Here is a 72,089-nt window from a genome sequence, read left to right as displayed (position 1 = left end):
ACGCCAGACTACTGTCAGATGGTATGGGATTTCGATATGCAAGAGCTTGTTCTGGGTATAGTCAGTTTTTAAATCGAGGTAAGCTACTGACAAACAAGTTGATGGTACAGGGATTTCAACAGTTTCGATTGAAGTCAGCATTTCGCAAATTCTATGGTCGTTATAACGATCTAGTTCGTCAATACAACCTCGCATTGGGTCAAATGCTGTCTGACGTGTTTCATACCGATTGTTAAGCCGTTCTTGGCACACTGATTTTGACTGCGGATAACTCCGTTTACCTGATCAGGATATGGGGCTCACGGCGGGTGTGACCGGTCAACAGGGCATGCTTACTCCTCCTAGGCACCTGATCCCACCTCTGGTGTGTCCAGGGGTCCGTGTTTGCCCAACTATCTATTTTGTATTGCTTGTAGGAGTTATGAGATTGATCACTGTTCGTTATCTTCACCTTGCATAAAGGACACATGTACAAATATATTAATCTGACGGGATATTCGCAAACTTCGGTTAAGTTTTTTGTACCTCTTGAATCGTCCCGTTCACATTAACCGGTAACATGTCGGGACACATAAACTGACTCATTCAGAACGTTTAATTCAATCATGGAGGTAATCGGTGAGGAATCACATATTTTGAAGCAATTATTGGTTCTGTATTTGATTTTTCATTGGGTAGAGATGTACATAAGATCTAGACCAGTTATTCACACTTCAGATCGCGTTATGTTGTGTACGTATCTAAGGCGAGCGACACATTACAAGGTCCTACAGTAGGCCTATATTTTGTAGATTTATCTTGAAAAATCTCACAAAAGTACTTTCTCTTTATTCTAACGTAATAAAGACAACTATTTTGCTTTGTAAAATATCTGCATACTTTACCTGTAGCTGTTGTTTTGGATGTGACCCGGTGTCGTCTGCTGTTGGAGAAATAGATCGGACTCGGCATTCGTGACGCAACTGCTTACATCGGACCATATGGTTATAAAAAATCTTAAAGGGCTCTATGAGAGAATTTTTTTTTTAAAAAGATGATGTTAAAAATCATCTTAATGATTATTCCGCGTAAAAAAAGCTTTTTTGTTGACATCTGTAGCAGTTTTACTACCCAAAGAAAACAAAAACACGTGTAGAAAAATTATCGGGAAATGTTTCTTATGCAAGGTGAAGATAACGAACAGTGATCAATCTCATAACTCCTAGAAGCAATACAAATTAGATAGTTGGGCAAACACGGACCCCTGGACACACCAGAGGTGGGATCAGGTGCCTAGGAGGAGTAAGCACCCCCTGTTGACCGGTCACACCCGCCGTGAGCCCCATATCCTGATCAGGTAAACGGAGTTATCCGCAGTCAAAATCGGTGTGCCAAGAATGGCTTAACAATCGGTATGAAACACGTCAGACAGCATTAATGTTTCCTTTTTAGATTTCACAGACTTTTCTGCAACCACGGATTATTTTTTCAGAAACTTACTGTGCGACTACATATGCCAGAAGTGGTGTTAATCAAATGTGGATTCTAAAAAAATTCTAAAGAACTTTTAGTATTAAACTTGAAATCGCAAAACTTTTCCGAAATCAATAATCAGTGATCAGTCATCCAAAAGATCACTGTTAAACACCACTCTTATTTCACGCGCAAGAACTCTGAAGTTGAAATAAAAAAATATGCTAGAGTTCCTCATTAACAATATCTTTGTGGTCTAGTGATCAGGTCTTCCAACAGTCTATTGGAACTCCTATGGGCACAAATTGTGCTCCATTGTTAGCTGACCTGTTTTTAGATTCATATGAAGCAGAATTTATTCAAAACTTCTACATGAGAAGAGGAAATATCTTACTGTGATCTTCAATTGGACATTTAGATATATTGACACCGTTTTTTGGTTTTTTTTTTATAAACAATAACTTTCATTCATATGTCGATGCAATATATCCCTGTGACCTCAAAGTAAAAGACACCAGAGTCGTCCACTTCTGTTTCATACTAAGATATTTTATTAAAAGTAGACATTAACGGCAAACTGACAACGCAACTGGTTGACAAACGAGATGATTTCAGCTTCTCAATTTTAAACTTCCCAGGTCTATATAGAAATATTCCATTATCACCTGCATATGGTGTTTATATCTCACAACTGATTCGATACGCAGGAGCTTCTTCTGTGTATGGACAGTTTTTAAATCGAGGCAAGCTTCTGACAAACACGAGTGATCTTTTTTGAATAATTTTTTGGGGGGTTGATGGGGCTTCCGGGTCTAGTATGAGCTGAACAGCCCTTCAGGGACGCGACCCCAACCAGTCTGGGGCCAGTGAGCTCCTTTTTTTGAAAAGTCGGAATTTTGTCCCTTCCCAGTCATCACCTCAATTTCATTTTTGTGAGGGTCCGGAACCGATGGGGCTAGAGATCTCAAATTACCGGCGACCCTTAATATGGATCGGAATGGCCCCTCATGGGGTCTGTTGGCCCCATGGGTCGACGGGCCCATGTGGTGACCTTCGAATTTTGTGTCATTTTTAGGGGCCATAACTCTGAAACTGAGCGCGTGAAGAGACTGAGTTTTGGCCCCTTTTGAGCCCCATCTTTGCTTTTCCGAATCCTAGAAGGGCATTGTCTATTCTTGAAGGGTTTGGTGACAACAACTCCCCAATTGACCCCATGTTTTCCATTTTCGACCTTTCTTCTAATAGTCGTTGCCCTAAGGTCGAGGGGGTTGTAGGATCCCAATTTTCGCGAGTGTCCTCTTAAGGGACCACCCTCGACTCCCATGGGGAAAATTTGGCCCCTTGAAATCAGGGGCGAAGTGGGGCCCAAGTCGAATTTTTCACTTTTCCCCACTTTTTGAAGGGCCGGAAGTCCTAGAAGCCTTAGTGCTAGGGAATCGAAATTCACGTGAGATGGGACCCAAAACCTCCCCTTTCAGATCCTAAAAGGACAAGCTTCAAGTCGTATATGGTAACGGAGATATGGGATCAGGACTGGAGTCCCCCAATGGCCAAAATGGGCCATTTTTGAAAGACGCTATCTCCAAGATCCTTTAAGGGATCTTGTTGCCCTTTACAGGGACTACTTAGAAATTCGGGCTCTAAAATTCAGGGGCCTGAGTTAAGGGCAAAGGGTCCGTCTGACCTTAACCCTAGCCCCACCCTTTTGGGGCGAGTCGACGACTTTGACTCTTCACTGAGCCCAAGTCTCCTTTGCACTAAAACATGGCCTGGCCCCACTCTATTGCCCCATGGTTGAAAATAAGGGATAAGGGCCAAGACCACCCCACAAGACCTCCGGGAAGTGACTTGAGTGTCACCCGTCGCCCTTTACTTCTTCTCTGATATCCTTCTAGGAGCCGACCTGAAATGTTGGGGGCCCTTTGGGGTCGAGACGAGGGGTCTAACCCCCTTTTCTAAAGAGGTACAACCCTGAAAAAACCCTTTTCGGCAAGTCCGCGACTTTAAGGGCAAGTGGCTCCTTTAGTAAAACGTCATCCTATCCCTGCTTAGGATGATGCAAACCCTACGGCCCTCTGCCCTTTCTCAAAAAGAAGCAATTCCCGTGGGTAAAGAAATTGGGTTGTGGGGAGGTGTTGGCAGTTAGATCCTCCGAATTGCGCCAATTATTAACGTCCCCCGACCCCCGGGGCGCTAGGGGCATTTTTGACAAAGTTATGGCAAAATCCAAAAAAGGTGAAAAATGCCCTATCCCCTAGGGTTCCCATAAAGGATTAGAAAAAACTCCTTCGGGGTTGAATGGAGGGTCAAAATTAATGCCTAACCCTAAAGGAAGGGTTAGCCCAGCCCCCCCCCCCCCCTAGAAATATGGCTCCAAACGACTCAGGAATGAGGATGGTCTAAGTGGTATACCCAACTTACCCCATTATAATGTGTAGGTATGAAAGTACTTCATTTTTTGGGGTTAGGGGTAGGTTTTTTTTATCCTTGGATTTTTAGGGGGATTTTTCCCCTTGTCTGAAGGGAAATGGTCGAAAACCTACCCTTCCAAAATTGCAGCCCGATCCTCCATCTTGGGGGGTGGGGAGGGACTTTGAATTTTTTTGGAGTAGTCAAAATTGCCCAAGTCTCATATCGGCGTTTAGTTCGAGCCTTTTATTCAACCCCCACCCCGGGTGCTAAGCGCCCCCCTCAGAGACTAGTTATGGGTGGGGTTCTAAAGAGCGAGCCCTGCCCTACAGATCTGGCAAGTTTCGCGCCTGAAATCAGCCTGGAAAGGGGTTAGCATTGGTCTCGCTGGGTGTCAAAGCTTATCTGGTATCCCTCAAAAGTAAGTGAATTTAGTGCCCGGGAACCCGGGCTAGTTGATCCTTGATAATTAACTTGGTATCCCTGAAAGGCAGGTCTGGCATAGGTCTCGCTGGGTGGTAAAGCTTATCTGGTATCCCTCAAAAGTAGGTGTTTAGATCGCCCGGGAATCCGGGCTAGTTGAGCCCTATTAATGAACTTGGTATCCCTGAAAGGCAGGTTTGGCATAGGGCTCGCTGGGTGGTAAAGCTTATCTGGTATCCCTCAAAAGTAGGTGACTTTAGGGCCCGGGAACCCGGGCTAGTTGAGCCTTGATAATTAACTCGGTATCCCTGAAAAGCGGGGCTGGCATAGGTCCCGCTGGGTGGTAAAGCTTATCTGGTATCCCTCAAAAGTAGGTGACTTTAGGGCCCGGGAACCCGGGCTAGTTGAGCCTTGATAATTAACTCGGTATCCCTGAAAGGCGGGGCTGGCATAGGTCTCGCTGGGTGGTAAAGCTTATCTGGTATCCCTCAAAAGTAGGTGACTTTAGGGCCCGGGAACCCGGGCTAGTTGAGACTTGATAATTAACTCGGTATCCCTGAAAGGCAGGTCTAGCATAGGGCTCGCTGGGTGGTAAAGCTTATCTGGTATCCCTCAAAAGTAGGTGTTTAGATCGCCCGGGAACCCGGGCTAGTTGAGCCCTATTAATGAACTTGGTATCCTTGAAAGACAGGTCTGGCATAGGGCTCGCTGGGTGGTAAAGCTTATCTGGTATCCCTCAAAAGTAGGTGACTTTAGGGCCCGGGAACCCGGGCTAGTTGAGACTTGATAATTAACTCGGTATCCCTGAAAGGCGGGTCTGCAATAGGTCTCGCTGGGTGGTAAAGCTTATCTGGTATCCCTCAAAAGTAGGTGATTTTAAGGCCCAGGAACCCGGGCTAGTTGAGCCCTATAAATCAACTTGGTATCCCTGAAAGGCAGGTCTGGCATAGGTCTCGCTGGGTGGTAAAGCTTATCTGGTATCCCTCAAAAGTAGGTGTTTATATCGCCCTGGATCTTGAGTTAGTTTGGTCTTAATAATTAACTCGATATCCAAAAGCAGGTTTTGAGGAATGGTATTTTTAGTGAGTTATAATGTTGAATGAAAGTTTTGAGTTGGGGGGGGGGGGGTTAATTAAAATAATTTCTATGATTAAGTTTTGATCAAAAATACCCTTCTGTACTTTTAAAAATAATTTCTAAAGATATGTTACTTTGACTACCGCTAGATATCATCAGTTTTGCTTTTAATAAGACTTCTTATTAAATATTATTTTTTCCATGTTGCATTCGCTGTTTTATCTACTTCCTAAGGGCGAGATCGAAAGTTCAATGTCTGACAAAAAAACTAAATTCACATAGTTTTTAAGCCCCCCCCCCCCCTCCGCCCCACAACGACCCCCTCAACTAGATATGATGAGTGTTTAAACTATAATCGATTAACAAGTTAGAACAAACGAGTATAAATAACTCTGTATACCCTATCATCTGTTTATTCACAAATGAAAGTGTAGATTAAAACTATCAAATGTTCATTAAAATGTAATATCGTCATGTGGTTTTAACAGTCACTTGTCTTTCTCCTTTTTCGACTAATGTGTAATCGATGTCGGATGAGAGAAACTTACAGAAGTTTTAACACCCCCCCTCCTCCCCCTAACTATTTGAATTTAGATTTTTATCCGAAATCAATCTTTTGATCTCGCCCCTTACAGCTTTTTATATCAAATTTCTTACTGTTTTTAACATCTGAGAGAATTAGGGTTTGATTAATTATGTTAATTAAATAATACTCTGTACACTTTCTATCAAATCGTATTTCTCTCCATATTGCGTTCATTGCTTTATTTATTTCTTACATTTTTAATAGTTCAGCTAATTAGGGTTTAATTAGTAATCTTAATTAGTAAAAAATCCCAACAATTTTCTTTGCCTTCTTCATCGTAAACACATTTCTCTACGAAATATTATTCGACGTACGACTTATCTTTCCATCTATGATCAGGGGCAAGTAACTCGTGGGTCACCTGCTTTTGAGGGATACCATCTAGTCATCACCAGTACGTTACCTCAGCCGGTAGAGTGTAGTGGAAACGACCAATATGAAGATTTTTTAAAAATTTAAAGTAGAGCTATTTCAATGTAATTCTTATCTACTTTTTATTTAACATTACAGTGCATATGCCGTCATGCTATACGACCACAGGCACCTGAAGTATGGATATTACTACCACCACCCCCCCTTTTTTCATAATTTTTTTTGGTGGCAATAATTTCTCTGAAATGTATGAATTCCCAGTCTATCTCATCCCTCTTTCGATTCATGTAATCGTTTCACGCTTTTTGTAAGCTTTAGAGATTGGCCTTCTACCGGTATAATAAAATACACAAGGTAAGAAACAAAAATTTGTAAACAAACAGGGGGTCCCCGTTTCGGGGCACATGTTCCAAGTAATTACAGCGTTACCTAAGGAATTTTGGCGAGCGGCAGGTCGGGGAGATGTCATACTACAAGTCTCTTCAACTCAAAACCCATCTCATCTCTTTTATTTGACAAAATCTTGCGTGCATTGATCGCACAGGGCTTCATCTCTTCCACTGGCAGCCAAAAAGGAGGTCACAGAGTACGAATTTGTTGTACACGCCGTGTGATTGGTTCGCAAAGACATTGCTTAGTCTCGGGATCATCCGAAGGGTCTCGGGATTATTCGTGGACCAATCACACGACACGTTATAAATTCGTACTCTGTGACCTCCTTTTTGGCTGCCAGTGGAAGAGATGAAGCCCTGTCCGATCAATGCACGCAAGATTTTGTCAAATAAAAGAGATGAGATGGGTTTTGAGTTGAAGAGACTTGTAGTATGACATCTCCCCGACCTGCCGCTCGCCAAAATTCCTTAGGTAACGCTGTAATTACTTGGAACATGTGCCCCGAAACGGGGACCCCCTGTTTGTTTACAAATTTTTGTTTCTTACCTTGTGTATTTTATTATACCGGTAGAAGGCCAATCTCTAAAGCTTACAAAAAGCGTGAAACGATTACATGAATCGAAAGAGGGATGAGATAGACTGGGAATTCATACATTTCAGAGAAATTATTGCCACCAAAAAAAATTATGAAAAGGGGGGGGGGGGTAGTAATATCCATACTTCAGGTGCCTGTGATACGACTATATTTAGGCCTAGGCCTATATCTGCGGCATTTGTATTGTTATAATTTTTTAATTATCCCATAATTCGTAACGTGTTACCCTTTTCGTGAATATTTAGTATATTACCTATTTTATTACAGACATGTAGGATCGTTTTTTCAAGGGGGAACGGGGAGCCGGAGAAGTTGACTTCACTATGTCTAAAAATAATACTCGTAAAATTCAGTGAAACAGAAAGCCAATATGTTCTTCAAAATCCTAATTTGTGGGGTGGGGGGTGGGGGGGGGGGTTAGGGTTGACATACATCAAATATATTTTCGTTAAATATAATATCGATTAAAGTTTACGCTTTCCCTAACTTTTAGTTCTTCATTCGGGGGGGGGGGGGGTAACTTATATTAGTACTATTTCGAAACTGCATTCTTACCATTCACTATTACTTTTTAAAAAGTGGCATAGGGAAGTCACCCAATATATTTTTACTACAAAAATATACGTTGTTAAGAAAGCACCCCCTATTCTATGTGCCTGTATCATACATCGCTTTGTGTTATACACGGATACATATTATAAAGTTATTTTCTGTCATATATGTGCATTCGTGACAAATTAATTTTGTATACATGCACATGATTACTAATGCAATATTTTTCAAATAGCACATTCAAGTAGGCAGCATAAATGTTTACGTTTTGTTAAACGGTTGATTCATCAGGACATGGATTTCAAGGTTTTATTTCATTCCCACAAGCATCACTACTACCATAAAGGGGAGGGGGGTTAAATCAAACTTCGTATGTTAGAATTATGGAAAAGCTATAGATTGTCAAAATAAAGAGGGGGCAAGTTCTCCTGTTGCTAAGTTCCTGTAATATTTTTTGTTGAATCTAATGTGGTAATATACTGGGATATGTGTTCTATGTCATGGTCCTTTTGAAAGATACATAATACCACTGGTTAATATTTTCATCGTCAAAACGTGGAACAGTTGTTCAAGTAGTACGTAGAGCACGATTTTCACGTACAGGGAGACCATCCATCCGACGTAACATTTATATTGGCGTGTGCAATCTAAATCATGCGCGGATCTAAAGTGGGGTCACCGGAACACCACCCCAGCCTGAAATTGAAGTTATTACATCTGTGCGCTAAGCAATAAGGACAGAACTAGATCACAATATTAATATCATGAAATCATCTGTACAAAACTGGAACATTGGTTTAATATCCTTCTTCCATTTTCAATTTACATTATTACCGGTGATTAATTTTCTTTATAGTAATTTTTTTTAATATATATATACTGCCGTAAAATGGCTGAAATAATACCAATACGATGTAAAACCATAAACAATACTCTACATGTAGGATTAAAAGTATGTTTAAACCTTTCACTAGTTAATGACATCAAAACTGCTGGATAATACAAACCTTTGACTGACGGTATTATATATGGTAGTGAATTGTAATAAAAGAGAATTTACTTTTGTACAATTTAAACTGTCACTACTTCATTCATCATTAGAAACTGACCAAACAGGACTAAATCAGACATGTAGCAAGAGGGGGGGGGGACTGACTTAAGGTACGATCCTCTCCCACGCGGATTTTGGACGCGGTTTGAGACGATAATACTGATTTATAATTCAAACTGTTACAATTGCGTAAATACCAATGCATTGAAAGATGTGTTGTATATAAAGAAGTATTTATCATATATTTTTGAAATAGATACACGTGCATATGCTAAAATCTTGAATCTTAAAATCCCGCAAGATTATTTTTAGTTATTCTTTTCATTGTGATAGTGTTGAATACGTGTGCAGTACATTCTCAATCCCAATGTAATGTTTTTGGGTGGTTTTTTTTCAAGACATTTTAATATTTCTTCTCACATTACTTTGAATGAATTTCATGTTATTTTCACTATATCCAATGTAGCATTGCTTAGTGTCTTCGCTGAATTTACCTTTAGTGTTCTTGCGGGGAATTTGAACATGGTGTATATATACACATAAGTATAGTTTCATGTACCCAATCACCATGTATACAATTGATATTCATTTAATTCTTATTTAAACTGGAAAGACACAAGCATGTGACGGAATGATAAAATTAATTGAATATGGGTTACTCTACAATTACTAAATACCGTTACACAAATCGTCATTCAAATCGTAGCATACGCCATATTGAATCACATAGGCGTAGCTTGGGTTCGAATATTACCGAGGCAGGGGGACTGGGGGACGCAGCCCCCCCAGAAGCTATCGACATTTTAACAACGTAAAAGGTGTTTTTTTTCTTACCGAGGCAGCTGCCTCGGTTGCCTCAATGGAAGCTACGCCACTGAATCATATTCATAAAAACTTTCGGAGTGAGTCATCCCGTGGGGATCCGGGTTAGAATAGGTCCTCAGTACCCCATGCTTGTCGTAAGAGGCGACTAAATGAGACGGTCCTTCGGATGAGACCGCAAAAACAGAGGTCTCGTGTCACAGCAGGTGTGGCACGATAAAGATCCCCTCTGCTCAATGGCCATAAGCGACGAGCATAGGCCTTAATTTTGCAACCCTTCACCGGTAGTGGTGACGTATCCATATGAGTGAAATATTCTCGAGAGGGACGTTAAACAAAATTCAATCAATCAATCAGAGTGAGTCAATTAAACTTTTCAAATAATAATCACAGTACACTGATACGGCACGCTATGTAATAACGAAACGGTCCCGGAATTAGCCTAAAAAGGTGCAGTCCCCGCACGCGGTTGCAAAGCGTTGCGCGAATGACGACGCCATGTACCAAAAATTATTGTTACACTGTGCATACCTTCGCCATTTCTGCCACTGTATGTAACATACCCTCTCGTTATTATATACCGTGCCGTATCAGTGCACTTTTATTTTTGCCAACAATAATAATAATATGACACAGCCTTTTTGTTCATGCCGTCGCATAAAGTAACGTCAAAATGGCACAACGTTATCGTAAACTATACTGTATTTACGTATGTATTATATGAAAATAAAGCCTCTAACGGGCATATGATAGTCATTTAATAAAAACATATACCTTATTAAAGAAATTTGAGGGATATCTTTTAATTTGAACACGGGGCCAACTTTGGCCCCAAACGCACTGAGTCATTAAACATTTTATTATTCTGGACGGGTAAGGATGCTCTACCATACTAGCATCTCAGATCTTTGTTTTGTTTCCTTTCGGTAGAACATCTTGAGGCATATTTTTACTTTTGCAGTATACGCGTAATTACTTTTCTTCATGATACACGTAAACAAGTCGTCTTTTGCACGTGACGTATATTGTTGGCGAAGACAAAGAATGACAACTCTGGGTCAACTTACTCCAGAGATTTCATTTTCTAGGCGTATTAGAAATTTCATATATATATATATATATTTGTATTAGATATCTGACAACTATCTACGTGAAGAAGTATGGTATTAGGTATCTTGATATGCCAACATGGATAGTTGTAAACTAGTCAGATATCTAATACAAACACAGAGTTCTGTAAGATATTTATGAAAAACTTAAAATTTCAGGATACCAGAAATCAAAAGGTATAAGTAGCTGACTTCCTTAAGCGTGATATCTGGAAACTTATGGCATGTCAAGATACCTAATATCAGTCTTCTTCACTTTGATAATTATAAATTAGTCAGATATCTAATACAAACAAGGAGCTCGTTAAAATATTGGTAGAAAACTTGAAATTTCATGTTACTTGCAATCAAAAGGTATAAGTAGCTGACTTCCTTAAGGGTGATATCTGAAAATTGATGGCATATTAAGATACCTAATACCACTCCACTTCACATGGATAGTTGTAAATTAGTCATATATCTAATACAAACAAGGAGATCTTTAAGATATTTATGAAAAACTTGAAATTTCAGGTTAGCTGCAATCAAAATGTATAAGTAGCGGACTTCCTTAAGGGTGATATCTGAAAATTGATGGCATATCAAGATACCTAGTACCACTCCACTTCACATGGATAGTTGTAAACTAGTCAGATATCTAATACAAATGCAGAGTTCTTTAAGATATTTATGAAAAACTTGAAATTTCAGCTTTCCAGGAATCAAAAGGTATAAGTAGCTGACTTCCTTAAGCGTAATATCTGGAAATTTATGGCATGTCAAACGACCTAATATCACTCTTCTTCACTTTGATAATTGTAAATTAGTCAGATATCTAATACAAACTCAGAGTTCCTTAAGATATTTGCGAAAAACTTGAAATTTCAGTTTACCTGCCATCAAAAGGTATATGTAGCTGACTTCCTTAAGCGTGATATCTGAAAATTGATGACATGTCACGATACCCAATATCACTACTCGCCATACGTATCGTAGTAAGTTAGTTAAATATATGATATAAACACGGAGTTCCTTATGGTATTCACACAGATCTTGAAATTTCATTTTACCGATAATCAAAATGTATAAGTAACTGATTTCCTAAAGAGCGATATCTGAAAATTCGTGGCGTACCAAAACACCATCTATCACTTCTTGCCATATGTATAGTCGTAAATTCGTCAGATATCTAATACAAACATAAAGTCAAACATAAAGTTTCAGGGTAACTCGAATCAAATTGTAAAAGTAGAAGATATCTCAAAATGGATGGTATATCAAATGATTGAAGGTCTGAATTCAATCCGTATCACTTTTAAAGTAAACACTCAGTTGAAAAAGTTTATTCGTATTTTGCATTGCAACGTTATGTAACTGGGGACAATTGAGTACGAAATATCATACGACTCCTCGTCCTCTTTAGAAATAAATCTGATAGCTAATAATTTTCAAACTCATTAACCTTTATCTGGTAGCGAGCTATCAGTAATTATAACTTTTATATTTTGTAGTAGCTGGCTACGAGTATCTAACTTTTCTTACTTTTAGTAGCTGGCTACTAGTAACTGGCTACTAGTAGCTAACTTTTCCTGGTTCAAGTAGCTGGCTACTAGTAGCCAACTTTTCTCTTTTTAAGTAGCCAGTTACTAGTAGCTGGTTACTAGTAGCCAACTTTACCGATCTATTTCAAGGTATGTTTAGACACAAATATAGTGTTGCGCGCATGAAATGAATTGATGATATCTTCAAATAAAATATGTTCAATTATTTGAACTTGTTAATTTGGCGCTTCATACGGATATGTGCAAGAAAATGATAACCAACAAAAAATGGCAATCCTTGGGTATGATCACAGGGACAATGCACATGTTCTAAATAGCCGTATAATTTCATGAAACAATATTGATGTTTGAAAAACCTGTAAACTACATGTGTTACTCAATCAGCACTGTACTGCCATCCAATCACAATTGTAATTTAATTAGCCAATCACTGTTGATCAACCAGAGTCCAGAGGGTATGAATAAAGCCCTACTACCACCCTCAGTTAGTCTGTTGGTGCTCTAACTCGACTGAGGTAATTTGATCTTGAGTTGGTATGCTGAACAAGCTTAGAGGTTGTGTCGACAAAATTGTAATACAAATGCAGAGTTCTTTAAAAAAATTTGAAAAACTTGAAATTTCAGGATACCAGGAATCAAAAGGTATAAATAGCTGACTTACTTAAGCGTGATATCTGGAAATTTATGGCATGTCAAGATACCTAATATCACTCTTCTTCACTTTGATAATTGTATATTAGTCAGATATCTAATACAAACAAGAAGTTCTTTAAGATATTTATGAAAATTGGAAATTTCAGGTTACCTGGAATCAAAAGGTATAAGTAGCTGACTTCCTTAAGGGTGATATCTGAAAATTGTTGGCATATCAAGATACCTAATACCATACTTCTTCACGTAGATAGTTGTCAGATATCTAATACAAATGCAGAGTTCTTTAAGATTTTTTGAAAAACTTGAAATTTCAGGATACCAGGAATCAAAAGGTATAAGTAGCTGACTTCCTTAAGCGTGATATCTGGAAATTTATGGCATGTCAAGATACCTAATATCACTCTTCTTCAATTTGATAATTGTATATTAGTCAGATATCTAATATGAACTCAGAGTTCCTTAAGATATTTGCGAAAAACTTGAAATTTCAGTTTACCTGCCATCAAAAGGTATATGTAGCTGACTTCCTTAAACGTGATATCTGAAAATGGATGACATATCACGATACCCCAAATATCACTACTCGCCATACGTATCGTTGTAAGTTAGTTAAATATATGATATAAACACGGAGTTCCTTATGGTATTCACACAGATCTTGAAATTTCATTTTACCGATAATCAAAATGTATAAGTAACTGATTTCCTAAAGAGCGATATCTGAAAATTCGTGGCGTACCAAAACACCATCTATCACTTCTTGTCATATGTATAGTCGTAAATTCGTCAGATATCTAATACAAACATAAAGTTTCTTACGGTATTCACGCTTATGTTGAAATTTCAGGGTAACTCGAATCAAATTGTAAAAGTAGAAGATATCTCAAAATGGATGGTATATCAAATGATTGAAGGTCTGAATTCAATCCGTATCACTTTTAAAGTAAACACTCAGTTGAAAAAGTTTATTCGTATTTTGCATTGCAACGTTATGTAATTGGGGATAATTGATCATGAAATTTCATACGACTCCTCGTCCTCTTTAGAAATAAATCTGATAGCTAATAATTTTCAAACTCATTAACCTTTATCTGGTAGCGAGCTATCAGTAATTATAACTTTTATATTTTGTAGTAGCTGGCTACGAGTATCTAACTTTTCTTACCTTTAGTAGCTGGCTACTAGTAACTGGCTATTAGTAGCTAACTTTTCCTGGTTCAAGTAGCTGGCTACTAGTAGCCAACTTTTCTCTTTTTAAGTAGCCAGTTACTAGTACCTGGTTACTAGTAGCCAACTTTACCGATCGCCTTGAAATATTCATTAAAGTCCTTCGCGACCAGAAAACTCGCAGCGTCAAATGGTTTCGTTTGTTGACAAAGCAGCGATGTTGGGTAGCCAGTAAAATCGAACCCCGTAGATTTTTGGATCTATAATGATATTCGATTCGAGGTATGTTTTCGGTCTTCATTCATCATAAACACGAATAATTAATGTTAAGACAAAAAAATGTATAATACCTCTAGATGTAAGAGTAGCTCTTGAGCTTTGAAAAGTAATCCTGGTTAAGTATGGTCCAGGCACCCACCACTAATAGAAACGTGCAAGATTGATTGATTGATTGTATATTGTATAACTCCCTATCGAGAATTTTCCACTCATATGGAGATGTCACCATTGTCTGCAAAATTTAGGCCTATTCTCGGCGCTTATGGCCTTTGAGCAGGAAGTGATCTTTATCGAGCCACATCTAATGTGACAAGGGGCCTGGGTTTTGCGGTATCATCCTAAGGACCGCCCCATTTAATTACCTTTTACGATAAGCTAGGAGTACTGAGGACCTATACTAACCCGGATACCCACGGGGCCGTGACTTTAATTCAATATTCAAACCTATTCACCTAATTAATTTTAAGCGTACTGGATTGATTTCATCCAGAATATTTAATTAAAAATATTTGAGGGGATATTTGATCACTTTTGGTATTATTGTTTTAAAAATAGTTCGAGTCTGGAAATGAACAGCGTTCGATTTGACTGAATACCTAAGAGGACTACGTTAACAAACGAAATCATTTGAAGCTGTGAGAATTCAGGACGGGTGAAATCATTTGAAGCTGTGAGTTTTCGGGTCGGGTGGGACTTTGATGAATGTTTGAAGTTATATTTGGACACAAGTATAGTTGGAAAATTTGAAAGGAATTTTTCGATTTTGAATTTTTGAGACGGCGATGCAAGAATACAATGATTACAAGGCCTCAACTGTACATTTTTTTCTGGAAATTTTTATAAGGGGTGGATCTGTAGCTCTCTGGTCTGTCCGAATATTTTCCATTCAGATCTGCAGCTAAACTATGACGAGTACCAGCACCTGGAATGCAAATTCCAAAGCAAAAGAATGATCTAAGATTATAGAAGCTGATGTCACAATGTATTGATTACGTAGGAAAAGGACGGTATCTAATTTTAAAACCCGGCCAAAAATGTCGCACACATTCCTTTCAACCGAGGGAAAGTAATACACGTCAGTGCACAATGATAAAAAACAAGAGGCCCACAATTATCGGTCACCTGAGTATTAGTTAAAAGTATCACCAGTGCCAAGGGCTATGAAATCCTGTTCTGCATAACTAAGATAAATTCTAATACAGGCGCGGATCCAGAAATCGAACCCGTGATATAATGTTCTTTATTTTCAACTCTCGAAGGAGACGCTCTATATAACCACTGCACAACGCGGGCGACCTTTTTGTCGTGTATTGATGTTTTCTGGTAGGAAGTGTTATTTAGCTAAAGAGACTTGACTGAAATAATCTTCGTTTTCCTTGCCTGATAAATGATTGTACAATTTCCTTTTGGTCAATTTCTAATGAATGGTGAAGATGCATTAGTGCAAGCCCAGTCAATCTGTCCTCTTGCATAGTATTGCGCATGTAACTCTTGATGCGTCTTAATCCAGAAAAGGATCTTTCGGCCTCACATGTTGTGATAGGTAAAACACATCCAATGTGAAGAAGAATTTTCACGTTCAAGAAAACGTCCCCATCTACAAAGTTGAAAAGATTGAGTAGATTGCAGAGCTTGTCTGAAGTTTCTTTGCTACACAATAACGTCTCCAATCTCTGAGTTCTTTCTCCAAGTCCTTTACAGAAAGACAAGGCAGGTCGCTCCCCCAAAAATATTAGTTATGAGGCAAGTTTGGACAATTCCTCGTGTGAAATATTTGTCACATTGACAGGCAACAAAGAGCATATTGAATATGCCACCAGATCTTTCTGAAACCTCGTATTTAATTCACTGAGGAAAAAGTCCAGAAATGGAATGGCCACGACATATCTATAATAATCTCTTGGATTACTTATGGAGACATTGTATCTGTGTTGCTGCTTGGAGGAAACCCTTGGGGTTTTAATCACTATATCAAGGTCGTCTGCAATTTGTTTTGCATCTTCAAAGCAAGACTCCAATTCGGTATCTACCGCTCTTACGAATTTCTTTGATCCTATCCACGTGTTCCTCAATTAACTTACTTGCTGGGAAAATGTCAATATCTCTTTTCTGAAGTTTGAGAGTCAAAGGCTTTATTGTATCTAGGACATACCTTACAAACACAAATGTTATCAACACAGAGAAGGACTTCATCGAAGCCAAAAGCCCCTGTGCGGTCACTTTAATTTGTCTATCCCAAGACCAGTCTTCACTGGTACTTTCATCAAGGTTTTGATTGAGAATGTGCTGCAGACATTTCATGACGAACTTGTACATAGTGTAGAACACATCAAAGCAGATATGACGCTCAACCCACCTAGTCTTACAGAGTCGAACTAGTTTCTTTCTGGAAAAATCTACAGACCCATCATTTTCTATAATAGTCTTAAAAAAACCCTTGTCGCTTAGGGGAACTGTCAAAGAAAATAAACACTGAATTAAGGACATCTATTATATTCCTCACAAGGGGTAATTTGCAGGCTGAAGCGATGCTCAGATTCAATACATGACTCCGACAGTGTGTGTACAAAGCTAATTGGTTTAGAGACTTGATTCGTCCTTGACACCCCCGTTTTTCCGATGCCATTGCTGCTACACCATCGTATGCTTGCCCTCGCATGTTCTCAATCGGAATTGCAAGCAAGCGGAGGATTTCAATAAGTTTATCAGCAATAGCTTCCCCAGTAGTTCTGCCTATATTTACAAAATCAAGAAATTCCTCCTTAATGATGGCAGAGTGTTCTCTAGTATCTAGAAATCTGAGACACAAGACTAAAACTTCTTTGTTAGCGTACTTGTCAGTTACCTCATCGGCTATGATGGAATAAAACCCCTCCCTTGTAAACCCTTCAAAATTTTACCTGTGATGTAATTTCCAATGAGTTGGATGACCTCATTCTGAATGGTTTTGCTGGTATATAAGGCATTCTTTTTTGCTTTTTGTAGATGAGACCAGAGCTGCTCATCATGCTTTGCCAACAGATGTAATATTGCCAGGAAATTACCTTTATTTGGGGAATCACTTGTGGTATCATCTCTGTGTCCTCGGTGAGGAATATCTTGTTTCCCACAAAGAATGATCGCATCTACTATTTTCTCAAGCAACTTTATGTTGTTCTGTGCCTGACTTTGCTTATTGAGTTTATACGGAAGAGACGAAGATGGCACTTCGGATGTCATCTTGGTTGTGTGATTAACAGATTTGGCACTCTTGTGGTGTTATGAATTTTGATGCTTTAAAAGGGCAGATGTTTTTCCAAGGGCTTTCTTGTACACAGTAAAAGGTTGCGTAACAAATGTATTTTGATGTTGGACATCTGACTGAGGGAACATGACACAAAACTTACACAGACCGCCATTTAACAGTTTGCTGAAGGTCAACCATGAAAACTGATTCATCCAAGAAGATTGAAATGATAAAGTCTTTTTGAGTTCACCCGTATTCGTTGTTTGAGCATGACCTGTTTTTAACTTGGCGACATCGTCTGGCAAGGGTTGATTCTGAATATAACTTATCTTTTCAGCTGAGGACATTGTGTTCAACTTTATTGCACCTGTTACAATTTTACCAAGATCAGAAAAATCCGAATCGTCAAAAGATGTTTTATCTTTATCATGTTGTGTTGTCTTGATAAATTCATTGTCATCAGATTTATTATCCGTCTTTTCATTTTGTGAGTCCATGGTGATTTCCGGGGTATCATCTGAATCAATACAAAATTTTGACTTTTTATGGGCAGGCTCATTCATTTCATTGGATTCAGTAGGTAAAACCGGGAAACAAACCACAAAATGATTTGGTGACCAATTGTTTGGGTTGCTATTTTCATTGTGTGACCACATGATGTAGATGGGGAACCCTGACGTACCTTTTCATCTGAAAAAGGCTTTATTTCTTGATGAGGAAAATGTCTGTTTACAGCAACATTTTGTATTGTCGGATAAATGCTATATATTGGATGATTAAGGGTATTTGCCGCTGCGAAAAATGAATCAAAGAACAATATTCCCCTGATTTGATTGAATTTAGAGTTTCATTCTGAATCGACTTGAGAAAATTCTCCGGTACAAGTGATCTGTCCGATACAGACGTCTCCACAACATATTGTACACTTGTGGGATGAGAACACATCTTGTCGTAAGTTGCCTATGATGCATACTTTCTAGAATTTTTTACAAGTTCTAATACGGTCATGATACGAAGTTCGATATGTCTCTCTTCATGACCAAAAATGGCTTTGGAAATAGCGTCTCGGCAATTTTGTCCAGATTACCATCTCTGGGCAATATATCGGACCTCATTGCACTCAATTATGCGCATGTAATATTTAGAAACAGTATAAAACAAGGTGTGTTCTTAAAATTAAATATCCTAGAAAGTGCCTATACTGATGAAAGGCTTAACATACCGTAATATGATATTTGTAACATTAACACGATATGACTAATTTGGACCTGTCCTAGAGTCAAAACCCTAAGGTTGCAAAATTCATAATTTGGTACATCCTTTCCTGCTTTTCCTAAATATGCAGTTAGTTTTATACCGTAACAGCAAACATAAAGAAATCTTTCAAATGATAAAGACAATAATCATTATAATAATTTTGGCCCCACCCTGAAACCAAAATCGTTTCCCCCTGGGATATTTTGGAAGGGGTGACCTACTCTTTCTAAATATCTATTTAGTTTCAATTTAGTATCAAAAGCATTAAAGAAGAAATTATTTAAATGTTTTATACACATACACCATATAATACTGGGGTCAGAACCTCTACCCCGCGGATCATGAAATTTACAACTTTGGTAGAGGCCTTTCTGCTCTACATCATTGTGTATTTAGGTTTTTTTTTTTTTTTTTTTTTTACACATGTGTGGTTGTAGAGAGGAAGATCTTTGAAAATTGGTCAATGTTTGGCAGTTTTTCCTCCATATCTACTATCCCAGGGGTACAAGAGTCCTGAAATTTACAATCTCTGTCCCCCTTTGTCCCAAATATGTTTCATACCAAAATTGAAAGGAATTTAATGGTACTCATCAAAAAGAAGTTTAAAATGTTGAATTGTTCACACATTTGATAACTGACCATTTTGCCCCACCCTGACACCAAAACCTCGACCCTTTGGATCATCAAATTACAATTTTGGTAAAGGACTACCTACATATATATCTATTTAGTTTCAATTTAGTATCAATACGTTGTATCACTAAAGAAGATGTTATTTAAGTGTTTCACACATAGACACTACATACCAAGTTTGGCCCCACCCTGGGGTTAGAACCTCTACCCCGGGTATCATGAAATGTATAATTTTGGTAAAGGCCTTTCTGCTCTACCTCATTGTGCATTTAGTTTTTCTTACACATGTGCGGTTGTTTTTAAAATTGGTTAATTGTTGGCAGTTTTTGCCCCGCTCCTAAGGACCCAGGGGTGCAGGAGTCTTGAAATTAAGAATTTATGTCCCCTTTGTCCCAAAGATGCTTCACACCAACTTTGGAAAGAAAAGAATTAGAATGGTAGTTATCAAGAAGATGTTAAAAGTGTTGAATTGTTAACGCACGACGACGGACAACCAATTCTCCAATTATAGGTCACCTGACTTTACTTTTACCTAGGAAATTAAAATAATAAAAACAATAATTTCATAACCTCCTGCAACCACCTGTAAATGACAAAATAAAACTACAAAACTATGGAAAACGTTGCGCAGTAAAACTTACTGATAAATAACAACAAAGGAAAATGGCACAATATAAAAACAAAACAAAACAAACCAAAAAACAAACAAACAAAAAACAAACTACCCACCCCCCACAAAAAACAACAACACGAAAACCAAAAAAAAAAAAACAACAACAAAAAACTCAACCCCCCCCCCAAAGACCAAACAAACCATGAGATATAATGTTAAAACATCGATTTATTTAATTAATATATAAGTATATGAGATATAATGTTAAAACATCGATTTATTTAATTAGGATGTAAGTACATGAGATATAAAGTTAAAACATCGATTTATTTAATTAGTATATAAGTACTTGGTACCTCCTTTAAACTTATTAAGAATTTCCTGAAAGATAACAAACAAAAGTTGTCAAAACTAACGTAATACATATACATAAAGTAAACATGGGGACGAAGTCAATGCACAATTTGATTCAATAAGCAAATGAATATTACAATACTCAAAATTTTGCAATGTAAGATTTTTTTCAATGAAACATTTCTACAGAAACCCTCTCTCAATGGGTAAGCTTTAAGTGGTGTAAGATAAATTGCATAAATAATTTGAAATTCAGTTTCGTTCTTGATATTGTTCCAAATGTTCTTTAGCATATCAAAAATCCTATCTAATACACATATTCAATAATCAAGCCTTCTCATTGGTTAATAAGCTAGCCTTCTCATTGGTTAATAAGCTAGCCTTCTCATTGGTTAATAAGCTAGCCTTCTCATTGGTTAATAAGCTAGCAAGAGCTTACACTTCGATGAACTTTGTTTACCTTGGCTCTAGTTCTGATGGGATCTACCACTACGACCTCGCCGTCTCAACACCCAACAATAACAAATACACTGCATCCAATATGCAGTCAATTAGCAACCTTATTCTTCTAACATTAGACGTGAGTATAGCAACTTGACGGGATTCAGGGCTCGTTCAGTTTTCTAAGTCTGCACTTTTACTATAACTAGATTATCTAATGTGAAGGTCATCATTGCACCCAACTTGTTTTGTTATCAATTATTTATTATTCAAATCGTACGGCTAAATCTGAATATGTTAATACATGTATTAATGTTTGCTTATTAAATTTCAGAAACGTTTTTGCTATCACGGATTATTTTTTGAGATGATGTATTCCTACGCATTTTAAGTTTGAAAATAAGAGCCCTCCGAGACGAAAATGGAATTATAAGGATTTAACATTCTTTTTGAAGAATGTATCGATGTGAAAACTCTGGACATTGTATTTAGAAACTTTACTTATAAGTGCAGTTTGTGAATAAAATAATAAGAGTTTGCATATCGATAAATTCTTTAAAAGGAATAAATTTTAAATTGAAAATTGTCTTTAATAGGGACACAGCTGGTGATATTTCGTAATAAAAGCAAAACCCTTCTTTGGCAAAGGGTTAAAAACAATGACTTTATAAAAGGTACATCGATAACAAATTCAAAACAATGACACACACTCGCACGCTTTCTCTCTTTCTCACTATTACATTTCTATAATTGATAGAATATTGTTCTAACTAGTTTCTTTTGATAGCGTCTTTTAGATTTTTCCGAAATATTTCCATACACTGGGAAATCCCTTCATCCGGGAACTCTAGGTACGACTCGTTTTCAATAACGTGCAGAGGAGACATCGGCATTTCCCGGACAATATTTTTTTCCAACAGAATTAACAAAAGAATATTTTCTCCCCCACGGGAGTAAATACTTTCCATTCGCGCCATATTGAATTCAAACATACACCAATGTGACTTCAAAAAGTGTGACGTCATTACAAAAACAATTCGTCTGCTGTTATGTATAGCGTTTGTTATATTTTCAGCAATATCTATTCCTGGAAGGAAATCCCTGTCATGAATGCAGACTTTTAGTTCATAGTTCTCCATCCTTCTCTGAATCTCATTTAACACAAAACTTCTGTCCTCCTCCGCGTATGAAATAAACGCGTCATATTCATAATTAACCCTTTTCTTAGTTTTCTCTAATTCTGGAAACAGAACACGTTTAGTGAGATAGTAAATGTAGAGGATTTTCCATCGGTAACGATAGATGATTCGATAAACTATCAAGCTGAAAATAAGGCATATAACGGAAGACGTCACGATTATCAGTAAACTGTATGAGGAGCAATCCTTCTGCAAAATTTGTACAATATTTGGCAAGTCTTGAAGCGATAAAAGGGATCCATTCTTGTATGCACATGTTATGTTTTCCAAATGCGTAAACCTTGAGTGATGGTATCGGCTCATCCATTCAAAAAAGAATGTGTTCTCACAAGAACACGATAACGGATTTCCTAGAAAGTTAATTGTGAAAGTTTCATGTAGTGGTAATAAATTAATGGCCTGTTCATCAAGTTCTGTTAAAAGATTGTAAGACATGTCAAGATGTTCAAGCAGATACATATGGCTGATATCAACTGTCCATTTCTCCATTCTATTGTACGAAATATTCAGAAGCTTTATTCTGAAGTTGTTTCTGAAAACTCTTCGAGGCAAGAAAGTGATTTTATTATCATGTAAATTTAAGACAGTTAGATTTCCGTTTTTCCTTAGGATTTCCCCATTACTGTCTCTTTCGAAACTATGACTTAAAAGATTTTGAGAAAAGTTTAATATTTCTAATCTTGGAAAGCCATTCAATGCTTGAGTTGAAATATCAGCGCATAAGTTGTTTGAGGCATCAATATATGTAATGTTATGGGATCCAAAAATCGGACCATTGAACTTAAAAATAAAATTGTTCTGAAAGTGAATATGCTTCAGATTACATTGTCCAAAGTGTAGTTCATAAACAGGGTACGTTAATTTCATGTCGTTGGCATAGAGTGTGTGAATATTTTTTGGCAGGTAAAACGTGAATATTGGTGGCTTTCGAAGTTTTAACACGCCATCAGATTCCATTTCTTTAACAATACTTTCGGTTGGAGCTGTAACCTCTGGACGGTTGTGACACGATTCAGTATAGTCGCTGCAACCATCGAAGTAATCATTATGAGAATGTATTTGGAAACTAACGTTAAGAGTCTGCAGGTTGTGTAAAGAACGTGTTTCTAATACGTACATTCCATTATCCATCTTATTGTCGCCTACAGACAAATGTTTAAGAGACTTTGGTAGATTGTAGGTAATCAATCCTGTTTCGATCATCCCCAGCCTGTTACTGTCCAAGTATAGTTCTTCCAGCGATGTCTTGTTAAGATATTTCGTATGATTGCGTAATAGGATCGTTCCTAATCCAAATGTACAATGTATTTTCACAAGTCTTAGAACTTTTATGGTACTATCCTGGAGGTCGTACGAAATATTTCCAAACCCTCTGAAGCCTAATCGACTATTGTACGACATGTTCAAATACTGCAAGTGTGTCTGAGATGCCAGTGACCCAATTTCGATATTTGTAATATCACACAAGGATAAATCCAAATGAGTTAGGTTGAATTTATCAAACACGTGCGATGTTAGGGATTTGACACGACACACACCATCTGATCCAGATACATCCAAGATTTTTAATGTTTCGACTTTCTGATATGAAAACATGTCTCCGAAATTTCCGTTTTCACAACCATCTATTCGTAGATGGAATAATGACATGAAGCCGTCAAAAATACCATAAGGATAATCTTTTTGTGTACAATTATTATGTTTCAGAGACAAATATCTTACATTTGACATGCCTTTCATATTAGACAGGAAAGAGACATTTATTTGAGTTTTGTCTATATTGAGATGATTCAGTTTTGTATATTTATTTAGATTTATCAATTGATGTAATTTGTTGAATGACAAATCTAGCCATGTCAAATTCTGTGGTAAATTATCTGGGACGTGATCAAACCTATTATGTGCTAGGTTTAAGTGAGTTATGTTTGATTTTTCAAGGAAACAAGGAGGAACTTGTAGATTTCGAAAAGAACAATCCACTTGCAATGTAGACTCCTTCCACAGGCAAATGGTGGTATTGAGTGTGCAGTTGTCTTTCGTCCGAGCGAATGGGATTGACAGCGCTAGCAGTAGACATACTTTGAAATCCAACTACAAGTAGCAAAAACTATGTGTTAAAAGAGAATAAGTATGAAATGGAATACATGTATAGGAGACTGTAGATTTAGTATATTTTGCGGATTGGTATAAAATCGTCAAATTAGTAATCATCATAACAATGTTGATTATAAGACTCTCTTATGAGTAGCCATGAAATATAAGGCGATTGCACCCGAGGGTTGCAAAAAAGCTGTGAAACCCGAGGCTATTGTACCTTGTGCCTACCTGGTTCAAATCCCGCTCGCGCCGGTAAGTGAGAAAGTTTCCCAGTTTACTTTCGGGAGGTCGGTGGTCTCTTCCCAGGTACATTGTACCTGAGTTCTCCTCTCTTCCACCAATAAAAACTGGGCACCACCATATAACTGAAAAATTGTTGAGTGTGGCAGAAAACAAACAAAGAAACATAAGAGAGTATTTTTCTCTCATATTTCTAGAATTTTCCGCTTTTCTTGTGCCTAGCGACGCCATTTTGAGAATTTTCCAATTAATTAATTTTTCGCTGTACATTAAAAATAACACCAGAATCGAATTGTACGACCTTCACTTTGGCAACTACGTTGCCGACAAAAAATCGGCCGACGAGTGTATAAGTGAATTGCATTAGAGTTATTCCTCTTTGAATAAATCAATAATCAGGGTGATGCGTGACGTAACTCGACAGTCCATCAGCGCGAAACATTTTGACAGACCTAATCAGAATATGAATCCACAACTGCACGTTTTTTTCTTAGTGGAGCATTGATATTGATATTAATTGAGCAGTTATTTAATGACGAGTGTGTGAAGAGAGATTCCAAGTGGTTTTTGTTGGTGAATATGGGCATGGCTAGACTTTCGTTTTCCATGCGTGCAAGGGCTCGAGTCTCATGGACATTGAAGACACTTATTTAACCTGAGACACAGACAGTAGACGTTGACAGAGTGAATGTGGAGGTAGGCCTAGAAGTAATAGACCGTGTGGGCTGGGTTTCTGTGAACTGACTGGCAAAATGCACAGGATGACATAGGTGTATGAGGAATTTGTGACTGTTGTTGAGTGTGCGGTAATTGTTCAAAGAATGTGTATTTTTGTGTCCGGTCACATACACCTGGAGATTATCAGGGACATTACAATCTGTCATTTTTTGTACAAGATCTTTGCAGACGCTAGTGTTCGTCAATCGAGGCGAGGTAAGTTGCAAGCTAGTTGTGTATTGATTATGACGTCACGGGATATGTAAGATAAACGTCACGTGATATGAAAGATAGAAATATCTTACATACCTTTCTTTCATAGAATATCTGTATCTTACATACGTAGATATGAGGGAAAAGTTATCATTGGCTTTTCTCAACTTCGCTTTTAGTCTTGAAATGCTTTGACACACGTTTATCTCTACAAATTATCATATTTTACACGCACCTAAACTACCATGTGTACGGTATCATAGGAATCTGTTTGATGTTTTATGATATGTAATCAGTTTTGCCCCGATAAAGATCTGATGAGTTCATACAATCTAATTGAAATCAGACTACTTAGATCCGTGCCGTATACTCTGCGTAAGTACTTACGCAGAGTATACGGCGCGGATCTAAGTAGTCTGATTTTGATTAGATTGCAAGTCCATATTACTGGATTTATTTGGCATATCACTTATAGTTAGTGATATTTCAATATAAAACAAAAAACAGCACAAACACGAAATTTATTGGCCAGAAGGGTTTTGGGAAGTGAAAGATGCGCGTGTCAACTGAACTTATTTCCTCACGGAAAAGAAACGTGTTTGGAAGAAATACTTTGTTTACAAACGCTCGAAAATTACAATGGGAAAGCTGGTAAATTTCAGAAGATGAACGTATGAAGTGAAAATAACTGTTAATAATAATAATAATAATAATAATATATATATATATATATATATATATATATATATATATATATATATATATACATGTATCTATCTATCTATCTATATATATATATATATACAAAACACGAAAATGACCAACAACACGAACAACCAGATTGTCAAATTTTCGGGACGACCCGTCCCTTCTTCAGGACAAACGAAAAGAATTACATAATGTGGCCAATATCAACAGAGCATAATAACAAAAACTACATATAAATACATCTAACACTACAACTACACTAATCCACAAACGTATTTACAACGCAGACTACATGTTTTTGGTCTTTAGGCTTGTCAATCAATGTTAAAAGTGGAGCGAATTAGGACATGCCTTATTCGTCCAAAGAGCCGTCAACATTACCATGAGGGGCGAAGATAACGAACAATGATCAATCTCATAACTCCTATAAGCAATACAAAATAGATAGTTGGGCAAACACGAATCCCTGGACACACCAGGGGCGGGATCAGGTGCAGAGGAGGAGTAAGCATCCCTTGTCGACCGGTCACACCCTATATCCGGATCTGGTAAACGGATTTATCCGTAGTCAAATTCAGTGCGGCAAGAACGACCTAACAATCAGTATGAAACACGTCAGACAGATTTGACCCAATGATAGGTTGTATTGACGAACTAGATCGTTATAATGACCACAGAATTTGCGAAATGCTGACTTCAATCGAGACTGTTGAAACCCCTGTACCATCAACTTGTTGGTCAATAGCTTGCCTCGATTTAAAAACGGACTATACGCAGAACAAGCTCTTGTGTATCGAATCAGTTGAGATATATAAAGACCATATGCATGTGGTAATGGAATATATAGGCCCGTCGGACTATGAAATTGATCCTGGAAGCATGTAGTGCACTCTGTATTGACACAATACACATTCTGAATACAAAAGTCTTGAAGTGGGTCATGATGCGCCAATCCATTTGACATATAAATTGATTATGTATTTCTCTGAGAGGGTGGTTGTCAGAAAATGTTGCTGCAATATCTGTATCAATGACGAGAAAAGTCCAGGAAACCATTTGATCTACTTACATCCCTAAAGTAGATCATGATGCACCGAATAAGATGAAATGTTTGAAATATTAACCGATGATGTAGTTCTGTATGAGGGAAGTAGTGAGAAAATTTCAGGGCAATAGCTGTGACTATACCGAAAAATATCTGGAAAACTATTTGACCTACTTCTAGCTCTGAAGTAGGTCATGGTGCACCAATCCAGTTGAAATGCTAACTGCACTTTTATTCCTCCAACGGGAAGCATTTGACTTAATTTCAGGACAATATCTGTATCCGTAGCGAAAATGAGTCCGAAAAACTGTTTGACCTACTTTTAGATCGAAAGTAAGTCACAGTACACTAATCCAGCTGAAATGCAAACTCACTCGTAAGCTTGTTGAGGAAGAAATTGCGACCAAATTTCAATGTCATACATGCTACTGTATGCTACTGTTACGAAGAAAGTCTGGAAAACATTACCTTGGACTGACACACCTGCCTGGTCTAAGCCAGTTGAAATGCAAACTGAACTTGCATTCCTTCGAGAGGAAGCATATGACTAAATTTCAGGGGAATATCTGTATCCGTGATGCAAGAAGCCCTTACTGTTTGACCTGATTTTATTCCGAAAGAAGGTCAAGGACGGACCGATCCAGCTGAAATGCAAACTGAACTTGTCTTCCTCCTAGAGGAAAGAAATGCCAAATTTTCATATCAATATTTGTATCTGTAACGAAAGACAGCCCGGAAAACTTTGTGACCTACTTATAACCCTAAAGTAGGTCAAGAACACCAATCCAGCTGAAATGCAAAGTCACTCTTGTGTTTCTTAAGGGAGAAATTGTGACCAAATTTTCAAAGTCGTACATGCATCCGTTACGGAAACAGTCCGGAAAACATGACCAGCCAGCCAGATATACATACACACCCATAACATAATACGCCCCGTGTAATGCCGGGTGTATAAAAATAACAAGAGACACATCGCTCACCCGAGTCACCTTAAAGATTTTTCCTATGTAATTTTATGTAAAACTTTGATCCCCTGTTGTGGCCCCATCTTACCCCCGGGGACCATGGTTTTGACACACTTGAATCTACACTATGTCAGAAAGCTTTGATGTAAATTTGTACCTTCCTGGCGCAGTGGTTCTTGAGAAGATTTTAAAATAGTTTCCCTAATATATTTGTATATAAAAATTTGATCCCCTCTAATGGCCCCATCCCACTCCGGTAATCATAAGGTGAGAGTCAGTTTAGAGATCATCTTTAACGCAGAAAATTAAGAGTGACGGTAGATAAAGTCACCGATATGTATCTGAACTTCAACCAAGGAACAGTGTTGTGAACATAATAAGATTGATTGAATATTGTTTATCGTCCCTCTCGAAAACATTTCAGTCATATGGAGACGTTACCATTGCCGGTGAAGGACTGCAAAATTTAGGCCTGTGCTCGGCGCTTACGGCCTTTGAACAGGGAGGGATCCCTATCGTGCCACACCTGCTGTGACACGGGACCTCGGGTTTTGGCGGTTTCATCCGAAGGATTTCTAACCCAGATCTCCACGGGACTGGCTCATATAATATCTCTATTATGCCAGACGATGGGCTAAATATGAAAAAGAAGAACTTGGTATATTGTCAGAATGGATTAAACGTATTAGAGGAATATCCCGCATTAGACATATTAATACAAAAATACGTACCATCTACCCTTCTGTGATTAGTAATTAAACATTAATCAAAGAATCAGATAGGTTACACGAGGAATATATTTTGGTTCAGCTGAGAAAGTTTGTAACAACATCGTCTTTGTAAAGCTCATTATTACAACTATTTTCCCACTGCCCTTTCAAAGGACGAAATTCTTCAAAATCAGGCTTCACTTTTAGACACATTTGATATCCTAGTCAAATAAATATCAATTACTATTCTTTTTTCTACCTACATGTATACTGGATTCCCAAACTTCACAAAAACCCTTACAAAGAAAGATATTTGCTGGATTGAGTCAATGTTTTACCAAGTCCCTATATCAACAACTGTAACAAAACCTTCACATTTTTTTGGCACACTGTTTTTGCCTATAATAGCTCTAAAACTTCATTGTTATTTCGGATTTCAAACTTTTCGGTTGAGCATCACTAAAGAGACATAATTTGTCGAAATGCGCATCTGGTGCATCAAAATTGGTACCGTATCAGTTTTACATCATGACCTCTGGGTCGAGGCCTCTGCTGGTGGACTGTTAGTCCCCGAGGGTCTCTACAGCCCAGTAGCTAAGTACTTCGTAGTAATATAGACGGCTGTATGGGGTGGGTAAACAATAGACCTATTGTTCTCGAGAACAATAGAAGGGGTCATATTACAACCTTGACCTACTTAAGGACAATAGATGGATGACGTCATAGGCTAAAAATAGCTGGAAAAACCCATGTCTATTGTTATCGAGAACAATAGAAAGGGAGTGGGATCGAAGATCAAAGGGGTAGTATAGGGTGGGTAAACAATAGAGCTATTATTCTCAAATAACAAAGGACCCGAGTCTGGAAATTCCGAGTGAATAAGGGATACGGAAAAACCTGACACGGTCTTTGTAAAATTCCTGTAACGTTAAACCAGAGTGGCGTATATGCATTGGTAAAGATATGGTAAAACGATGAACGGAGTTACGATAAAGTGCATGCCATTGTTCACGGGATGACAAAAGCTTTCAATCCCGTAAAACGAATGCGTACAGTGACACCGAGAAAATAATTTTATTTCTCGTTAGATCATCGATGGAGCGGATCGCATCAGATAATCCAAGTGACTCCGAGTGAAGAAACTTGACACTTATTGTACTTTAATGCATCGATGGATATACCTGTATCTATCAGAGACTATTCTCATTCCGATGAACATAAGAAAAAAAAAACAAAAAAAAACAAGTACATTCTGAAAAGAAAAAGTTTTTATTTTCAAAATAATATTACTATGGAGTGACAAGTTTTTTTTGATTTGCATCTAATCAACGAAGAGATTCCATAATAATTAATTTTACTATTACTTTACAATCATCAACATTCAAATTTGATACGAAATACACGAAAGAAAAAAAAAAGAAAAAATTACACCGTGTTTTAATTTGACACGTAAAAAACTCTAGCCACATGATATTTTCGACATTGAAGTCGTATTCATGTAACGAAGCATCTACCTTGAGTGTTTCTTTTCAATCAAAGTAAAACCACATAGATATGGATCACGAGCTGATACATCTGTCGTTTACGGTATATCAAAAGTTTTCAATTCTGATATTTGATACGAATTAAACACAAATGCGAGTAGTGTCCCCGAGAGAGGCATCTTGAGGTGACATTTTAAATGAACTTCACGTGGCAATCAATTCACCTTGTGTATTTGACAGAGAGATTACCCAGTCAATAAACGAAAACAAAACAAGTAGTCATTGTTATCTATGTCTGTGAATTTTAATGATTGATTTAAAAACTAACAAAATGAAAATCTGTAAACTCGATCTGAAAAAAAACAAACTTTAACAAAATTATTTTAAAGAAAAAAACACTTTGAAAGATATACATAAATATTTTATTAAAATCATCTATTCAGCAAAAAATCCTCTCCAACAACAAGTCACATACATATTATCATATAATACTTAAAGTTGCATCCTTTTACACCATATAAACATTGGCTGGTCTATATATTAAAATTTGAATTAAAGCACATGCATTTAGGTACATGTATGACTACAAGGCGATCTTGCTTGTCTGTAAACATGGGTTTGCAGAGTATGGTGGAACAATCTGCATTGCAACCAGAAAAGGAGTGATCTGCCCTGCTATGAAGTTTGCGAACAAAACCTTTGCACCCATGACATCTGAAATAATTACCAGGAAAAAACCCCAATCAAGATATACGTTTTTACTAGTACATTAAGGCTACTTTGTAATATAAAATTCAGTACAGCCTTGTGCGAAATACGCATCACAAAGTCTATTGAATACTGCACTATATAGACTACATAATGCATCGCTATAGAGAGATAGATTCGGATAGCCTATATTATCATAGTTGGAAAAAATATATATTTGACGTACCTTATTGCATATTGGATGCTGTCCGCGAGAGGCAAAAATCGGTAATGTCCGATTGTTTGGTGATGACACTATCATCGTTGTGATTCACGTTTGTGAAAAGGATATGTCAATTTGAAATCCGTCTTCCCGATTAATTACTATCAAAACATGCTTCGCACTGTCCGATAAGCACCCCGACACAGGCAGACCAGGTAAATTACACCACCCCAAACCATGCGACACAGGTAAACAGCCATGGCTGACTATTGTTCCGATTTCTGATTGGCCAGTTCAGAAATGACGCGGGATTTCATTCCGGTTGGAAATGGGGGTTTGTTGTCATAAAATGGGGGATATGTTTAGAAAATCGGGATTTCGGGGTGTTTGCCATCCCGATCGGAATATCGGGATTTCCCTTTTCAACTGCTTCAAATCGGGAGAATCCCGCACAAATCGGGAAAGTTGGCATGCATGCCCACCCAAACGATGAATGAGGTACCGCAACACCCATACCATATGCATCGGTTACTAAAGAAATAGAAAGTAATTATGAATGAAAAGTTTTAAATTTCATCAAAAAAGTATTCTTGATATGAAGGACACGCAATACTGTAACCCCCCCCCCCCCTTCCCTACTCAATTATGAATGAATGTCAGATACTTAATATTAAAAATATACCTTAAATTATTCATCATTGATATGTTCTCTATTTTTATCCTTCATCATCAATGAGATTCCCTCTTTCATTACTAGTGTATAGAACACACATTTACGCACATGAACATGAAATAATGCAACAGCATCTCATGGATATACAGCTTTTATAAAGAAAATAAAATACAGATTATGAAGACAAATAAATAAAATAAATTTTAAGTAAATAAAAACCATGCGATATGATTGATAAGATCTGAGTTGAATGGAAACATCAGAATATCTCTCACGTCAGGAGCCAAATAATGAAACTCTTCATTTTATTATTATTATCATTTCAATTACGTTGAATATCACATATATTTTAGAAAAGAATTAATATAATTAAAGTTGTTATAAACAATAGATGAAGAAAAAATGTTATGCATAAATCTCCGCTACGGAATTATTCATCTGAAACCTATTCAAGCTGATGTCATCTAACATTTCTCTTTTTTTCTATTTTCCAAGACTTTCTTTTTATAAAAACATATGCATGTTAAAATAAATAGAGGAATAGCCAACAAGCTTAAGAAATAAAAACCGAACTGTGTACTTTTATCACTGTTTATGTGGGAAATGGTGGTCCTGTCACTTTCGTTGACCGGGGTGGCTCGGATCGATGAGGATGGGTTTTCGCTGGTGATGATGTTGGTCACGATTGGTATATCAGTGATATTGTTGTTGGTTAGCGATGTAGCGTTAATGATGTTACTAAATTTTTTGGTAATATTTATAGACTGTCTAGTGGTGTAAGATCTATCAGAAGTCCTAGTATAGTTTTATATTGTGTCTGTTGTTATGGTGTGTATTGTACTGGGGTCAGTAACATGTGGTGTTTGAATGTAGTAGTGTCTGTAGTTACAGCATGTAATGTTGTAGTCTCCATAGTATAGGCATCTGTATAGGGGGGATAAACAAAAGAATGATGACGTCATCCATTGTTCTCGGTGACCTACTTTACGGGTCTATTGTTTACCTGGGTTTTTCCATCTATTTTTAGATATTCTATTGTTCTCGAGAACAATAGAAAGGGTCATATTGCATCCTTGACCTACTTAAAGGATCGATGGATCGAAGATCAAAGGGGTCATATAGGGGGGCTAAACAATAGAGCTATTGTTTGCAAATAATAAAGGACCTGAGTCTGGAAATTCCGAGTGAATAAGGGTATACGAATGGGATCGAAGATCAAAGGGATTGTATAGGGGAGGGGGGATAAACAATAGAGATATTATTCTCAAATAACAAAGGACCCGAGTCTGGAAATTCCGAGTGAATAAGGGTATACGGAAACACTTGACACGGTCTTTATAAAATTACGGTAAATTTACTATTTAAAATTTTGGTTAAGTGGGAGAACAGTTACGTTTCAATTGCATCAGTACAGGTACAATAAAAAGATGATTGAATATCTCGCATATGTATTACTTGACTGAAAGAGTCAAAATTCACGGTGCATGGATATATTTAAATACCCGTATTCATTTTTTAAAGACGTGTTTCAACTTGTTTTTGTTTGATTATTTACTGGGTCGAGCAGAATTTTAAGGTCTGTTTTCGCATGTTGCTCATTGTTAAACTCAATTCAATACCATTTACGGTATAGAAAATGCGTGAAAGGTCCTTTAAATTTACCTATCGTATTTTAGGTTTACTCATTCGAATCTTGCAAGTCTTTACTTGTACAATTAAATGACATTTATCAATGTCATGTTCTATGGAGCACCAAAACAAAATCATGTTTTCCCTCGGATGCAATTTTTTAGGCTAAATAAAATCGTCTTTTGCTTTAAGAAAATTTATTTTAAAAAATTATCACATCACAATAGTCTTCGAGACTTTGACAAGTATGTAAAATACCTAAGTGATGGATTTAAAAATAACCTGTGAACTTTTATGTAAATGTTTTTATTCTTAAATTGTTTTTCAACTTCAGTAAATATTTTGAAACATATTTCCTATTCTAGTAGTCTGAACAGTGGAAATCTCTTTTACCGAAATCACTTCTATATTATTGTTTGAAATTATACGAATGGATTTTCTTTAATTACTCAAAAAGTATAATTTACTATATATGATAAAACATTTGTAAAGTGGGAGTACTGATACAGTTATTTACAATTTCGAAAATAAGTTTGTAATTTAAAAATGAGACCATTGTGTCATATTCTATCAAGTGCCTTTGAAAGGTCACCGAATATCATACCATGATTTTTGTTCTTCGTCAATACCGTGTACGATACTACGACTCGCATGATACGTTTCTAATAATTCATAAACGGTAAAATATCCTGGTCGGAATTCGGCTTCATATCGATGAAATAAATCATTACTATGGAAATAATTATGTAAATGTTTTGAAAACGATTATCACCATGATTTTACTAATGCATGATAACAGCAAGACATGCCTCTATAATTAGATACTATCGATGGGTCTTCCATTACAAAAAGAGCAATGACATGTGCAATATTCCTAAAAGATAAGAACATATCTTCTGACAATGACCTATTGAATAGCATGGAAGGAACGGTGCATTCAGTTGATTTCAACATCTCGTGACTATTACAATCTGGGTCAATAGCTTTGTTGACTACAAGTATTGTGATGATATCTACTACTTCTTGTTCGTCAATAAAAATGTTACTTAGAGAGCCACTACTTAAACTGTACGTATTTGATGAGAAGCACGCATTCAAAGCTTCCATTTTGTCAATATCAGAATACATTGTTATCATCAATTTGTATTGGATATATTTCATTTGATAATTTCTTATCAAATGAGTTTTTCATCAACCTTCAATATAACTCACTGTTGCCTTCCTTTGCTTGAATTCGTCTAAGTAGGTTTCAATGCTATCGTAATAATTGAATATCGCATGATATTTCCATATTATTAAGCGAAATGCGAAATTTTCTATAAGCGGACCAATCAGAGTCGTCTTTCGTTTATAATGAAAAGGTGAAGATAACGAACAGTGATCAATTTCATAATTTCCATAAGGAATACAAAATTAAGAGTTGGGTACGCACGCACGACCCCCATCCCCTGGACACACCAGTGGATGGGATCAGGTGCCGAGGAGGAGTAAATATCTCTCTTCAACCGGTTACGGCCCACCGTGAACTCTATATCTTGATCAGGTAAACAGAGTAACCCGTAATCCAAATCAGTAATAATGCTTTGTTGCAAAGTCGATTTCTCATTCTGATGAGTTTTTTTTCACATGTATCATCGAGTCATGCCATGGATTTTCTCGCGGACAAACTGTTATGGCTTGCTTAGGTATTCATTCACGAACACAAGAAAGATTTTCGGATCTGAAATTTTCTGTTGCCAATTCTAAAGTATCTGCTCCGTTGGTGATACTCACCCAGTCACAATTTTCGATTGATAAAGTCATTGATTTTCATAAACACATACTGTACGAGTGTATGCGCGATTGTAATTTATATTCGAAATAAGCGAGATGATCGCTAATCGAGGATTCTATTCTCAACCGCTTCACACGATTGAATGTCTGTAGAGTTCAGTATTGGGTCAAGCAGTACTCGATTCCGTGTAGCGTCAGTTATATTGTTTACTAAATTGTGTATGGAAACAATTTCACGGACATTGTGTGATAGTGGAGCATTAAGGAAATGTACATCTAAATCGTCTTCTATGTTTATTTTGTCAGATTATATGTAAACTTTATCTAAACTCCATGAGAGTTTGGTCCAAAAAGGGCTGTCGAAATGCGGAGGTCTCTAGACACAGCAAAAATCATAATTACAGGTGCAGTTTTCTATTTCAATCCATATGCATTCAAGATCGGCGGACTCAAATTATGGGCGTCTTATAGCGCGTATTTCATTTGACATATACATCAAGACATAGGGCTCACGGTGGGTGTGACCGGTCGACAGGGGATGCTTACTCCTAGACACCTGATCACACCGCTGGTATGTCCAGGGGTCCGTGTTTGCCCGACTCTTTATTATGTATTCCTTGCGGGAGTTACGATTTCCATCACTGATCGTTATCTTTGCCTATCATAACACCGCCTACAAAACAATTTCTGTATTTACGGATTATATCATTAAAGTCATCAATAAGTAAGCCATCGTTGCTCACGGAATTATCTAGATGGGTTTCAGTAAAACATAAACTATCGAAGTCATGAACAAGAAAATTTAAATGACCTGATTGGTGATTGATGCTTATGATATTCATATGGAAAATGTCAAGGACATTTTCAATAGTAGGACCCGGATTCATTTCTATATCGCTGCCAACTAACAAAAGGAAATGTGAAACAAAAAATGAAAGTAAGACTTGATAAACACAGATCTAAGCTTAATGCATTTCACACAGTGAGTGAGTAGTTTTAAAATATGTGTGAGGAAATGCACAAGACATGTAAATGGCAACACAAACGATGCTGGTTTTTCGTAAATACCCCGCCTGATGAGTAGAAAAGACCGATTGAATCCCAGTATTGTCCACTTGAGTCACCCATTATTTAGTTTGTGGTACACATATAATTTGAAAATAAATGGCTGCAGTCATTAAAAATGTCTACTGCTAAGGGTTTAACTACTATTACATGCATTTCTAAAGATTTGAAATATATTAATTTGGTCGCATGACAAAATGCACATGAGGTTTGAATATAAGTATTAAGCGAAAGGGTATGGAAGAAAAGAGAGAGACAAAAACACAAATAGTACAAGAGATCAAATGAGTACGTCCTGTACTACCATGGTAGTAATACAATTTAAGAATTTAAGATTATAAAGTAAATGAATACATCCAAATAACTGGAAAACAATTGCAAATAGTCATATAATAACGCGAGTGAGTATGCACACAACACTTAAAGAAATAATATTTGAATGATGCAAGTAAATTTGAACGGAGGATAATTGTTCCTCAAATAGATAAAGGGGAGTAGGACAGTGCGTACAAGGGAGTTGAGTTTCCTCATTCATTAAATGATTTCAGCTTCTCCATCGTCAACTTCCCATATTTGTGTAGCAATGTTCCATTATCACCTGCATATGGTGTTTTATATATCTCAACTGATTCGATATGCAAGAGCTTGTTCTGGGTATAGTCAGTTTTTAAATCGAGGTAAGCTACTGACAAACAAGTCGATGGTACAGGGATTTCAACAGTCTCGATTGAAGTCAGCATTTCGCAAATTCTATGGTCGTTATAACGATCTAGTTCGTCAATACAACTTCGCATTGGGTCAAATGCTGTCTGACGTGTTTCATACCGATTGTTAAGCCGTTCTTGGTACACTGATTTTGACTGCGGATAACTCCGTTTACCTGATCAGGATATAGGGCTCACGGCGGGTGTGACCGGTCAACAGGGGATGCTTACTCCTCCTAGGCACCTGATCCCACCTCTGGTGTGCCCAGGGGTCCGTGTTTCCCCAACTATCTATTTTGTATTGCTTGTAGGAGTTATGAGATTGATCACTGTTCGTTATCTTCACCTTGCATTGAGGAAAACATATGCATGGTGATGAAAAGAAAAAGAAGCATATATACAGAATAAAGAATTGCATGCATGTAAATGATTGTATACAGGCGGTTGAAGTGAACAAGAAACTGCATGTGGGATATAATCAAATTTAAAAAAATTGACATAATAAACTTCAAAGTAAGTAGTGTTCAGAACAGTTGAAATGATGGCATCTTAAGGAATATTTCCAAAAAATGGCAGATAAAATGCACTTTGTCAGATTTGTCACGTACACGGATTTTATCGTTAGTTGATCAGGTGGGAATGTTTAGTAAGGTCCTCGTTAAAGAAGACAGTCCTCGTTTCGCGATTGTTTTTCAACTTGCGGTAACTTTTCACCAAGCGGAAATTTTACGTCGACACTTTGAAGCCTGGTTATGAACTGACGTAGACCTGCATTACGCTTGTTCGGATTATCGACTTTGTGTGAGTTTATGATTTCGTCTGAGTGCGACTCTTCTTTCCTGTTATGTCCAGGATAAGTGAGGCAGTATCCTCGCCCTGCTCTTCAGCTACTACCGTGGCGCAAACTCCGACCACACTGTTCCATCTCGTCAATTTGTTGGAACAGTTTATAGTTTTCCGTTTCTAAATGTTGATGAATCTTCTCCTTCAAGGGTTGAAACACCAAAGTTTACTTCGATCGACACAAGTGTCGTCGTGCAGCGACTGCTTTACAGATGTCGCTATTCTAAAGACGTCCTCATCCGATATAACTACCTGGCGAGAAGTAAATATGTATTTAGTGTTGCTTGCTGGCCAAAGGTTGGGTTTTTCATACGATATACTCGCGAAACGGGATAGATTCATCAGCAGGAATGATAGGGAGTTGCACGACAACGTTATCATCATTTTTATCCATTGTTGGACAGTGTGGGCTTGATTTGTTTTCTCTGTGTTCTGTAGGGGTCCGTACAACGTCTGAGAATGATGGCAATAAATCATTCAAAATCCTTTTGTTTTTGTTGTTATCACCCATGATGTTAGTACATGTTGAAGTTAGATTAAAATCTTTCTTCAAGTTTACAAATATTTTAGGTACCTCTACTGGAGAATCGAAGGACCTGTATCTGTCAGCATCGTTTCATCTCCTGAGCCCCACGATAAAAATTAATAAATGTATGGACAAGACAAAGAAATTGTGTTTTCATGGATACCCGGTTCATCGAAGGACCCCGGAGGGCCCACGCGGAGTCTAAAGGTTTCCGGAACCCTGACATCCGGTGTTCGAAGGTTTCCGGTGACCTTTGATTCCGGAGTCGGAAGGTTCCGGAAACTTCATAGAGCCGATCGATTGATTTGCGTTGTGTTGATAATCTTTCTACTGGGACGTTATTGGTTGCCCAACTTTAGACCTATGCGTATTTGACGTATAAACACAATGATCCATGATTTTCACTTCAAATCGTTCGAATTTTGGAAGGAGATACTCAAGTAAAGTAGCAACGACGTGGTCATTCTTCGGCAAGACTGTGGGAAGCCAGGTCCGGAAACGGCGGTCAGGGCGTGAATACCTTTCAGTCCTGTACCATCGCGTCACTGTGTATGAACATAAACATTTTAAAACATGACACTGGTTTGATCACGAGTATGAAAATGTTAATGTGATAAGGAGAATCACATATCAACCCCTCTCATCACTTTACTGTCTGAATGTGTATTTGATTAACAGTCCTAGCAGATATTAAATCTGACTTTATAATGAATGATTCGTCATTGAGATGAATGTGAGTCTACAAAAAAACCACTAAAATGTATTTATTATGAAAATAAACTAAAATCTGAAATTTTGAAATACGCATTACTTTCATCATAATGGCTTGTACAAAATTTCTTGGTCTCGTGTAAAGTTTCATATGTAGTTCAATATTTAGTTGAAATATGACACTGGGTTTGATCATGCGTAAGTAAATGTGAATTTGATACACAGGATCACATCCCTCATATTATCCTTCTCATTTCTTTACCAACTTAAATGTTTTCACAGTGGTACCAGGTATTAGGTATGACTTTATAAAGAATAATTCATAATTGAAATACGTGTGAGTTGAAGAAGAAAAAATCACACAGAAAAGTAACTTCTGTAATTATCACATTGTCTTGTTCACAGAGTTTTCAACGTGTAGAAATTCCCCAAATATTTAGGTATAAGAAATAATGTCATGATTCATTTTGAAGCAGTTTTGGTGTTTTCAATATTCGTATGAACATGACACAATTTTGAATAAAAAAACAATATAATGATGTCATTGTTCGTTGGGTGAAATGCTGTTTTGTTATCCTCATTTTTATTTGTTCTGGATTGCCCTAGCCCGTATCAATCGAAGAGGTGATATTTGTTTTTCACGGTCTTGATTCTCTTTTGTTGAAGGGATGAAAATATGAAGAATAAAAAGTTGAAAAAAGAGATTTATTCTCATAATGACAACATAGTTGCAACATATACATGCAATTTTGGATGTTTTCTTTTACAAGGATTAAATTATTACACTTGGAGAAAAAACAAAATTCCTAAAAGGACGACCTTCCATTTTATTGTAGAGTTATAATTTAATTGCCAAAATTGGAAGAACAAATGGAATCTGATAAAATGGTAAAACTTTCTCTGCTTCCACACGTGAAAGACTTGGATGAACAACACTCCGGATGAAGTTGACCCACAATATAGATTTTCTAATGACTTCATTGGATTTTCCCAGTATTTTTTTTCTCTACGAACAAAACCCACACGCAATCTTTCAAAATGTTTTCCCAATGCATGTTTATCAAAAATACCTGATTTTTTTTTAAACCAATCGATCGGCTCTATGAAGTTTCCGGAACCTTCCGACTCCGGAATCAAAGGTCACCGGAAACCTTCGAACACCGGATGTCAGGGATCCGGAAACATTTAGACTCCAGATGGCAGGGGTTCCGGAAACCTTTAGACTCCGCGTGGGCCCTCCGGGGTCCTTCGATGAACCGGGTATCCATGAAAACACAATTTCTTTGTCTTGTCCATACATTTATTAATTTTTATCGTGGGGCTCAGGAGATGAAACGATGCTGACAGATACAGGTCCTTCGATTCTCCAGTAGAGGTACCTAAAATATTTGTAAACTTGAAGAAAGATTTTAATCTAACTTCAACATGTACTAACATCATGGGTGATAACAACAAAAACAAAAGGATTTTGAATGATTTATTGCCATCATTCTCAGACGTTGTACGGACCCCTACAGAACACAGAGAAAACAAATCAAGCCCACACTGTCCAACAATGGATAAAAATGATGATAACGTTGTCGTGCAACTCCCTATCATTCCTGCTGATGAATCTATCCCGTTTCGCGAGTATATCGTATGAAAAACCCAACCTTTGGCCAGCAAGCAACACTAAATACATATTTACTTCTCGCCAGGTAGTTATATCGGATGAGGACGTCTTTAGAATAGCGACATCTGTAAAGCAGTCGCTGCACGACGACACTTGTGTCGATCGAAGTAAACTTTGGTGTTTCAACCCTTGAAGGAGAAGATTCATCAACATTTAGAAACGGAAAACTATAAACTGTTCCAACAAATTGACGAGATGGAACAGTGTGGTCGGAGTTTGCGCCACGGTAGTAGCTGAAGAGCAGGGCGAGGATACTGCCTCACTTATCCTGGACATAACAGGAAAGAAGAGTCGCACTCAGACGAAATCATAAACTCACACAAAGTCGATAATCCGAACAAGCGTAATGCAGGTCTACGTCAGTTCATAACCAGGCTTCAAAGTGTCGACGTAAAATTTCCGCTTGGTGAAAAGTTACCGCAAGTTGAAAAACAATCGCGAAACGAGGACTGTCTTCTTTAACGAGGACCTTACTAAACATTCCCACCTGATCAACTAACGATAAAATCCGTGTACGTGACAAATCTGACAAAGTGCATTTTATCTGCCATTTTTTGGAAATATTCCTTAAGATACCATCATTTCAACTGTTCTGAACACTACTTACTTTGAAGTTTATTATGTCAATTTTTTTAAATTTGATTATATCCCACATGCAGTTTCTTGTTCACTTCAACCGCCTGTATACAATCATTTACATGCATGCAATTCTTTATTCTGTATATATGCTTCTTTTTCTTTTCATCACCATGCATATGTTTTCCTCAATGCAAGGTGAAGATAACGAACAGTGATCAATCTCATAACTCCTACAAGCAATACAAAATAGATAGTTGGGGAAACACGGACCCCTGGGCACACCAGAGGTGGGATCAGGTGCCTAGGAGGAGTAAGCATCCCCTGTTGACCGGTCACACCCGCCGTGAGCCCTATATCCTGATCAGGTAAACGGAGTTATCCGCAGTCAAAATCAGTGTACCAAGAACGGCTTAACAATCGGTATGAAACACGTCAGACAGCATTTGACCCAATGCGAAGTTGTATTGACGAACTAGATCGTTATAACGACCATAGAATTTGCGAAATGCTGACTTCAATCGAGACTGTTGAAATCCCTGTACCATCGACTTGTTTGTCAGTAGCTTACCTCGATTTAAAAACTGACTATACCCAGAACAAGCTCTTGCATATCGAATCAGTTGAGATATATAAAACACCATATGCAGGTGATAATGGAACATTGCTACACAAATATGGGAAGTTGACGATGGAGAAGCTGAAATCATTTAATGAATGAGGAAACTCAACTCCCTTGTACGCACTGTCCTACTCCCCTTTATATATTTGAGGAACAATTATCCTCCGTTCAAATTTACTTGCATCATTCAAATATTATTTCTTTAAGTGTTGTGTGCATACTCACTCGCGTTATTATATGACTATTTGCAATTGTTTTCCAGTTATTTGGATGTATTCATTTACTTTATAATCTTAAATTCTTAAATTGTATTACTACCATGGTAGTACAGGACGTACTCATTTGATCTCTTGTACTATTTGTGTTTTTGTCTCTCTCTTTTCTTCCATACCCTTTCGCTTAATACTTATATTCAAACCTCATGTGCATTTTGTCATGCGACCAAATTAATATATTTCAAATCTTTAGAAATGCATGTAATAGTAGTTAAACCCTTAGCAGTAGACATTTTTAATGACTGCAGCCATTTATTTTCAAATTATATGTGTACCACAAACTAAATAATGGGTGACTCAAGTGGACAATACTGGGATTCAATCGGTCTTTTCTACTCATCAGGCGGGGTATTTACGAAAAACCAGCATCGTTTGTGTTGCCATTTACATGTCTTGTGCATTTCCTCACACATATTTTAAAACTACTCACTCACTGTGTGAAATGCATTAAGCTTAGATCTGTGTTTATCAAGTCTTACTTTCATTTTTTGTTTCACATTTCCTTTTGTTAGTTGGCAGCGATATAGAAATGAATCCGGGTCCTACTATTGAAAATGTCCTTGACATTTTCCATATGAATATCATAAGCATCAATCACCAATCAGGTCATTTAAATTTTCTTGTTCATGACTTCGATAGTTTATGTTTTACTGAAACCCATCTAGATAATTCCGTGAGCAACGATGGCTTACTTATTGATGACTTTAATGATATAATCCGTAAATACAGAAATTGTTTTGTAGGCGGTGTTATGATAGGCAAAGATAACGATCAGTGATGGAAATCGTAACTCCCGCAAGGAATACATAATAAAGAGTCGGGCAAACACGGACCCCTGGACATACCAGCGGTGTGATCAGGTGTCTAGGAGTAAGCATCCCCTGTCGACCGGTCACACCCACCGTGAGCCCTATGTCTTGATGTATATGTCAAATGAAATACGCGCTATAAGACGCCCATAATTTGAGTCCGCCGATCTTGAATGCATATGGATTGAAATAGAAAACTGCACCTGTAATTATGATTTTTGCTGTGTCTAGAGACCTCCGCATTTCGACAGCCCTTTTTGGACCAAACTCTCATGGAGTTTAGATAAAGTTTACATATAATCTGACAAAATAAACATAGAAGACGATTTAGATGTACATTTCCTTAATGCTCCACTATCACACAATGTCCGTGAAATTGTTTCCATACACAATTTAGTAAACAATATAACTGACGCTACACGGAATCGAGTACTGCTTGACCCAATACTGAACTCTACAGACATTCAATCGTGTGAAGCGGTTGAGAATAGAATCCTCGATTAGCGATCATCTCGCTTATTTCGAATATAAATTACAATCGCGCATACACTCGTACAGTATGTGTTTATGAAAATCAATGACTTTATCAATCGAAAATTGTGACTGGGTGAGTATCACCAACGGAACAGATACTTTAGAATTGGCAACAGAAAATTTCAGATCCGAAAATCTTTCTTGTGTTCGTGAATGAATACCTAAGCAAGCCATAACAGTTTGTCCGCGAGAAAATCCATGGCATGACTCGATGATACATGTGAAAAAAAACTCATCAGAATGAGAAATCGACTTTGCAACAAAGCATTATTACTGATTTGGATTACGGGTTACTCTGTTTACCTGATCAAGATATAGAGTTCACGGTGGGCCGTAACCGGTTGAAGAGAGATATTTACTCCTCCTCGGCACCTGATCCCATCCACTGGTGTGTCCAGGGGATGGGGGTCGTGCGTGCGTACCCAACTCTTAATTTTGTATTCCTTATGGAAATTATGAAATTGATCACTGTTCGTTATCTTCACCTTTTCATTATAAACGAAAGACGACTCTGATTGGTCCGCTTATAGAAAATTTCGCATTTCGCTTAATAATATGGAAATATCATGCGATATTCAATTATTACGATAGCATTGAAACCTACTTAGACGAATTCAAGCAAAGGAAGGCAACAGTGAGTTATATTGAAGGTTGATGAAAAACTCATTTGATAAGAAATTATCAAATGAAATATATCCAATACAAATTGATGATAACAATGTATTCTGATATTGACAAAATGGAAGCTTTGAATGCGTGCTTCTCATCAAATACGTACAGTTTAAGTAGTGGCTCTCTAAGTAACATTTTTATTGACGAACAAGAAGTAGTAGATATCATCACAATACTTGTAGTCAACAAAGCTATTGACCCAGATTGTAATAGTCACGAGATGTTGAAATCAACTGAATGCATCGTTCCTTCCATGCTATTCAATAGGTCATTGTCAGAAGATATGTTCTTATCTTTTAGGAATATTGCACATGTCATTGCTCTTTTTGTAATGGAAGACCCATCGATAGTATCTAATTATAGAGGCATGTCTTGCTGTTATCATGCATTAGTAAAATCATGGTGATAATCGTTTTCAAAACATTTACATAATTATTTCCATAGTAATGATTTATTTCATCGATATGAAGCCGAATTCCGACCAGGATATTTTACCGTTTATGAATTATTAGAAACGTATCATGCGAGTCGTAGTATCGTACACGGTATTGACGAAGAACAAAAATCATGGTATGATATTCGGTGACCTTTCAAAGGCACTTGAGAGAATATGACGCAATGGTGTCATTTTTAAATTACAAACTTATTTTCGAAATTGTAAATAACTGTATCAGTACTCCCACTTTACAAATGTTTTATCATATATAGTAAATTATACTTTTTGAGTAATTAAAGAAAATCCATTCGTATAATTTCAAACAATAATATAGAAGTGATTTCGGTAAAAGAGATTTCCACTGTTCAGACTACTAGAATAGGAAATATGTTTCAAAATATTTACTGAAGTTGAAAAACAATTTAAGAATAAAAACATTTACATAAAAGTTCACAGGTTATTTTTAAATCCATCACTTAGGTATTTTACATACTTGTCAAAGTCTCAAAGACTATTGTGATGTGATAATTTTTTAAAATAAATTTTCTTAAAGCAAAAGACGATTTTATTTAGCCTAAAAAATTGCATCCGAGGGAAAACATGATTTTGTTTTGGTGCTCCATAGAACATGACATTGATAAATGTCATTTAATTGTACAAGTAAAGACTTGCAAGATTCGAATGAGTAAACCTAAAATACGATAGGTAAATTTAAAGGACCTTTCACGCATTTTCTATACAGTAAATGGTATTGAATTGAGTTTAACAATGAGCAACATGCGAAAACAGACCTTTAAATTCCTCTCGACCCAGTAAATAATCAAACAAAAACAAGTTGAAACACGTCTTTAAAAAATGAATACGGGTATTTAAATATATCCATGCACCGTGAATTTTGACTCTTTCAGTCAAGTAATACATATGCGAGATATTCAATCATCTTTTTATTGTACCTGTACTGATGCAATTGAAACGTAACTGTTCTCCCACTTAACCAAAATTTTAAATAGTAAATTTACCGTAATTTTATAAAGACCGTGTCAAGTGTTTCCGTATACCCTTATTCACTCGGAATTTCCAGACTCGGGTCCTTTGTTATTTGAGAATAATATCTCTATTGTTTAGCCCCCCTCCCCTATACAATCCCTTTGATCTTCGATCCCATTCGTATACCCTTATTCACTCGGAATTTCCAGACTCAGGTCCTTTATTATTTGCAAACAATAGCTCTATTGTTTAGCCCCCCTATATGACCCCTTTGATCTTCGATCCATCGATCCTTTAAGTAGGTTAAGGATGCAATATGACCCTTTCTATTGTTCTCGAGAACAATATAATATCTAAAAATAGATGGAAAAACCCAGGTAAACAATAGACCCGTAAAGTAGGTCACCGAGAACAATGGATGACGTCATCATTCTTTTGTTTATCCCCCCTATTCAGATGCCTATACTATGGAGACTACAACATTACATGCTGTAACTACAGACACTACTACATTCAAACACCACATGTTACTGACCCCAGTACAATACACACCATAACAACAGACACAATATAAAACTATACTAGGACTTCTGATAGATCTTACACCACTAGACAGTCTATAAATATTACCAAAAAATTTAGTAACATCATTAACGCTACATCGCTAACCAACAACAATATCACTGATATACCAATCGTGACCAACATCATCACCAGCGAAAACCCATCCTCATCTATCCGAGCCACCCCGGTCAACGAAAGTGACAGGACCACCATTTCCCACATAAACAGTGATAAAAGTACACAGTTCGGTTTTTATTTCTTAAGCTTGTTGGCTATTCCTCTATTTATTTTAACATGCATATGTTTTTATAAAAAGAAAGTCTTGGAAAATAGAAAAAAAGTTAGAGAAATGTTAGATGACATCAGCTTGAATAGGTTTCAGATGAATAATTCCGTAGCGGAGATTTATGCATAACATTTTTTCTTCATCTATTGTTTATAACAACTTTAATTATATTAATCTTTTCTAAAATATATGTGATATTCAACGTAATTGAAATGATAATAATAATAAAATGAAGAGTTTCATTATTTGGCTCCTGACGTGAGAGATATTCTGATGTTTCCATTCAACTCAGATCTTATCAATCATATCGCATGGTTTTTATTTACTTAAAATTTATTTTATTTATTTGTCTTCATAATCTGTATTTTATTTTATTTATAAAAGCTGTATATCCATGAGATGCTGTTGCATTATTTCATGTTCATGTGCGTAAATGTGTGTTCTATACACTAGTAATGAAAGAGGGAATCTCATTGATGATGAAGGATAAAAATAGAGAACATATCAATGATGAATAATTTAAGGTATATTTTTAATATTAAGTATCTGACATTCATTCATAATTGAGTAGGGAAGGGGGGGGGGGGGTTACAGTATTGCGTGTCCTTCATATCAAGAATACTTTTTTGATGAAATTTAAAACTTTTCATTCATAATTACTTTCTATTTCTTTAGTAACCGATGCATATGGTATGGGTGTTGCGGTACCTCATTCATCGTTTGGGTGGGCATGCATGCCAACTTTCCCGATTTGTTCGGGATTCTCCCGATTTGAAGCAGTTGAAAAGGGAAATCCCGATATTCCGATCGGGATGGCAAACACCCCGAAATCCCGATTTTCTAAACATATCCCCCATTTTATGACAACAAACCCCCATTTCCAACCGGAATGAAATCCCGCGTCATTTCTGAACTGGCCAATCAGAAATCGGAACAATAGTCAGCCATGGTTGTTTACCTGTGTCGCATGGTTTGGGGTGGTGTAATTTACCTGGTCTGCCTGTGTCGGGGTGCTTATCGGACAGTGCGAAGCATGTTTTGATAGTAATTAATCGGGAAGACGGATTTCAAATTGACATATCCTTTTCACAAACGTGAATCACAACGATGATAGTGTCATCACCAAACAATCGGACATTACCGATTTTTGCCTCTCGCGGACAGCATCCAATATGCAATAAGGTACGTCAAATATATATTTTTTCCAACTATGATAATATAGGCTATCCGAATCTATCTCTCTATAGCGATGCATTATGTAGTCTATATAGTGCAGTATTCAATAGACTTTGTGATGCGTATTTCGCACAAGGCTGTACTGAATTTTATATTACAAAGTAGCCTTAATGTACTAGTAAAAACGTATATCTTGATTGGGGTTTTTTCCTGGTAATTATTTCAGATGTCATGGGTGCAAAGGTTTTGTTCGCAAACTTCATAGCAGGGCAGATCACTCCTTTTCTGGTTGCAATGCAGATTGTTCCACCATACTCTGCAAACCCATGTTTACAGACAAGCAAGATCGCCTTGTAGTCATACCTAAATGCATGTGCTTTAATTCAAATTTTAATATATAGACCAGCCAATGTTTATATGGTGTAAAAGGATGCAACTTTAAGTATTATATGATAATATGTATGTGACTTGTTGTTGGAGAGGATTTTTTGCTGAATAGATGATTTTAATAAAATATTTATGTATATCTTTCAAAGTGTTTTTTTCTTTAAAATAATTTTGTTAAAGTTGTTTTTTTTTCAGATCGAGTTTACAGATTTTCATTTTGTTAGTTTTTAAATCAATCATTAAAATTCACAGACATAGATAACAATGACTACTTGTTTTGTTTTCGTTTATTGACTGGGTAATCTCTCTGTCAAATACACAAGGTGAATTGATTGCCACGTGAAGTTCATTTAAAATGTCACCTCAAGATGCCTCTCTCGGGGACACTACTCGCATTTGTGTTTAATTCGTATCAAATATCAGAATTGAAAACTTTTGATATACCGTAAACGACAGATGTATCAGCTCGTGATCCATATCTATGTGGTTTTACTTTGATTGAAAAGAAACACTCAAGGTAGATGCTTCGTTACATGAATACGACTTCAATGTCGAAAATATCATGTGGCTAGAGTTTTTTACGTGTCAAATTAAAACACGGTGTAATTTTTTCTTTTTTTTTTCTTTCGTGTATTTCGTATCAAATTTGAATGTTGATGATTGTAAAGTAATAGTAAAATTAATTATTATGGAATCTCTTCGTTGATTAGATGCAAATCAAAAAAAACTTGTCACTCCATAGTAATATTATTTTGAAAATAAAAACTTTTTCTTTTCAGAATGTACTTGTTTTTTTTTTTATTTCTTATGTTCATCGGAATGAGAATAGTCTCTGATAGATACAGGTATATCCATCGATGCATTAAAGTACAATAAGTGTCAAGTTTCTTCACTCGGAGTCACTTGGATTATCTGATGCGATCCGCTCCATCGATGATCTAACGAGAAATAAAATTATTTTCTCGGTGTCACTGTACGCATTCGATCGTTTTACGGGATTGAAAGCTTTTGTCATCCCGTGAACAATTGCATGCACTTTATCGTAACTCCGTTCATCGTTTTACCATATCTTTACCAATGCATATACGCCACTTTGGTTTAACGTTACCGGAATTTTACAAAGACCGTGTTAGGTTTTTCCGTATCCCTTATTCACTCGGAATTTCCAGACTCGGGTCCTTTGTTATTTGAGAATAATAGCTTTATTGTTTACCCCCCCCCCCCCCCATATACAATCCCTTTGATCTTCGATCTCGATCGTATACCCTTATTCCCTCGAAATTTCCAGACTCGGGTCCTTTGTTATTTGAGAATAGTAGCTTTATTGTTTACCCACCTTATACTACCCCTTTGATCTTCGATCCCACTCCCTTTGTATTGTTCTCGATAACAATAGACATGGGTTTTTCCAGCTAGTTTTAGCCTATGACGTCATCCATCTATTGTCCTTAAGTAGGTCAAGGTTGTAATATGACCCCTTCTATTGTTCTCGAGAAGAATAGGTCTATTGTTTACCCACCCCATACAGCCGTCTATACTACTCTTCGTTACTAGCTTGAAAATACGGATGTATATTTAATTGCTGTTATAAAATTTAGAAATTCATTTCAAAATTAAGGAATATCTCCCTCACGCATAGCACTTATCCTTAAACGAATTTGACTCCACTTTTTTGGCACGCTGTTTTTTCCTATAATAGCTCTAAAACTTCATTGTTATTTCGGATTTCAAACTTTTCGGTTGAGCATCACTGAAGAGACATAATCTTTCGAAATGCGCATCTGGTGCATCAAAATTGGTACCGTATCAGTTTTACATGAATTAAAAACGATGTTAACAATATAAATAATGTAGCGATAATAAACTGTTTTAACAAAATATCACCAGTTTTATTGACTAAAAGCTCTAAAATATATTGGAAAGTTTTGAAAGATGCATTCTAAACTAAAACACGAACCGAAATACCTCCGTTCCACGAAGTTCGCCATTAATAAAGTTGAAGCCTTGAACTATTGTATCTATTTCATCTCTACTTCACAATCAACCTACTCTGAATGATTTCTTTTCATTTCTGCAATGGCACATTAAGTGATTAAAAATACACTGTACTATACTTAGCTTACCTGAACCATGGATTTACACGAAATTTTCTGGACAAAGTTCGTCATCTCCATGTTGTTCTTGTTGGGTTTCCAAAACCAATGACCCTTCCACTGGGGAATATAACTGAAGATCAGTTTACATTTTAAAAGATATTATGCAATACCGGTATCCTGTTTTTCTTATGTATGCATTAGCAAACTTTTTTTTTAAAAAGGTTTTTAAATTTTCGCAATTTACACTGCGCTTATTCATAAATGAATGACCAGAATGGAACATAAAAGTTTTTAGCAGACAATTCTGCAACTCGCAAAGCAATTTCAACACCGAGTGGTTCGTTGCTCTAAAAATGACGGATCAAATGCTATTTAGACATACTTTGTAGAATGCCGATTTTTAAAATGAATGTTTGTCTTGTATTGGATAATCCGAGGGTCAACAGGGGATGCTTACTCCTCCTAGGCACATGATCCCACCTCTGGTGTGTCTAGGGGTCCGTGTTTGCCCAACTATCTATTTTGTATTGTTTGTAGGATTTATGAGATTGATCACTGTTCGTTATCTTCACCTTGCATGTAACACATTTGATTGTCTGAAGAGGGAGGGGGTATTCGTATTCACAATAAATAACAACAAAATGGTAAAAATAAAGGAGTTGTTCAAATTAATGGACAGTACCAGGTTATAGATTTGAAAAAGAGTTCACTTTATTTCTATTTCCCATGTAAGCTTTCTATAGTGAAAATGTCCTCATCGGACAGAGAAAGCATAAATACAGAGAGTCTAAGGACAGTACGCACATATGATATTTTGTGAGATATACCAGATATGGAAAAAGAAAATGGCCGACCTCATACACACCCAAATTAGATCTAAAACTGGATTTGTGGTCCGATGTTTCTGGGGATGAATTAGTGGAAGGAAGACAAAGATGAGACTTACACGTTTCTGTTTGTTACAGGCATTAAGTGAAATTAGCACTGTATCAGGAAAGATCTTATTCATTCAAAGTTTGCTCGAGACATTAGGTTCTATATGTTGATTAAGCTCTCCCAAATGTTATGCAGTTACTATTTGCAGATGATGTAGTGAATTTTGCAGATTCTATTATCAATCTACAAAATCAAATTAAAGTGCTAGAAAAATTATGTAGCAAGTATGGTATGAAAATAAGTCTACAAAGATAAACATGGTATTTAGACGGGAAGAGGTTATAAAGAATTGGAGAAATGGACTATTGATGGAAGAGAAATAAACATTGTGTAATTTTATAATACAATACTATGTAAAACTTATACGGTACCAATTTTGATGCACCAGATGCGCATTTCGACAAATAATGTCTCTTCAGTGATGCTCAACCGAAATGTTTGAAATCCGAAATAACAATGAAGTTTTAGAGCTATTATAGGCAAAAACAGCGTGCCAAAAAAGTGGAGTCAAATTCGTCTAAGGATAAGAGCTATGCATGAGGGAGATAATCCTTAATTTTGAAATGAATTTCTAAATTTTATAACAGCAATTAAATATACATCCGTATTTTCAAGCTAGTAACGAAGTACTTAGCTACTGGGCTGTAGAGACCCTCGGGGACTAACAGTCCACCAGAAGTATAGGACTACATTTTATAAGTACAATATCAAGGGAGTTAACAAAAAATCTTTATGTGTGTCTGCAGAAAAAGCATTGCTTATTGTCTGAAGATTTATGAAGTTGTATAGTGTGTCAATTGAACAAATATTTTGTATTTTTGATGTACCCATATTACCTTATGGGTATTCGAAACATCTAAATGTATTAAATATGTGCATACTTTTGTAGAAGGGCGTAAAACTTAAAAAATAATACCCCTGAACCAGTTGTTTTGGGGGGGGGGGGGCACTAGGTAGACAACAAATCATGGTACAATATCCTAAGAAACTTAAAGATACAAGATACTCTAAGAGATATTACTTATTACTCCATTTAAACAATATAGGTAGCTACAAAGGCAGCTGGGCAACAGAGGTAAAATCAATTTTATATGGATATGGTTTTCGCTATGTATTGTTGTATTGAGGTGTAGGAAACAATGTTTTATTTGAAAGTTTGTCTAAAGAGTAAAGGGTAACTACACTGTATACGCAGGCATGACGCTCCTCACGTCATCATACAGCAAACTTGATTTTTATTGCAAATTCAAAATGAATTTTGAATTAGAAAGGTATATAGAGGTAATAAAGAATAAACAACATAATGCAATCAACAAATAATTCATTTGTTTATCTTGATGAACTTGTTTGTATGTGTTATTTTTTTAATATCTTATGCTTTTGTTGTTGTCCTACTAATTTTTTTTATTGGTGGACAGAAAAGAGGGGGACACCTACATATAATGATACTATTTATTTATTTAGCGCCTTATATGATTATCAATAATCACTCTAAAGTGCTGCACGCAATGAAAATTATATGACTCGTTAAAAGTAATAAAAGTAAATTATGACGGCTATATGACAGATAGTACTAAAACTGTATTAGCAAAACATTTCATAAAAAATGTAAATTAAAATGATTAAAATTGATTCAGTCTGTGCTTGTAGGAAAGTTCATACTGATAACCGATTTGAAAGATAATAGTTGAAATAAATATTTCATGCATAAGAAGTCCTATAAAATTGTTCATGAAATCATAAAAATTTAACCACCGACATATCAATAATATATAATTGATAAATCCGCCACTGTAATAATATAATTTATAAATCCGCCACTGTAATAATATAATTGATTTGAATATCTGACCAGGAGGATTTTCTTCTATTTATTTGTTAGATTTTCAGTGGAATAACGAACATGCTTTTAATGCAACACATTAGTACGTAGCATATTTCCGCTTTGCATTACTTATTCAAATGTGATGTGAAATACTTATGACTCGTGATTATATAGTAAATACTGAAAATAAGAATTTACTAGTTTCACATTTAGTTCAAAATACAATTTTGATACATCTTATTTATTTGAGATTTCTTATATAGCTGTTAAAGAAGTAGGCCTTATAGGATTGTTTATCAATCAGTACACATATGAACATGTATCTCTAAAATCCGTTGCTCATATTCAAATGTAGTACGATCGTTGTATTTCAGTAAAGGCTAAAGACCATACAAAGCTGGCAAATCCGAGAGAAATGTGTCAATACTACACGAAGATCGCAGTACCCTGGAAATACAAATATATCAAACTGAAATAAAACGAAAATTACATTCGTGTTTCTATAGAAGAATATTTAAGCCAGCCCAAGATAATTTCCATAAACGTACTATCCTTTATCGGATTGCATGTTTCAATTTAGAAACAAGATATGCATCTGCAATATTAAATTTAATCTCATGTAAGGACATTTCAATATTCAGTTCAGTTATATGTGCACAATTATGCAATAAGTCGACAAGATTATCAAAAAATTATGTAACCGTCATGTATTTAAATCAAAACACACTGGGGTTCGGGTTCTAAAGTTCTTTATTGTGATATCCTAATTCTGAAGGATGATCTAAAAATATGTAAAATACATGTAATTAAGTTCTCTCTCACTCTATCATTCACACTTTTAGTTATATTAAAATAATGATTACAAAATATTTATAAATTAATGTAATAGATAAATATTTACCATATAGTAAATTCAAACTCTTACCGTAAACTCGGAAGAACAGAAACTGCAGTAAAACTTAGTTTCTTTGATGTGACAATATGTGAATAATAAGTCACTCAGTCCGGGTATGGAGTGTTGCTGGGTTAGTTTCTGGAATTGGCGCGAATCTTGCTTATATAGCACCAAACCAGTAAAACAACTCACAAGATACTCACAACTACACTCAAACCATACTGACCTTTCACACTTCTCTCTCTACCAATCAGCGTTCATCCCCATGAATATGAATGAAATGAAACGACTTACGATGAAATCAGTAACGTAATGAAATTATATTAGTATGTTAAATATGAATTATTTCATCCTGTGACATTTTCCCCCTCTTAGAGAAAATGTCTCCTGACATTTCTAAGATCAGAACTCAGGACTGTAATAAAATTCAATTAAATAAACATATTAATAATAATACTAATGCAACTGATCTGGAAAGGAATCCTCTTCTGTAAATAAGAAGATCAAATAACAGAAGCTGCAACATGTAAATACTCATGGCCGCAACATGCAAGATAATCAGTTTTAGTGCACATTGTAATGTCATAAATAAAATTGGATCAGATTCTGCTCTGAAAAATTATATGATTAATCCACTTAAAATAAATTAAGCTAAATTCCTAACTAATCATATGAATAAGTACGAAATATCCTAGAACTATCTAGACTGTTTCATCCTGTGACATTCTCCCCTAAACATACCATACTTGCGCAGTTTGTTCACCTACAACCCACTCTCCATATCTATCTGGAGGTTTTCGTACGCGATCTGAGCGACGGATTTGTGGACTGAATGTAGACCGGCTCGATTCACTATCTCTTGACGGATTATTTATATTTACGTTCGAATAATCTGCAAAAGAATTTGTGTTAGAGCTATTCTGAAGTTCAACAGAAGAAAATGTTTCTTGCTGTAGTGAGGGTCTACTATCATCAACACTAAAAGTATAGATTGTCCCTAAATCACCCGATCCCATATGTTCACTTGAACTATTGAGACAAGTATTGTGATTAACACCTGAAGTGTTTAAGACATTTCTATCCGTATATGATACGGGTTTGGAAACAAATACAATTTGATCCCTCTCCGAATCGCTTGATTCTGAGTCGCTATCGGTACTGATACTCCCGCTTTCTTGTTTCTTCTATGTTGTATTCCTAGTGTACTTACTTCGCTTGGAAACAGTTTGGGGAATTTCTGAAGCGCAATCATCATCTGAAAGATACATAAAGGGTAATAATAAATTTCTAAGTAAATATCTAGATTGACCCTTGCCAGATGATCTTTGAACTCTGTACACAGGAATATCGTCATTTGGAATGTCCAAGACGACATAAGGATCCTTTTCCCATTTGTCTGATAGTTTACTTTTCCCTTTCTTTGCTAAAAGTCTGACTAAGACACGATCACCAATCTCTAATTTGGAATAACGTACTTTGTTGTCATAGTAATGCTTATGCCTGGAATTATTTTTCTCTATGTTTTTCTTGGCAACATTATATGCAAACTTTAGTCTTTTCTTACGTTTTTCTGCATAATTTGCACGACTAGTTGGTTTTGATGTATCTGAGTCATCTAAATTTAAAAATGCGTCAACAGCAAGTCTAGGATGCCACCCAAACATTAAATAATGAGGTGAAAATCCTGTGGTGTCTTGTCTTGTTGCATTATATGCATGTACCAAAGGAAGTATATATGATTTCCAGTCTTCCTTCTTGTAATTTTCTAAAGTTCCCAACATTTTTATCAAGGTTTGATTGAATCGTTCCACAAGACCATTACCCATTGGATGATAAGGTGTAGTTCGACTCTTACTGACACCAGCAATTTTACATAATTCTCTGACGACTTTACTTTCAAAATTTCTATCTTGATCGGAATGTAGTCTCTCAGGAAAACTATAATGACAAATGAAATTTTCGAATAGAGCTTTTGCTGTTGTCTTAGTAAGTTGGTTGCGTGTAGGAACTGCCATAGCAAATCTAGTAAAATGATCACTAATGACTAAAACATTTTCAAAATCACCTTTTGACCTTTCTAGAGTCAAAAAATCAATACATAATATCTCTAATGGTTTTGTGCTTTGAATGTTTACCAGATTAGCTCTAGATATCTCTGATGTTTTTCTCCTCACACATCTACCACATGTTTCAACTCTATCCTTGATTTCCTTATCCATTCCACTCCAATAAAATCGCTGTTTCGCTAACCATAAAGTTTTATCCTTACCTTGATGACCTGCATCATTGTGTATTCCCTTGAAAGCTGTTTCTCTGAACTGGAAAGGTAAGACTAACTGCCTAACATTTGAGCTTTCTACTGAAGTGTTTCTGTATAGAATACCTTTTCTTATTTCAAAATCCTTCCAATTTTTCAAATAATCTCTAACTTCATAAGTTTCTTTCTGTAATTCTTTACCACTAGGTCTTAAACCTGATTTAAGTAAATCTAAAACTCTGTTGATGGAATAATCCTTCCTTTGCTCCTCTATCCAGTCTATGTTTCGAAAATCATCTTGTGATATATCATCCTTGAAATTTTCAAGTTCTGCACTCTGGGATAAAACAATACATTCTGCGAGTGGTAGTTCCTCCTTCTCAACCAAAACAGCAGAAGTAAAAGCTTTAATAACATCAGGAAAGACTTCAGTAGATCTGCGAGACAACCCATCAGCATCTCTATTAGATTTACCAGTTTTGTAAATCAATTTGAAATTGTAGTTGGAAAGGGATGCCAACCACCTATGCGACATTGCATCTAGTTTGGCTGTGGTTGTAATATACGTTAATGGGTTATTATCTGTATAGACTTGGAAAGTATTTCCATACAGATAATCATGGAATTTATCACACAATGCCCATTTCAAACACAAAAATTCTAACTTGTGGGCAGGGTAATTACATTCGCTTGGTCGCAAACTTCTACTGGCATACGCAATTACTCTGTCTTTACCGCCTTGATTTTGGTATAAAACTGCACCAAGACCATCTTTGGATGCATCTATATTGACAATAAAAGGTTTGGTAAAGTCCGCAAACGCTAATATTGGGGGTGAAGTAAGTTTTTCTATCAAACTATTGAATGCTTGTTGTTCTTCCTTACCCCATATCCATGGTACTTTCTTTCTCTTAGACGATTTCGCCTTTTTATTTGTTGGATGTCCTACCAAAAGATTGTTCAAGGGTTTTACTAACCTTGCATAGTCTTTGACAAAGTTCCTGTAGTACCCAGTAAATCCTAGAAAGGAACGTAATGATTTAATATTTTTAGGGACTGGCCAGGTTTTCAAAGCCGATATCTTTTCAGGATTCGTTTGAATACCATTTTCTGAGACAACATGTCCCAAATATTTTACTTCCGATTTGAAAAACTCGCACTTGGAAGGTTTTAATTTCAAATTGTGTTTTTCTAATCTAGTGAATACACCCTCTAATCTCTCTAAATGTTCTTCAAATGTAGAGGAAAAGACAAGAATGCAAGGTGAAGACAACGAACAGCGATCAATCTCACAACTCCTACAAGCAATACAAAATAGATAGTATTAAACACTCTTTAAGATTCATTTCACCCATACAAGTCTCCATTAATCGCTGAAACGTAGCGGGTGCATTGGTTAATCCAAAAGCCATGCGATTACATTCATAAAATCCTAAAGGACCTAATGAAAAAGCTGTTTTATGCTTATCTTCCTCTTTGATCTCAACTTGCCAATAACCAGATCGAAGATCTAAATTTGAAAAATACTTACTTCCCAAAAGAGTATCTATTGTCTCATCCACTCTAGGAAGATTGTAAGCATCTTTAATGGTTCTGTTATTTAGTTTTCGCAAGTCTATACAAAACCTAAGAGAACCGTCAGCTTTTCTAGCAAGTACCACATTCGAACAATATGGACTTTTAGATTCTCTAATTGCTCCGGCCTCTAGCATTTCTTTAAGATGTTGCCTTACCTCTTCATACATTGCAGGTGGTATTCTCCTGTATGGTTCTTTGAACGGTGTATGATCTGACAACCTTATTTCGTGTTCTACTAGATCGGTTCTTCCAATGTCAATAAAGGACGTCGAAAAAATATGTTTCCACCTATTCAAGAAATCATAACTCTTTTCTACCTGATCCTCAGACAAATTAGTTTCATTAACCTTGACTCCTAATTCTACTAAATTGACATTTGAGATATCTTGACTTGCATTTGTCTTTGATGGTTCCCAAGAATCAACAACTTTGGCGGTACTCAACTTGCATATTACAGACTTTGGTTGAATCTTAATAGCCTGAGCCGACATATTGCATACCCGCACGGGAACTTTTGAGGTTTTACCATTTTTAATAGATACAACCCTAGGACAGACTAAAAGACTTTGGTTTGGAAATGTATCTGTTTGCTCTGTAATAGCTGTATCTACATTATTGGCATTCACTGATTTCACTATCCCGACAGGGTTTTAACCTCATGTGGTCCAATCGTAATAGAATATCTGTTAGTTGTTTTGACAGGAATCCCACTAGCACTTAAGTTTGAAAAAGCTAATTCCCACTCATCTGGTACCTCTAAATCCTCATATTGTGAGAACTCTTTGCATATTTTGATAATATTAGTGCCCACAATTATAGGAACCTTACTACTATATTCCGTTCCTTTTGTGACCAAAACGGGTGCATAAATTGGTTTAGAAGATAGAAAAGGGATCTTAAGCTCTACCTCTACATAACATGAAAATGGTAATGCGCTACCCTCAGCACTATAGACCTTCAATTCAAAATCTTCAATATCACGCAAAACAGGCTTATTTTCAAACAAATTATAAAATTGCTCTGACATGCAAGTGATCATTGAACCGGTATCAATCAAGGCTTCCGTTTCAACTCCGTTAATATATATTTTGCTCTCATTCGGTTCACCTACCATCCTTGATAATAAATTTGAATTTTGATTAGGGCTTTTACTATTCTCTCGTTCCCCCTCCATTCGCCCTGTAATAGAAGAGGTTACTCTTTTAACTGAGAGTCTGCTTGTTCTGTTTTGATAGCATAATTTTGACCTCGACCTTTGCCTCTATTATGACCTCTACTCCTATTGTTATAACTTTGGCCTCGTCCTTGGTTCATTTTCTGATGACTTTGTACAGGTGCATTGTTTTCTAACTGGTGAACCCTTTTATTCAGTTGTTGAAAACTTTTTGAATTGTCATCTATTTTCTGTTCTAACCTTTGAAGTGAAACTATCATCTTCTGTAGGTCATTATGCAAATCTGTAGATGTCTCTGCTCTCTCCGCATGTAAAACCGTTGGTCTGGATCTAATTCCTCTTGTAGAGCCTTGCAATGATATCTCCTCCTACTGAACCTTCCTGATCTCCCTAAGAAGAGTTTCAAAGTTTTTAATAGTGTCAAACAAATGTCTAGTACTCTGTTTTAATTGTTGACTATTCAAACCAGTCCAAAATTTACTCCTAAGCATTCCATCTTTCGCTACTGCATCAATGTGACCAAAAGTTATAGCTTTTGACAAGGTATCTTCTAACCTTGAAGCATATACTATGATAGACTCATTGTCCTTTTGACAATCATTATAAAATGACTGCATCAATGTCTCACCTGATGCAACATTTCCAAAAAACCATCAAGTTTCTTCAGAATGTCCCTGACAGAAGCTTTTTCACCTACTGATACCAGCATACTTCTAGCTAAACCTTCTAGTGAATTCCGCACTACTTGATGTAAAACATGTTCAGGATACTGTCCTGAATTCTGAAGACATTTCACCTCAAAATTCCATACTTCGTAGTTAACCTCACCTTTCTGTGGTTCGTCGGTTCCACTAAATGTAGGTAACTTTGGATTCTGAAATTGGTTTGTAGACATTGTAACATTACCTTGTAACCTTGACTCTTCCCTGGTTTTATTCATCGCATTGACTAGCCTAGTCAAAGGGGGAGGTGTACCCTTAGCGATGGGAGTACTGGTTACTTGCTCTCTTTTGAGACTAGCATTTAATAATACTTCATATTCCTCTTTTGTAAGGACTTTATAATTTGGACATTGATTTATTTTTTCAATATGCTGCTTTAAATCCTCTAGTTCAGTCTCCTTACTTGTTTCCCTATCAGTGGCCATGTTTACCTAAATAATGGGGCTACTGACTGACTGCATATACAAGTAAATAATATCTTATAAATGAAATAGTATGTAAATAATTTACAACTGCATGAATAAGATGGAACAACAGTATGACTGGGTCAATCCCTACCTACACTGACTCAGCAGAGCAAAATCTAAACATACTATATACATATTAGATAATATCTATGGCACTATCTACTAGAAACAGGTATAGACTCTGTGATTGGGTCTGTCCCTACCTACAGAGACCTGCCTCACATGTGAAGTCCCAATACAACATAATGTTAAAACGAACAAGACATAGAATCAACAATGAATAAAAATATTCTCTATGAGTCTCTTCAACCAGACACGGGATAACGTATAATCTGGGTGAACACCATCCAAATACAGACTGAAATTGTAAGAAATTCTTTGTGATTTACCTTTTTCTTTTCTGTATCTCAATGTGTCTAGTTTATATTTTGGGCCAAACACTGAGCGAAGACCGTTGATATATCTGATGTAATCGTTTAAAATGCCAATGATCTCACTCAGAACTTTGTCCTTCTCTCTAAATATTTCAGGATCACTGTGACCCTTGGATTTATTCCATTCTACAATCGAGTATGGTGGAATTTCCAAAAATATAGGAATTACCTCTGGAAAGTTTTGGATGTATGCCCTAAACAAATCTATGTAGTAGGTTATATTCCTAACACAGGAGGAATGGTCTACATACCTGAAATTTATGAACTTCCCATTCTTCCTGGTAACGTCACAGGTCCCAAGCCAGATGTAAAGCGTAACGCGTCCGTGTCGCTTGATAAGTTCAGGCAAATTCCGTTTTATCCACGGCAAGAAATCAGGAAATCGAGCACCTGGTCTACATTCAAATTGTATATGAAGTTTTACCTGCTTCAACAAATCAAAATGTTTTCTTAATTCCCTATGCTAGTAGAAATAAGTACAGGCTGACTTGTTATAGGTTTCGATACTAAAGGTCTCTCTAAATACTTAAGTAATTTACTATTACTCATGTAATTTAAATAAACATACACTAAGCAATCTAACAACGTACTGCTACAACACCTGTAATAGATATATGTTAAATAAAAAAGTCACTGCTAGGGTCTCATCTGAAAGGAAAATACTAAGTTAATATCATAGCATGTATATTTACATTTGAAAACTGCAGCTCAATTTATGAAAATCTATTCGATCACCTGTAAAATGAAAATATACTCTAGAAATTTCTGTTTTAGTAATTTGTTATTTCATGATGAATGATTGACGATGATATTTAAGATTGTACGTTCAAATCATACCACGAACCGATTACAGCTCACGTTTTCCGAACTCGCACTTGCTGTCACACTTCAATGCTTTCGCTTCAAGTTAAATAGTGCAAAATATTAGTAACATGCAAGGGAATTAGAAAATGTCGGTACTTAGTTTTTTTTTTCTTTAACCTGAATTTACCTCCGTTCACACAAGAAATGATTTAGATTTAGTTAAACTTTCACTCCAAAATCTCTCATACTACATAGTACAAAATATATAACTAGTGCGTATATGATCAATGTAAAAATGAAATTTTCACAATATAAAACCATTAATAATCATAAAGAAAGAGTCAAAGGATTGAAAACATGATCCAACGTTGATTTATGAATCCTGAGAGTCCGGGCACTGCATATATTACGTACGTATAGACGAATTACGGAATCGGCATGAATATACTCAGCCTTAGTCACGTGACTGAACGAATCGTGGGGTATAACGGTTAATGTTCACAAACAGTTCATCACCGGCCGGGCTGAAGAATTCTTGTTGAAATCTGCTCAGAACGGAATTAATAGATCTAGATCTGTAGTACTGAATGGCCTATTTGTTCGAATAGAGATCTCATTAGCGAGCGTAGTTGCAACTTGAAGATGTTTTAAATATAAAAGTACTCATCACAGAGAATAGAAACCATGACAAACTCCAACGTAGATACGGATCATCCTGTATTGGTTAGGAACTCAAACATCAACGTGGGCGCCATTGTAACCGTCATGTATTTAAATCAAAACACACTGGTGGTTCGAGTTCTAAAGTTCTTTATTGTGATATCCTAATTCTGGAGGATGATCTAAAAATATGTAAAATACATGTAATTAAGTTCTCTCTCACTCTATCATTCACACTTTTAGTTATATTAAAATAATGATTACAAAATATTTATAAATTAATGTAATAGATAAATATTTACCATAGAGTAAATTCAAACTCTTACCGTAAACTCGGAAGAACAGAAACTGCAGTACAACTTAGTTTCTTTGATGTGACAATATGTGAATAATAAGTCACTCAGTCCGGGTATGGAGTGTTGCTGGGTTAGTTTCTGGAATTGGCGCGAATCTTGCTTATATAGCACCAAACCAGTAAAACAACTCACAAGATACTCACAACTACACTCAAACCATACTGACCTTTCACACTTCTCTCTCTACCAATCAGCGTTCATCCCCATGAATATGAATGAAATGAAACGACTTACGATGAAATCAGTAACGTAATGTGACAGGGTGATATTTTTCTAAAGTAAATATATTATTTCATTATTTAGATTATGAAGATTAGTACATGACAAAAGTTGTCTTTACTTTTAATTTATTTTTATGATGTACAACTTAATAGTATATGCAAATATCTCTAAAGTTATTTATAGATTATGAGATCATAATGGTCAGTAATAGCACCATGTAAATATTTATAGAATATAGAACTCTCCAATTTCATTGGTTGTCTAAGTTCCCTCTCTTTACTATTGTTCACATTTTGAATTGTCTTCTAAGAGTATAGAAGTGTTTTCTAGAAGATTTTCCAGAAGATTTTCCAAGTACAATTCGACTGTAACTAAATATGACTTTCTTTTGAGTTTTCATGATCATATATTATTCAAAGTACATGTGCTTACTTTGAATTAATACATTTGCAGAATAGTTAGATTTTATGCATTTTCTATGATGGTAATTGAGTAAGAGTGATCATATGCATTCTACATTATCTTTAAGTTATCAATTACAACTAAAGAGTAAAATGTATATCAGTATGAATGTATATTAAAACTATAAATCATGATTGAATCAAATGTAGTAGTTTAAATACGTTATGTGTGAATGTCAGAGTGTTCGAGTAGTATTCAGCTATTTTTACTTTTTATGATTTCCTTGTGTGAATAAGTAATGTAACATTAGTTTCACACAAGTATTTGATATTTCATTATTTCTATATAGATTTATTACCAGCATATAGAATATTCTGGACCTGACCAGAAATTTGGCTCTGTGTCACACATAGGTATGACATTGCATTTTTTGTATATTCTTTGCATTATGATAAGTTCTGAATATTCTTATCAAGTTGATTATTTAGTCTATGATTAATTAAGTGCAATAGTCAAGTAAGATAAATCTATTTATTATTTATACCATATAGTAATCAATAGTTAAATATATCCTTATAAGCACTATTAAAGGAAATAACTCTTGGTTATAAACTGCGCTGAGCAAATGAGTTTTCTTTGTTGATATTTTTATACTATATGTTTTAATTCATGATATATATTATATGTGATATTCTTGTTATATATTTCAGAGTTAATTAGAAAAGAATACAAACTCTGATAGAACCCTACCATTGGTGTTGAGTTGTTTATATACCTATACAATCCACACTATTACAGTAATGAAATTATATTAGTATGTTAAATATGAATTATTTCATCCTGTGACAATTATATTTTCTTTGTATAAATTTATGAAAAGCAATCTATATATCTTAAAAATATACTATTATCGGAAAACTTATAACTAAGGTCAATGCAACTAAATATAAGATTATATTGTTTATCAAAATTTATTTGTGTTGAGCCCCTTTCATTGTCAAGGGGAAGTAATTCGCTTACATCTCTCAACCATAGTGATTTTATATTGTACAAACAATCATAAAAGTGTAGAAACATACCCAATAGTGGCATTGATAAACAAGCATTTAAGATTTAAATTTTTGTGAATATTTTCTTTGGGGTCTTTAAAACAATTAGATAACACGCCACAGTAAAAGCCCGGGTGAAATAAACGCCAGACTACTGTCAGATGGTATTGGATTTCGATATGCAAGAGCTTGTTCTGGGTATAGTCAGTTTTTAAATCGAGGTAAGCTACTGACAAACAAGTTGATGGTACAGGGATTTCAACAGTTTCGATTGAAGTCAGCATTTCGCAAATTCTATGGTCGTTATAACGATCTAGTTCGTCAATACAACCTCGCATTGGGTCAAATGCTGTCTGACGTGTTTCATACCGATTGTTAAGCCGTTCTTGGCACACTGATTTTGACTGCGGATAACTCCGTTTACCTGATCAGGATATGGGGCTCACGGCGGGTGTGACCGGTCAACAGGGGATGCTTACTCCTCCTAGGCACCTGATCCCACCTCTGGTGTGTCCAGGGGTCCGTGTTTGCCCAACTATCTATTTTGTATTGCTTGTAGGAGTTATGAGATTGATCACTGTTCGTTATCTTCACCTTGCATAAAGGACACATGTACAAATATATTAATCTGACGGGATATTCGCAAACTTCGGTTAAGTTTTTTGTACCTCTTGAATCGTCCCGTTCACATTAACCTGTAACATGTCGGGACACATAAACCGACTCATTCAGAACGTTTAATTCAATCATGGAGGTAATCGGTGAGGAATCACATATTTTGAAGCAATTATTGGTTCTGTATTTGATTTTTCATTGGGTAGAGATGTACATAAGATCTAGACCAGTTATTCACACTTCAGATCGCGTTATGTTGTGTACGTATCTAAGACGAGCGACACATTACAAGGTCCTACAGTAGGCCTATATTTTGTAGATTTATCTTGAAAAATATCACAAAAGTACTTTCTCTTTATTCTAACGTAATAAAGACAACTATTTTGCTTTGTAAAATATCTGCATACCTTACCCGTAGCTGTTGTTTTGGATGTGACCCGGTGTCGTATGCTGTTGGAGAAATAGATCGGACTCGGCATTCGTGACGCAACTGCTTACATCGGACCATATGGTTATAAAACATCTTAAGGGGCTCTATGAGGGAATTTTTTTTAAAAAAAAGATGATGTTAAAAATCATCTTAATGATTATTCCGCGTAAAAAAAGCGTTTTTGTTGACATCTGTAGCAGTTTTACTACCCAAAGAAAACAAAAACACGTGTAGAAAAATTATCGGGAAATGTTTCTTATGCAAGGTGAAGATAACGAACAGTGATCAATCTCATAACTCCTACAAGCAATACACAATAGATAGTTGGGCAAACACGGACCCCTGGACACACCGGAGTTATCAGCAGTCAAAATCTTATCCTTATTTATTTCTTATTATGACGTTGAACGCCAGAAGGTCGATTTCTACCTGGCGAGGCTCATATGGAAAGCCTATGTAAATTAAGAACTGTTTGGAAAGTGAATATGGCAGACTGAAGTGCATTCCTAGGTAAAAACCAATACTGTCTCTTTTGTCAAACAGGAAACAAACTTTGCATTGAAAATCAAATACATTTAATTGAATTTTTTTTTATTAAATTGTGACATTAGAGCAGTCTGTAAAATAATTACTATGGGAACAGTGTGAATATGTTTACCTATGGAAATGAGGCTGGTTTAAATGATATTGCTAAATTTACAATTTTAGCATTTAAAGACAGGAAAAACGTTATGGAATATGTGACTTGTGATAATAGTGACATATCATAGAACCATATTGCATTTAATTTAATAAATATTGTAGATTTAGTACTAAATATGATACTAGAACCTAATTATACATATACCACGTCTTTACTGTTTGGTATTTGAAAAAGCAATTGCAGGCATCACTTGCATATCATATACAAATCGTATATTTAAAACTGAATTTGTTGATATTAATGTTTCCTTTTTAGATTTCACAGACTGTTCCGCAACCATGGATTATTTTTTCAGAAACTTACTGTGCGACTACATATGCCAGAAGTGGTGTTAATCAAATGTGGATTCTAAAAAAAAAATTCTGAAGAACTTTTAGTATTAAACTTCAAATCGCAAAACTTTTCCGAAATCAATAATCAGTGATCAGTCATCCAAAAGATTACTGTTAAACACCACTCTTATTTCACGCACAAGAACTCTGAAGTTGAAATAAAAAAATATGCTAGAGTTCCTCATTAACAATATCTTCGTGGTCTGGTGATCAGGTCTTCCAACAGTCTATTGGAACTCCCATGGGCACAAATTGTGCTCCATTGTTAGCTGACCTGTTTTTAGATTCATATGAAGCAGAATTTATTCAAAACTTCTACATGAGAAGAGGAAATATCTTACTGTGATCTTCAATTGGACATTTAGATATATTGACAACATTTTTTTCTATAAACAATAACTTTCATTCATATGTCGATGCAATATATCCCTGTGACCTCAAAGTAAAAGACACCAGAGTCGTCCACTTCTGTTTCATACTAAGATATTTTATTAAAAGTAGACATTAACGGCAAACTGACAAGGCAACTGTTTGACAAACGAGATGATTTCAGTTTCTCAATTTTAAACTTCCAAGGTCTATATAGAAATATTCCATTATCACCTGCATATGGTGTTTATATCTCGATACGCAGGAGCTTGTTCTGTGTATGGACAGTTTTTAAATTGAGGCAAGCTTCTGACAAACACGTTAATGGTACAGGGGTTTCGAAATTCTCGATTAAAGTCGACATTTCGCAAATTCTATGGTCATTATAACGATCTAGTTTGCCAATACAACTTAACATTGGGTCAAATGCTGTCTGACGTGTTTCATACCGACTGTTAAACCGTTCTTGGCACACTGATTTTGCTTACGGAAAACTCCGTTTGCCTGATCAGAATATAGGACTCACGGCGGATGTGACCGGTCGTCAGGGGATGCTTACTCCTCCTAGGCATCTGATTCCACCTCTGGTGAGTCCAGGGATCCGTGTTTGCCCAACTATATATTTTGCATTGCTTATAGGAGTTATGAGATTGATCATTGTTCGTTATCTACACCTTACATTCCTACACGTTTGAAGTATAGAAATAACGACCTTCCGATAGGAAAAAATACTTTGAGCGAATTCGAATATGCTAAATGCTTTTGAAGAATTTATGGATGTGCAAAGTCTTGATATTTTACTTACAAAGTTTGCAGAAAAGTGCAGCTTCTGAGTAAAATATCAAGAGATTTTATATATTGATAAAATCTATCACAGGAATTAATTATAAACTTGAAAAATATATTTTGATAGGGGAACAGCTGGTTAATTTTCATAACAAAAGCAGAAACTTTCTTTCGCAAAGATTTAAAAACAATGACTTTATAAAAGGTACATCAATAACAAATTCCAAACAAAGACACACACATTCTCTCTATTTCTCATTCTGACATTTTTATAATAAATATTGATAGAATATTGTTCTCACTGGTTTCTTTTGAGAGCGTCTTTTAGATTTTTCCGAAATACTTCCATACACTGGGAAATCCACTCATCCGGTAACTCTAGGTACGACTCGTTTTCAACAACGTGCAGAAGAGACATCGGCATTTCTCGGACAACATTTTTTTCCAACAGAATTAACAAAAGAATGTTTTCTCCCCCACGGGAGTAAATACTTTCCATTCGCGCCATATTGAATTCGAACATACACCAATGTGACTTCAAAAAATGTGACGTCATTACAAAAACGATTCTTCTGCTGTTATGTATGGCGTTTGTTATATTTTCAGCAATATATATTCCTGGAAGGAAATCTCTGTCATGAATGCAGAGTTTTAGTTCATAGCTTTCCACCCTTCTCTGAATTTCATTCAACACAAAACTTCTGTCCTCCTCCGCGTATGAAATAAACGCATCATATTCATAGTTCACCCTTTTCTTAGTTTTCTCTAATTCTGGAAACAGAACACGTTTAGTGAGATAGTAAATATAGAGGATTTTCCATCGGTAACGATAGATGATTCGATAAACTATCAAGCTGAAAATAAGGCATATAAAGGAAGACGTCACGATGATCAGTAAACTGTATGTGGAGCAACCCTTCTGCAAAATCTGTACAATATTTGGCAAGTTTTGAAGCGATAGAAGGGATCCATTCTTGTATGCACATGTTATGTTGTGTAAATGCGTAAACCTTGAGTGATGGTACTGGTTCATCCATTGAAAAAAGAACGTGTTCTCACAAGAACACGATAACGGATTTCCTAGAAAGTTAATTGTGAACGTTTCATGTAGTGGTAATAAATTAATGGCCTGTTCATCGAGTCCTGTTAAAAGATTGTAAGACATGTCAATATGTTCAAGCAGATACATATGGCTGATATCAACTGTCCATTTCTCCATTCTATTGTACGAAATATTCAGGAGTTTTATTCTGAAGTTGTTTCTGAAAACTCTACGAGGCAAAAAAGTGATTTTATTATCATGTAAATTTAAGACAGTTAGATTTCCGTTTCCCCCCAGGATTTCCCCAGCACTATCTCGTTCGAAACTATGACCTAAAAGATTTTGGGAACAGTTTAATACTTCTAATCTTGGAAGGCCATTCAATGCTTGAGTTGAAATATCAGCACAAAAGTTGTTTGAGGCATCAATATATGTAACGTTATGGATTCCAAAGAGCGGGCCAATTAACTTGAAAATAAAATTGTTCTGAAAGTGCAGATGCTTCAGATTACAAGGTCCAAAATGTACTGCATAAACAGGGTACGTTAACTTCATGTCGTTGGCATAGATTGTTTGAACATTTTTTGGCAGGTAAAACATGAATATTGGTGGCTTTCGAAGTTCTGACACTCCATAAGTTTTCATTTCTTTAGGAATACTTTGGGTTGAAAATCTAACCTCTGGACGATTGTGACACGATTCAGTATAGTCGCTGCAACCATCGAAGAAATCAGTATGAGAATGTATTTGAAAACTAACGTTAAGAGTCTGCAGGTTGTGCAAAGAACCCGTTTCTAATACGTACATTCCATTATCAATCTTATTGTCGCCTACAGACAAATATTTAAGAGACTTTGGTAGATTGTAGGTAATCAATCCTGTTTCGATCATCTCCAGCCTGTTACTGTCTAGGTATAGTTCTTCCAGCGATGTCTTGTTCAGATATTTCGTATGATTGCGTAATAGGATCGTTCCTAATCCAAATGTACAGTGTATTTTCACAAGTCTTAGAACTTTTATGGTACTATTCTGGAGATCGTACGAAATATTTCCAAACCCCCTGAAGCCGAGTCGACTATTGTACGACATGTCCAAATACTGCAAGTGTGTCTGAGATGCCAGTGACCCAATTTCGATATTTGTAATATCACACAAGGATAAATCCAAATGAGTTAGGTTAAATTTATCAAACACGTGCGAAAATAGGGATTTGATACGGCATACACCATCATATCCGGATGCTTCCAAGATTTTTAATGTTTCGATTTTCTGATCTGAAAACATATCTCCGAAATTTCCGTTTTCACAACCATCTATTCGTAAATGGAATAATGACTTGAAGCCGTCAAAAATACCAAGAGGATAGAGTTTCTGCATACAATTAATATTATGTTTCAGAGACAAATATCTTAAATTTGGCATGCCTCTCATATTAGGCAGGAAAGAGACATTTATTTGATTGTTGTCTAAATTTAGATGATTCAGTTGTCTATATTTATGTAGATTTATCAACTGATGTAATTTGTTGAATGACAAATCTAGCCATGTCAAATTCTGTGGTAAATTATCTGGGACGTGATCAAACCTATTATGTGCTAGCTTTAAGTGAGTTATGTTTGATTTTTCAAGGAAACAAGGAGGAACTTGTAGATTTCGAAAAGAACAATCCGCTTGCAATGTAGACTCCTTCCACAGGCAAATTTTGATATTGGGTATGCATTCGTCTTTCGTCTGAGCGAATGGGATTAACAGCGCTAGCAGTAGACATACTTTGAAATTTGCAACGCCCACCATAATATTGGTATCCAACTACAAGTAGCAAAAAGGTCTTTGTTAAAAAAGAAAACAAAATTAGTATGAAATGGAATACAAGTATAGCATACTGTATACTAGGCATTTTTAACAAATGTTGATTTAGAACATGTTGCTGACTGATATAAAATCGATAAATTAGTAACCATCAAAATAATGTTAATAAAATTATCATTGGCTTTTCTCACAGTCATGAAAGGCTTTGGCACACGTTTATCTCTACAAATTATCATATTTTACACGCACCTAAACTACCATGTATACGGTATCATAGGAATCTGTTTGATGTTGTACATGTATGAGATGTAATGGTTGGATAAAGATCTGACGAGTCCATAGTACCGGATTTATTTGGCATATCTGAGAGTGACATCACTTTACCAGTATCTTTTCCGCGATTTGAATTCTCTCCAACAGATTTTCTATGGCCTCTAGAATTATTAAAACCTACCACACAGCCTTACGTATTGGATTGATTGTATCTTGCTTAACGTCTCGCTCGAGAATTTTTCATTCATATGGAGACGTCAAGAAGACGTCAAGAAGACCGGTGAAGGGCTTCAAATTTAAGCCTATGCTCGGCGCTTACGGCCATTGAGCAGTGGGGGTTCTTTAGCGTGCCACACCTACTGTGACACGGGACATCCGTTTATAAGAACATATCCGAGGACCCGTGACATTCACACCTGATGCCGAGCGTTTGGCGATGGAACTATCACTACCCGTTTTAACAACTTGGGTCTGTCGCGGCCGGGATTCGAACCTCGGCCTTCCACATGCGGGGCGAACGCTCTAACCTCTCGGCCACCGCGGCGGTTTCTTTCGTATTGGAAAGATTCAGAAGAAATTTCTGGGTGATGATATCCATGGCAGAAGTAATGAACTCAAAAGTGCTTTTTTGAAAAATCTATTATTACTATCAAGAAGATCTAGACACTTCTAACACAATAAAACCATCACAACCAACAGCCATGAAATATGCCAGATTCAAATGTTTCCAGTGTCGCTCTCTCTCTGGATTCTGAGACTTTGCAAGAACCTCAATGGTATTCCGAGAAAGCATCTGCCCATTCTATCCATACCAAAAAACAAATGACTGAAGTGTACAATGAAAGGCGAAGATAACGAAGAGTGATCAATCTCATAACTCCTATAAGCAATACAAAATAGAAAGTTGGGCAAACACGGACCCTTGGATTTACCAGAGGTGGGATCAATATAGAAGAAGGAAAAATTGTTTTAGCACACTAAATCTCCTCTTCCATTTTCCATAGTTTTGAAAAACATATTTTAGGGATCATGTTTAAAGTGAAAAATTAAGAGTTACGGTACATACCAGTCATCTATATGTGCTTCAACAAAGGACGCGTGTTGAGAACATGAGACACTACATTTTTCGTAACGCCACCCCCTACTTTCATAAAAATAAATGCTGTATGTAACGCAAATACTCAATAATGTGGTTATAACATAACGTACACTGAACAAACAAATCTCTACGATCATACAATGGAGATCGGTTTAAATTAGGCACCTGATCCCACCTCTGGTGTGTCCAGGGTCCGTGTTTGCCCAACTATCTATTTTGTATTGTTTGTAGGAGTTATGAGATTGCTCACCTCTCATTGGTGAAGTACACGTATAGCAGTTATATAAGTCAATTTTTCAATATGAAATAATATTCCTATGAAGCAGAATTTATTCAAAACCCGTTACATCAGAAGAAAAAATATCTTGCTGTGGCCTTTAATTCTACATTTAGATGTATCGACGACGTTTTATCTATTAACAATAATAATTTTCATTTATATGTCAATTCAATATATATCCCAGTGAAGTCGAAATAAAAGACATTACAGAGTCCTCCACTTCTGCTTCATACTTAGATATTTTATTGAAAGTACAGTGA

At 36.2% G+C, this 72,089-nt stretch overlaps 2 protein-coding genes and 1 long non-coding RNA gene across 3 annotated transcripts in view; 1 reads left to right on the top strand and 2 right to left on the bottom strand.

Annotated features, from left to right (window-relative positions):
- Window positions 1-20,421: 20,421 nt before the first annotated feature.
- LOC130052148 (toll-like receptor 4) lies at window positions 20,422-50,402 on the bottom strand. Its single transcript, XM_056156308.1, has 2 exons — window positions 50,338-50,402; window positions 20,422-24,296 (listed from the first exon to the last, which is right to left on the bottom strand). The coding sequence occupies exons 1-2, from the start codon at window positions 50,386-50,388 to the stop codon at window positions 21,777-21,779; spliced, it is 2,571 nt and encodes an 856-aa protein (XP_056012283.1). The 5' UTR covers window positions 50,389-50,402; the 3' UTR covers window positions 20,422-21,776.
- Window positions 47,465-48,483, top strand: LOC130052149 (uncharacterized). Its single transcript, XR_008800527.1, has 2 exons — window positions 47,465-47,833; window positions 48,054-48,483. It is a non-coding gene; the product is annotated as an uncharacterized LOC130052149 (long non-coding RNA).
- Window positions 50,403-67,491: 17,089 nt separating the features above from the next.
- The window catches only part of LOC125682194 (toll-like receptor 4), an 11,198-nt gene continuing 6,600 nt past the window's right edge, over window positions 67,492-72,089 (bottom strand). The window contains exon 2 of the mRNA XM_048922632.2: window positions 67,492-70,177. Within this exon, the coding sequence (XP_048778589.2) occupies window positions 67,625-70,162 (2,538 nt within the window). The 5' untranslated portion in view covers window positions 70,163-70,177 and the 3' untranslated portion in view covers window positions 67,492-67,624. The remainder of the gene's footprint in view (window positions 70,178-72,089) is intronic.

Source organism: Ostrea edulis, chromosome 2 (genome assembly GCF_947568905.1).
Source record: "Ostrea edulis chromosome 2, xbOstEdul1.1, whole genome shotgun sequence".
Classification (NCBI taxonomy): Eukaryota; Metazoa; Mollusca; class Bivalvia; order Ostreida; family Ostreidae; genus Ostrea; species Ostrea edulis.
The sequence above is the reverse complement of the archived record's forward strand: the minus strand, read 5'-3'. Positions and strand labels throughout refer to the sequence as shown.

Excerpts from the sequence above, each read along its gene's own strand:
- LOC130052148 (XM_056156308.1), bottom strand. The coding sequence starts at position 50,388 with ATGGAGATGACGAACTTTGTCCAGAAAATTTCGTGTAAATCCATGGTT. Across the intron at positions 24,297-50,337 it reads CGTGTAAATCCATGGTTCAG|TTGGATTTCAAAGTATGTCT; the intron begins GTAAGCTAAGTA and ends TGCTACTTGTAG.